General features: G+C 36.7%; 9 protein-coding genes across 13 annotated transcripts in view; 7 read left to right on the top strand and 2 right to left on the bottom strand.

Annotated features, from left to right (window-relative positions):
- Positions 1-19,229, bottom strand: part of LOC116170891 (probable ubiquitin carboxyl-terminal hydrolase FAF-X) — a 20,930-nt gene extending 1,701 nt beyond the window's left edge. The window contains exons 1-14 of one of the 2 annotated variants that reach the window (XM_031487444.1): positions 19,127-19,229; positions 18,609-18,691; positions 17,852-18,556; positions 14,828-15,972; positions 8,702-9,620; positions 8,302-8,655; positions 7,904-8,254; positions 5,376-6,354; positions 4,947-5,327; positions 3,680-3,934; positions 3,308-3,634; positions 847-1,128; positions 514-790; positions 26-369 (exon numbers count right to left, since the gene is read on the bottom strand). In XM_031487444.1, the coding sequence (XP_031343304.1) occupies positions 26-369; positions 514-790; positions 847-1,128; positions 3,308-3,634; positions 3,680-3,934; positions 4,947-5,327; positions 5,376-6,354; positions 7,904-8,254; positions 8,302-8,655; positions 8,702-9,620; positions 14,828-15,972; positions 17,852-18,556; positions 18,609-18,662 (6,373 nt within the window). In that variant the 5' untranslated portion in view covers positions 18,663-18,691; positions 19,127-19,229. Of the gene's footprint in view, positions 1-25; positions 370-513; positions 791-846; positions 1,129-3,307; positions 3,635-3,679; positions 3,935-4,946; positions 5,328-5,375; positions 6,355-7,903; positions 8,255-8,301; positions 8,656-8,701; positions 9,621-14,827; positions 15,973-17,851; positions 18,557-18,608; positions 18,692-18,851 lie in introns of both variants that reach the window. The other variant, XM_031487442.1, reaches the window with a different exon arrangement.
- Positions 19,230-19,816: 587 nt separating this feature from the next.
- Positions 19,817-23,136, top strand: LOC116171885 (zinc finger protein 197-like). The gene is made up of 9 exons (XM_031488917.1): positions 19,817-19,947; positions 19,998-20,065; positions 20,116-20,430; positions 20,480-20,645; positions 20,693-20,874; positions 21,137-21,529; positions 21,573-22,076; positions 22,142-22,856; positions 22,899-23,136. The coding sequence occupies exons 1-9, from the start codon at positions 19,926-19,928 to the stop codon at positions 22,988-22,990; spliced, it is 2,457 nt and encodes an 818-aa protein (XP_031344777.1). The 5' UTR covers positions 19,817-19,925; the 3' UTR covers positions 22,991-23,136.
- A 5,593-nt stretch (positions 23,137-28,729) lies between these two features.
- On the top strand, positions 28,730-31,346 carry LOC116172006 (cryptochrome-1-like). Of its 2 annotated transcripts, XM_031489088.1 has the most exons (6): positions 28,730-29,282; positions 29,408-30,242; positions 30,292-30,432; positions 30,482-30,633; positions 30,687-31,003; positions 31,052-31,346. In XM_031489088.1, exons 1-5 carry the CDS (start codon positions 29,080-29,082, stop codon positions 30,961-30,963), a joined length of 1,608 nt encoding a protein of 535 aa, XP_031344948.1. In that variant the 5' UTR covers positions 28,730-29,079; the 3' UTR covers positions 30,964-31,003; positions 31,052-31,346. The 2 variants fall into 2 exon arrangements, with proteins under 2 accessions (XP_031344948.1, XP_031344947.1); XM_031489087.1 differs by having other exon boundaries at positions 30,687-31,346.
- A 5,397-nt stretch (positions 31,347-36,743) lies between these two features.
- On the top strand, positions 36,744-49,522 carry LOC116172637 (cadherin EGF LAG seven-pass G-type receptor 2-like). The gene is made up of 7 exons (XM_031489879.1): positions 36,744-36,948; positions 40,824-40,919; positions 43,170-44,085; positions 44,134-44,443; positions 44,493-44,953; positions 45,006-45,252; positions 49,328-49,522. The coding sequence occupies exons 2-7, from the start codon at positions 40,844-40,846 to the stop codon at positions 49,409-49,411; spliced, it is 2,094 nt and encodes a 697-aa protein (XP_031345739.1). The 5' UTR covers positions 36,744-36,948; positions 40,824-40,843; the 3' UTR covers positions 49,412-49,522.
- Positions 49,523-49,743: 221 nt separating this feature from the next.
- Positions 49,744-51,060, top strand: LOC116172638. 3 transcript variants are annotated; one of them, XM_031489881.1, is made up of 3 exons: positions 49,744-50,080; positions 50,169-50,422; positions 50,472-51,060. In XM_031489881.1, exons 1-3 carry the CDS (start codon positions 49,923-49,925, stop codon positions 50,957-50,959), a joined length of 900 nt encoding a protein of 299 aa, XP_031345741.1. In that variant the 5' UTR covers positions 49,744-49,922; the 3' UTR covers positions 50,960-51,060. The 3 variants fall into 3 exon arrangements, with proteins under 3 accessions (XP_031345741.1, XP_031345742.1, XP_031345740.1); XM_031489882.1 differs by having other exon boundaries at positions 49,747-50,080; positions 50,202-50,422; XM_031489880.1 differs by having other exon boundaries at positions 49,756-50,080; positions 50,133-50,422.
- A 4,450-nt stretch (positions 51,061-55,510) lies between these two features.
- LOC116172821 lies at positions 55,511-56,698 on the top strand. Its single transcript, XM_031490107.1, has 5 exons — positions 55,511-55,711; positions 55,756-55,979; positions 56,027-56,171; positions 56,217-56,331; positions 56,379-56,698. The coding sequence occupies exons 1-5, from the start codon at positions 55,635-55,637 to the stop codon at positions 56,619-56,621; spliced, it is 804 nt and encodes a 267-aa protein (XP_031345967.1). The 5' UTR covers positions 55,511-55,634; the 3' UTR covers positions 56,622-56,698.
- A 386-nt stretch (positions 56,699-57,084) lies between these two features.
- On the bottom strand, positions 57,085-57,716 carry LOC116172822 (probable NADH dehydrogenase [ubiquinone] iron-sulfur protein 6, mitochondrial). The gene is made up of 3 exons (XM_031490108.1): positions 57,491-57,716; positions 57,268-57,444; positions 57,085-57,223 (listed from the first exon to the last, which is right to left on the bottom strand). Exons 1-3 carry the CDS (start codon positions 57,620-57,622, stop codon positions 57,158-57,160), a joined length of 375 nt encoding a protein of 124 aa, XP_031345968.1. The 5' UTR covers positions 57,623-57,716; the 3' UTR covers positions 57,085-57,157.
- A 6-nt stretch (positions 57,717-57,722) lies between these two features.
- Positions 57,723-59,666, top strand: LOC116172819 (GDP-fucose protein O-fucosyltransferase 1). Its single transcript, XM_031490105.1, has 4 exons — positions 57,723-58,051; positions 58,100-58,360; positions 58,408-58,593; positions 58,883-59,666. The coding sequence occupies exons 1-4, from the start codon at positions 57,949-57,951 to the stop codon at positions 59,497-59,499; spliced, it is 1,167 nt and encodes a 388-aa protein (XP_031345965.1). The 5' UTR covers positions 57,723-57,948; the 3' UTR covers positions 59,500-59,666.
- A 289-nt stretch (positions 59,667-59,955) lies between these two features.
- Positions 59,956-61,122, top strand: LOC116172820 (immediate early response gene 5-like protein). The gene has a single exon (XM_031490106.1). It carries the CDS (start codon positions 60,098-60,100, stop codon positions 60,908-60,910), a length of 813 nt encoding a protein of 270 aa, XP_031345966.1. The 5' UTR covers positions 59,956-60,097; the 3' UTR covers positions 60,911-61,122.
- The last annotated feature ends 7,927 nt before the right edge of the window (positions 61,123-69,049 follow it).

The following is a 69,049-nucleotide window of genomic DNA, read 5'->3' as shown; positions in this document are numbered from 1 at the left end:
TAAATCGAACGGGTGTAAAACTAACCTTGACTAGCATACATATGAAATACGTTACAATAGTGAGGTAAATGTCTTCCGTGTTCGCTAACCTCTCGTTGTAAAAGTCCTAAGAGAGCTAATAGAATGTGATCACTAAGGGTTGCGTTCGGATCTGGATTATTTATACACGCGGGCGCCGGACTTGGACCGTCATTTAAAGAAAAGTGGGCTAATAATACTATGATCTTCATAAATGCAGTTCGTACCTCGTTACTGGGGCAACTAAGTAAATATTCACAAAACCTATGGGGATGGTTGAACAGCATGTGATGCGCAAACCATGATCGGATCGAAGGTGCCGTTCTCAGATGCATACATAAGACGTCACACCTTCAGAAAAGACAACGGTACTTGACCTTTCGATTCACATTAGAAACATTATTTCATTGGCCCCTCCCATCTCATACGTAAAAAGTTCAAAGCTAGTTGGGCGAGGCCAGCGAAATATTCCATTATAACGCTTATAAAACGTACCAATCTACTGCAGCTCCTCGTAAATTTTTTTTCGTATGCCAACCAGTGTGAAATAAAAATTTGCTCGCCAACTGTGTACTTAGCATCGATAACTGTTCCATCTCATTACTGATTGTATGATTCGAACGTGCAGTAGTAGTGCAAGTGATCAGTTTACGAATAAAATTGAAGTACTCCACCGAGAACTGACTGCGATGATGAAGGAACTTTATATTTTGTTTTCTAATACTATTTTCGATCGCCGTCGGCATTACCACGTGCGCTTCCTTTTTTTCCGCTAAGAACAAACGCAATTGAGATAAAGACGGTTTGGGAAAGGCTGTGTAATCTTACATATCGTCAATTGTTCAAAGGATTTCAGAATCGCAGTCTCCTCGACGTCCTGCCTCGTGTAAAAAAGCATGTACGCGTTCCACCATCGCTTTTGCCGCCGGTACGTTGTTCGCTTTAACATCGGATCGAAAACCTCGCCCATATAATCGCCGCCGAAACATTGCACTTTCATCTCCTCGTCTTCGCCCATTCGACATTCAGACACTTCGCCGTCGTCGAATTTATACCATCTTACTTCGACAGTGGGGTCACGATGTCTAATATAGGAGTAATAGTGACCACCTAAAAGCAAATTACGCCATTATTTCAGTGCACAAAATTCCGCAAATCGAATTAGCGCTCTAAAGCCCACTTCACACTCGCTTCACAAAAAGGCGCGAACTTTGTGGATGTGCTGTTGTGGAAGTCTCGTTTCTTTAGCGGACGATGAGAGCGAGACACTCTGTAGTTGAAAATTTACGTGCTGTAAACGTAATTTAGGTTTAGCATTAGAAGTTTCAGGCGGGACATCCTGTAGTGTTTTAGTTTATTTGTTTAGCACCTGAAGGAAACTCTGTCAAATGGACACAGAGTTTGAGGACTTTATTTAATGGTCATTCTAACGTTAGTTTTTTGTATTATAAATTTAGGATTGGTGTAGGCCATTTAAGGGTTTTTATTGTATTTAATGAGTGTCAGAAATTCAGGGTACGCATACTCTTCCTTTTTTACTGTGTCTATCTAGCATAGTATTATCATTTACTGTGTTATATATATTGCTGTGATATTTCGTCTGGCAGGACGAAATTTTGGGATTCTTAACTAGAATGGACAAGGGCGGTTTCCTATTTCCATGTAATTAATTTTCTTAATCTAAATTTTTGTTTGTTTCGTTCGTTAAGTACTTCAACAGAAATTATTGTTACGAAAAAGAGATCAAGGTTTGTGTTGTTTACATTTTAATCTCATCTTTGATTTTATTTAACGTAGATTTCTGAGAATTTTATATCGCTTTTATTCTGTTATCATTGTCGCTTAATTTAATTGACAGGTGGATGTTATTTATCGCCTTTTCATTGTATTTAAAAGGTAGAAAATTCTATTTTTCCTAGTATTTTGATTTAGTGTTATCTCTTAATGTCGCTTAAAAATTGATTACAAAAATAAATTCTACCTCTAGTTTAACTTACGTTAGTGGGGAAATTTTCTGTTGTCAACTGCTTATCATTGGCTGTTTTAATTTGTAATTTTGGAAGAAGGGTTTCCACCTTAAATAGAACGGACTGAGAAGAGGAAGGGCTTTTTGCCAAGTTCAGAGCGGAACTACGTTTGTTTGAGATTGAAACATTTTGTTGAAGTTTGAAGTTTTGTTTTGGGAGTTTTGACGTTTTTACCGTCAGTTTGTTGCCAGTCAGGGCAGTTTTTGAGTTGAGTGAAGATTGTTTATTTTTCGCGTCGGCGAGTTACCGCAGTAGTTTGGATTGTGTAGAGGCCAGCAGCATTGGAAGTTGGTGGAGTTTCCGTTTTACGGAGTGGCAAGCCGAGTTTGCGGCAGGTTTGAGTTGCGGCAGATTTGGAAGTTTGGACCTTCAGTAAAGTGCGTTACTAAGGTGAGGTCGGCGCCGACTTGAGTGTTTTTTTTTGTGTAATTTTGAATTTTGTTGTTTTTTTGTGTACCGTATTTGAGATTAGCAGTTTTGGACATGTACCGAATGTAAGTAAGATTAAGTTTTAATTTTAGTTTTTTTCTTTGTAATAATTGTTTGTTTTCCTTGTTGTTTTTTTTTATCGTGTAACCATTAAAGCTGAAATTTGTAATTCTCACATTAATTTCTGTGTTTGTCTTTCGAACGATTTCATTTCCTTTAATTTACTGTTTTCTTTGAATACTTGCCCAAGGTCCATTTTATTTAATCAAAATTCTTAAGATCGATTTGGAATTTAAGGTATTTGGTCTAACCCACTATCTGGTAGAAGTTAATGGATTAACTGAGAAAAGAGTCGAATTCATCCTCTGTGCACAGGAGAAGTTTTGTTCCGAGCAAGATAAAGGTTTCAGCTAGCTAGGTTTGTTTAGGTGTTTTGTGTACGGTCTTTTTGGCCTACGGACCGGTGCACACAGCATTTTTTTATTTGGCGCCCAACGTGGGGCCACACAGCATTTTTATTTGGCGCCCAACGTGGGGCCACAGCAATATATACTGGAGTGTTTCGAGCTCGGTTTCGAGGCAACACTGTCAGACAACATTTGACTGCACGTCATATGAAATTGTCTTTTACAACAAATTTTAAAGGGCTGTCTAAAATGACATATGACATGTGAGTTGCTTTTCACACCAGGGAAACTTTCGTGCCATTCATGGAGCGAATGTAAAGCAGGCTGACTGAAATGTAGAAGGACCTATTTTGCCCCTAAAAACTACAAAAAAAGGAAATGGATTGCAGGAGTCACTAACAACTAAAAAGCAAACCAACTACTTACCGGAAGCTTGCCCCGAATGCACAACAATTCCAGACAAACGATATTTAGTACAAATTTCATTACTACTGGCATCTAAATCACAGTCAATAACTTCTCCCTCAAGCTTTGCCAACCCACTAACAGTGTAAGGTTCCATATCCAAGTCGCGCGGAAATTCGAAATAATCGTTAAATTTAATGGCACACACCCGCTCGAAGTCGTATTCGAATCGCTTCAACTGTATTCCCAAAATCGGCGGTAGCTTCTTCACGCACAGCCGCTTGACCGTCACGACTTTTTTCGCGCACTTCTCGCAATAGTACGCGTCGGCGCCCTCCAGCAGCTCGCCTGCGTGAAAAACGTTAGCTTGGTTGCGACAAAAAGTGGAAATACCTTTGACGTATTGCTCCATTGAATCCTGCAAGCTGCTGTGATTTCGTATATCAACGCTAATAACGCTAAAGGGTTCTTCCTTCGAATACCTATGTGGACAGCCTTTGCAAATTTTTTGGTCCGAATACGAACCGCCTAAGATTTTGGACATGATCTGATCGTGCCCTAAGGTTTTTAATGCTTCGTCTAAACTTTCCACGAGGGACATAAAAAATTCGACAGCGTCTTGTTGCTCTCTCAAATTTACTGGCTCGCCTAAAATTCAATTAAAACCTGTTACGTCCTTTACCGTTTTTTTTTTCCAGAGTGGCCTGGAGTTTACGGCGGCAAAAAATAGCTCATTTTTCATTTTTTAAGTCAAAATCAAAAAGTAAAAATTAATGCAAATATTTATGCGACAATGAATAAACAATGACGGATTTTAAAATGTCTTTTTTTGAAAATTGTTTACTAGGGGGGCCAAATTTTAGATGGTACACCCTGTATAAGTAAATTGCTCTCAAATTTACTGGCTCGCCTAAAATTCAATTAAAACCTGTTACATCCTTAACCGTTCATTTTTACAGAGTGGTCTGGAGTTTACGGCGGCAAAAAATAGCTCATTTGTCATTTTTTAAGTCAAAATCAAAAAATAAAAATCAATGCAAATATTTATGCGACAATAAATAAACAATGACCGATTTTAAAATGTCTTTTTTTGAAAATTGTTTACTATAGTGCGTCCAAACCTCCAAATTCAGTATGGAGCTTATGGGAAAACAGTACATGGTTGCCAAACATATGTTACTGATGTAGTGCCTGTAGTTTTATATTACCGTAGATGATTTTTACGGTATAACAACCACACTTCCTAACCTCAATCTCAAAATACAAATTATGCATGCTTACTCCATATCTCTCTCTGATAAAGATTAAAGAAAACAAAATTTTACGAAAATTTAATGGTTTATATCACAATTTAACATTGCCAATACAATTTATATTAGCAATATAAATGTGACAGGTGACAGACGACTGATGAAATTACAATTTACAATTGACAACGTTGCCTTGTAGGACAAAGATAGTGTTATTTGGGAATCGCTAAAGATAGTAAAGGAGGTGTATACTCCATAAGAGCCCATACTGAATTTGGAGGTTTGGACGCGCTATAGAGGGGCCAGGGGTACACCCTGTATAAGTAAATTGCTCATTATGATTAGACCCTCAGACCCAGAGAATAACAACAATTTTTCTGTAAATGAGGTAGGGTAAAAGAGATAGATACCTTGCAACTTAAAATGTCGCCACAACCCCCGTGGTATATAATATTGTAGGCGGGAGCAAGCCAAATGACCAAAAATCGCCTGAACTTGTTTTAAAATGCCCACATTATAATCCTTCCTATTATCGTCCAAACTATTACGATCATCACAGCAATCTGTCTCCAGATCCAAACGATCCTCGCCTGAGAAATCTTCGTTCGGATCTGTAGCGGCGCCCTCGCACGCCAATAGGCCATCTCGTATACTTTCAACCATGTACAACTGTTGCAGAACAGAGTTCATGTAGCATGTCGCGCCCGCGTTTTTCAATCCTACAAAACCCTGCAGCGGACGAGGTCCGACTGTCGGTAAGTAATCCCATTCTATTAACGCAGTCTCTTGGTCTGTAAAGTTAGTATAAGTTATCAGTTGAGATAAGCCTAATGGGTGACCTGAATAAAACATGTCGTTGAGCATTGTTACAAGTTGTCTGCAGTTAGGTACACAATTGATGCACAAACTTATGAGCAGCTCGAATGCGGCGGCTTGTGTTTGTGGTGTATCACATATAGGTGTCGCCGGATCTTCGCCTAACTGCCCGGTACGATTAAGATGTAACATAAGTTTACTTGCCGGAAATAAAAAATCTTCTAAAAGTTCTTTAATTAAGTTACCGTTCACTGAACTACCCAATTCGCACTTCTGCTCGATACTCAAAAAACACAACAACTCGCGAGCTAAAGATAAGTGTCCCTCTAGTAAAACCTCGTGCTGCCCCCTTGCTTTACGCAACCATATAACCTCCCTCGTCAATAACGCCTCCACGTTCGAAAAAGGAAAACCAACCAAACACATGCAATTAGTTAAACGACATAACAACTGAAAGAATTCGTGCGAAGTCTGGGCATTTTCCAGCACTAATGTGTCCAATAACGAAATTAACAACGGCGTGATTATTTGCAACGCCAACTGACTCGCGCTACCGCAAGTGCAAATAATTATAAACTGTTCCGCGGCGGCCACACGAACGGCGCGACTCGGATTTAACAAAACTAAATCAGTCAGAAACATAGAAAACTGTTTATCGTGACAGAGCACTTCGAAACTACTTGGATTTAACACTAGCGCGATGCTCAGCAATTCCAACGCCTCCCTGCAGAGAAGTACGTCGTCCTGATGTAACTCCAGGGGCGCGTTGCGTTTCGTCGGATCGCACAGGGAGTGAAGCGTTTCCGGGGAAGCGTTTAGCGCGTGCAGGTTGGCACTACTGGCCGCCCATATCAGATGGACCAAGGCGAACACCGTCAGGCAGTCTGGTAGTTCCCAATTGAGAGCTTGACTGAATAGCGCCTGCGCTTGTCCAACGCTCGTCTCAGCTAACATTAGTTCTGCTAAACCTTGAGCCAACTTCATGGACACCTGACGAAGTGCCTGGAACAAAAATTGATTTGTTAAACAGATGTTAACATCTCTAAATGCTGTGACCTTATTAATAGAACACCCTGTACCGGGTGACCCAATAAGACTTCCTCTCCTCGGCCATATCTCGGGAACCGTGAATGAAGAATTGCTGGAAAATATTTTTAAGTTCTAAAAATGACCACCAGAGGGCGTAACTGCCATCTTAAACTTTTAAAATGTCATTTTCTTTAAATTTTGTACAATAAACTAAAATTTTTTTTCACATTTTAAAAGAGAACCAGAGTATCTATCATTTTAGTAAAAAAACTCAGTTATTTCAAAAACAAAGATCGTGTGGGGCATTCAATTGTTTTTGCAATAACCTGTTTTAACTTCTTAACGGTTAGGTATCGTCGAAAAGAGCATTCCTTGGGCAATAAGAATCAACCAATCAATATAGTTAATTTAGTTGAATTCTTCTCCGCCCGGGGGATAGTATTGACACCATGACCCAAAATCCTAAAGAAATCAAAACAATCAAATGAAATGGAATTTATGAAAAAGTAGCCAAATAACATCCAAAGAGGCCAGTGAAAACCGTTTTTCAAAATCTCGTTCCTAACCTCAAATATTGGGTAATGAGATTAATGGATCTTTGAAAGCCAAGGATCGCGCGGTAAATTTCGTAACTTTCTCCAGATGCCAGAACATTAATAACATTTTGTTTATTATTTTGCCTATTTCTCCGATTCATGGCAGGTCTATGGATGCTACCCGTTGTAAACAGGCGCTGGGCCAAACGCACAAATAGAAGATGCGGGCAGCGATGGTCGCATTTTGAAAGCACTCAAAATATATCGCCAGCATATTAAATCTGGTTAGAAATCGGCCTATTAGAAAAGATTACAAATTCAAAAAACTGCACTTTCTGAATGTAAACACAGCACAATAATTTACAAAATACGGCTGTGGTTATTTTATAATGCATCTTGTTTCATTTGTTTAATTTTCCAAGGCCTACCTAAAAGTGTAGGGTGCTTTTCCAAACAAACTTTCGCGCCATTGACAAATATCGGAAATACGTCAAAAGTAAATTTAAGATACAATTTAAGCAAATTAATTAATCTCATTTTCTCACTATTTAAGTTTAAAAAATTTTTAGTTTATTATGCGAAATTTAAAAAAAATGCAATTTTAAAATGTAAGATGGCAGTTACGCCCTCTGGTGGTCATTTTTAGAAGTTGAAAATATTTTCCAGTGATTCTGCATGACCGAGTTACCTAATAATTTTTTTACTCCTAAGTCATACGACGAACGGTTCCAGAGATATGGCCGAGGAACAGTCTTATAGGGGCCCCCAATACACATTCAAAACGAAATGCAACTTTCAAGAAGTAGTGAATAAAAAATCATTGGAAAGTAAATCCATTTGCTCCAACTTTATTCATAGCCTTGAAACATTTTACTACATTTAAGTAGAGCAACAAGTAGTCAGAGAATGGCATACAACAGTGAAAAATGAAGGGAAAGGGAAAGTTCCAATTATAACACTTACCTACAGTACGAGTTAACACTTACCGAATCTGCATGTCCAGGAATACTTCTTAACGCTTGCTTCAGAAACACGCCCGGTGAAGCATTATCACTATTCGATTCCAATTCTGGAGGAGTGTGATCTTCGCTTAGCCGGACAAGTACCTGTGCCACAGATGTCAAAATTAATTTACAGATCTTTATAACAACAAGGTACGCCGAACGCCTAGTGACCATATCGGCATTACACATGAAATTGTTTTTAGTAAACATCTCCAGAAACCTGTGGGCATCGCCGGAAATCATAAAATTATATTGAAACTCGTAGGATTTCTCGGATAGCAGTTCAGTCGCTGGCATCAGCAGCACGTATAGAACTTCCAAGTTGTACAAAACCTGCAACAGTCGTGTTTGAAATGTTTCGAACAGTAGCAGTGACTTACTTCTGCCGGGGTGGCACTAAAAAATAATGTGTCTACGTTAATTTCGGGTTCGTGTGAACCATTAAAAGCTAATAACAAATGATCAACTGTCGTGGTATCGCAAGGCATTAATTGTAAAAGGGCATTTGTACTATCTCTAAGAGGAGGAAATTCTTGACTGCCAATGTTATACAGCTGACAAAAAAAATGAGTGTAGACTGGTTGCGTCGACATTAACACGCCGGGTAGTAAATTTTCCGCCTCCAGATTTGGACTATCGTACGGATGTTGTGGCGATGACGTAGAGCTATCTGAGCTACTGTCTTGGGACGACGCCATATTGGAATTGACCTGAGTAATTTTGGCCGAAATAATCTAAAACTAAAAAATTACCAAACTGAATGGTAAGTAAGATCCATACCATTCGGTCACGAAGAGGGATTTGACCGAGAAGTTTCCTATCGTCGGCGGTATCCAAAAGCTCTCCGTTTATAAAAAGTTCTAACTTACAATGTACTACTGGCTTTATCCGTCTTAAAATATATCGCCGGACCGATGCTATTGTATCGTTCGTATGCGTGGTAACTTCTAAATCCTCTACCGGACGATTGGGGCTGGAGAACCGAATAATTAATCCCATATGTTTCCCTTTACATGCTCGATGTAATGGTAGGATCTTTCGTTCGCCCAAAAAAGCATTATCACATTCGCTAAGATATTCGTGTAGTACTCGCAATATGCGACACATTTTAACCGCCTCCGATGTAATACTATTCTGCAATTGGTTCAGATCAAATTCCTTATCCGTTTCCGTTTTGGTCTTCTGATAAACCGTCGATATATCGTAATGAGTTCTTAAACGATCGTAACACTCGGTTATGTAGGTCTCGTGAAAAACTAACTGAGATGCCAACAGCCTAGGTCCTAAATTGGTACTAACTTCGCGAAGTAAATCGATCGCCCGCGATGCAATGTCGTCCGAGCACAAGGTAACAAGTTTCCATAAATAATCTAAGCCTATTAAGTCGGGATCGTCCGTAATAATCGAACGCCGTTTCGGTTTCAGCTTGCCCTCCTTCGTGTTGACGGCCTTGAAGAAACGTTCGAAACATTTTATGCCGCTCTCGGTGAGTAGCGTCGGTTCTAATTGTAAAATGTTGTTTTCGAAGAAGTCCTTGTTTATGCCGGGATCCAGGTCCGGCTCCTCGCCCATTAACTTCGAGAACCATCGAAAGCACGCCTCACGATCCGATGCGAATACGGCATTTTCGGCTAGGCACTGCCAAATTTGTTTCGCCTGCTCCGCGCACAGCCATAATTGACCATCTTTTAATAAAAACCTGAAAATTTTCAATTAATTACAAATGACGGAAAGAGTAAAGGTGATATTGAGGCTAAGACATGTACACAATTGCATAACTTATAGAACACTGGGCCAATGCTAAATAGCTGCTGGTGCTCTGGAAACAGGTTATGCCCCTTCAGTGAGTGTACAGTACTCCAGTCGCTTCCTAATACTCACACACAGTTTTCTGTATTCTATGTGCCAAGAGAATGTATACAAGAACAACTAGATCTATGGTTTATGCACCAGAATCGAATCAGACAAACTAGCAGAAGCCGATCAAGAACATCAATACACAATAGACTCCTAAAGGCTCAATACAGGAAGATAAAGAGGCAAAAAAAGGCAACAAGGTAGAAGCACTGATTAAGGGTTTATTTTAAAACGGACTAAAGGTCTAAATTTAAGGTCTAAACTTATTAAACCCCTGCCCTAAAGTCACTAAATATAGAAAGTACCTCAATCTATTGGGCTTGTGTGTTAGAGAGAGAGCGCATGATTTTTGCCCAAAAATGGCGGAAGTTACCAGATTCTAGTATCTTTAATGTTAGGGATTGTTCCACCTGTTTGGAGATATTTTTCATTGAACTGTATACTAACGTAACTGGAAGGGCCTCGTCCGTATATCTTATACCGGCAGGTGTGTGTCGTCAAGCGCAAAGAGAGATATCGTTATACTAAAGGATATCCATCTCTTTTCAACTCGCACAGGTAGATTGTAAATTTCTACCGGCATCAAAAGTATACCCAAATTTGGGGGTTAGGACGCTTTTTTATTTTATTCTGAGTAGCACAGAGTTTTGTTTGCTGTGTTAGCTGTGTATAGAGACAATTAGAACAGAGTTCATCTTGTTAAATTATTAATATTTTGTGTAGTGCCTGTTTTCGAAAATGGTGCATCATTGTGTGGCTGTTAAGTGCAGTAATGAACATAGCAAAGAAAAGCAAATTCCGTTCCATCTGTAAGTATTTGCATAAATTATTATGTGATTTATATGTAGTAGTTAAACTATAGCCTAATTAAACAATATAGAATAATGTTTTTCTTTTAAAAAAATACTAAATGTCTAAGGCCTATATGCACCATCAACATTAAGCCATGTTTAAAGTTAAGTGAAGCTATAAATAAACCACCATGAAGCGAAGCTTAAAGTCCATACCAATTATTGTCTCAACAATCGGTACCAACGCTTTTAAGCTCCACTTAACTTTAAGCGTGACTTAATTTTGACGGTGCATATAAGCACAATAGGTACATTTAGTTAAATTATATTAATGTATGTATTAATTAACGACATATATGTTATTTTTTAGTTTCCCATTGAAACGCCCAGCAATCTTAGAACTTTGGAAAAACGCAGTTCGGAGAGAAAATTGGTATCCCTCTAAAACCAGTAAGCTTTGTGGGGCGCACTTTCTTCCTTCCGACTACCAAGATAAGCCAGGATGTACATTGAAACTACTTAAAGCAGATGCTGTTCCATCAGTATTTTCATTTCCTCAGCATTTACTGAAACCAAGTAAATCAAGAAGAACCATTGTAAAAAAACAGGTAGATATTTTATGCGATTGTTTTGGAAGGCGATTTTTAAAAAATAATTATTTTGTTTTAGCCTAACATAACTGCCAGTAAAGCAGAACATATGGATATAGATTGTCCACCATCTACATCGACAGCATATGTAGCCACTTCTAAAGACTGTGGAACTCAGACATTGGCAAGTAGTTCAGTTACTGCATTAAGACGGCAAATCAAAACCCTGAAGCAAAAGGTTAGAAGAAGGGACTTAAAATTATCCTCTATGAAAGAAGTAATTAATGAAATTTCAAAGAGTGGACACAGCAATACTAATTTAGATGCTGTATTAAAAAACTATTTTGAAGGTGAGATTCTTTACTTAAAATTATTTTCAGTTATAGTTCTAAAAACGTCAATTTTTATAGGTCTACCCTTAGAATGTTCTTTTACAAAAAAACAGTAAGGAAGTAAATCCAACACAACGCAGATATTCGTCAGTCATGAAACAATTTGCTCATACTCTATATTTTTATTCCCCGAAGGCCTACAATTTTTTAAAACAATATTTTATTTTACCAAATGGACGCACTATTCGGAAATGGCTAAGTACTGTAAATTGTGAGCCAGGAATATTACAGGAGGTGTTGGATTATTTGAAGGAAGAAGTGCACAACAAACCCTTCTTGAAAAATTGTGGACTAATCTTAGATGGAATGTCAATTAGGAAGCAAGTGATTTGGGACCATAGTAATGGGAAATTTACTGGAAATGTAAATTATGGGGGTATTGTTGAAGTGGATTTTGAGATGCCAGCTACTGAAGCTTTATTTGTGCAAATTGTTAGTTATAAGAACAATTTTAAATGCCCTGTTGCCTATTTTCTCATAACTAAATCGGACGCCTTTCTACAAACTCAGATAATAACATCTTGTTTAAGAAGTTTATATGAAAGTGGTATTGTAGTCAGATCCATAACAGCAGATGGCACTCAGACAAACATTAGAACATTTAATGAGTTAGGTTGTAATGTTTTAGCCGATAATTTAATTCCTTATTTTTTACATCCTTGCACAAATAATGTAAAAGTGTATTGCTTATTAGATATTTGTCATATGTTAAAGTTGGCTAGAAATGCATTAGCTGAGATTAATTTAAATTCAAATGCAGGAGAAGTTAAATGGGAATATATTAAGGCACTTGACAATATGCAATTTTCGGAGAACTTAACATTAGCTAATGCATTAACAGCAACCCATATTAATTATAAAAATAAAATAATGAATGTGCGTCTAGCAGCTCAAACTTTAAGCAGCGGAGTAGCAGATGCTATTGAATATTTAGAACAATGTGAAGTTCCTGATTTCCAAAAAAGTGCTGCTACTGTAGAATTTATTAGATTTATAGACAGGGCATTTGATATGCTAAATTCGAGAAATCCATATGGAAGGGGTTTTAAGGCACCTATCAGACCTCAGTCATTAAAATATTATGAAGAAATATTTAACAAAACTAAAGACTATTTAAAATCATTAAAAGTGAATAATATTTCTTTACTTCATCATCAACGTAAAACATTTGCAGTTGGATTCATTTTAACGATGGAAGGTATAGTTGGTTTAGCTAAAGATTTATTTAACTTAAATAAAGAGCCCTTTTCATATTTTTTAACATACAAATGTTCACAAGACCATCTAGAGCTCTTCTTTTCATGCATTCGAAGTAGGGGAGGTTGGAACAACAATCCCAATAGTCAGCAGTTGAAGTGGGCTCTTAGACAACTAATATTTCGAAATTCGATAACTCCAAGTGTTAGTGCTAATTGTAGCGATTTTGCGACATACTCTACTCCATCTTTTGAGTTCAGGTCAGAGGAGAGGCACAGAAAAGAAATAGCACAAGATTCTGGTGAGGAACTTTCTCAGATTCAAAACTTTATAAAGGATTTGGCAAATGTGAAATTGACAGATTTTCAAGAAAATGTAATTTTCTACATTTCCGGATACATAGTAAAAAATCTAGTTAAAAAAGCAACATGTAACCATTGTATAGAAATATTAGTCTATAAAAATAATGACTTACTAGACCATAGTTATTCTGCTTCAGATGAAATATATAAAAAATTTGTGAACCATGTTACTAGAGGAGGCTTAATTTACTCTTCTAAAGTAGTCTATGAGATTGTGAACTTTGTTGAAAAACAGTTTCGCCTTCTAATCGAACAAGGAGGTGTTTTAAAAAATACCTACAATCTGAAACTTTTATTAACAAACCCGGCAATTCACAATTTTTCAGCAAAGATTCACATCTTTAAGCCAACGCATCCAGTAACAGAAGAGTTTCTTGCTGAAGATTCCCATGAAATTCAGATCATACGGAAAATAGTGGATGTCTTCTTGAAATGCAGAATGCACCACCATTCCAAATTAAAAAATTTAGAATTTCATGGAAAATCTGCAACAGTTCGGCAAAAAATGAATAAATTAATTTTATTTAATAATTGTTAAATGTATAAACTATAGGTATTATGTAAATGTGTGTATTTAAAATAAGTGCATTTTAAAAAATTCATCTTTTTTGTAAATTATAAATCATACACCTACAAAGTAGGACAATTTCAACAAAAATACTGATAAAAGAGAAAATTTTAGACATTATAAACCCATACTTTTATATGCATCAAAAAAACAACTTTAAACTTAATTTTAAATGGTCTAAATGTTTGCGAACATACAAAAGTATTCAATAGACTAGTTTATTTATGAATTATCAATTTAAAATACAAAAAGATTTTACAATTAAGCATATTCACTCAGGATAAAGATAAATATCGTTTAAAGTAATAAGATAAAAAGAGACAGATACCCTTTACTACTGCGGGTTGCCTACAAATTTATTTGCCTCATTTATTTGTTATAGCGCAACCGTTCCAGTTACGTTAGTATACAGTTCAATGATATTTTTATAAAATATGACAGTGCTATGAAATTAGGTTATAAAAAATTACAGCTATTCAGATTTTATTTGTCAATTTTTTTAAGTTGGCAGCAAATTTGCCCAAAAATGGTGGACGATTGCGGTACTTTCTATATCTATTGACTTTACCCTGCTCATTGCGTTCTCGTTAATTTTTAGAGTTCTGTTAATTTAAAGGTACTGTTGCAGCCAAAATTTGATCACAATTTGATTGAGATTAATATGTTATTTAGAGTGCTATGAAAAACAATTCCAAGTCAGTCAGCCACTATTTGTTGTAGGGATGTTTCATTTATTTTTTAATTATTTATCTGATAATTCTATGGTCACACCATGAAAAGTTATTGCCGATACACTGTATTGTGATCAACTTTTGGCCGCTACTGTTCTAAAAATTAAAGTGCAATACATTGGTCAGCCAAGCATATGGCAAGCTTTTTCTAATTTTTGTACATTCTGATGTGCAATCAAAAAACGAAGAACATTGAAGAATATCGAAAAACCATAAAATACATAGAGAAATCCAAGGAACAAATACTGAAAAATTGTTATGCCTTACAGGACTAGTCAAAAATATATAATCAAAACCCTTCTAGTTTTCGGTGTAGGGGGGTCAAAAATATTTGGTTTAATATTTTAGAGAAAAGTAGACAGGTTCAAAATTGTGATCCTTAGGGCGACTACAAATATTGCTTAATTAGTTTTCTTACCTTAAAAAATTAAGTCGTTCTTGCACTTGAAGAACATGACTATAGCGACCGTCTGGCAAATAGGTGTCGCTAGTAAGTTCTGGGTGTTCCTTAACGAGAACACGAAGCCTATCCATATAAGACGTAAGAGTATTTGTAACTAAAATAACTAAAGAATGTTGGTTTTGCAAACGTTCAATCACTTCCTGCCTATAAAACATATGATGAGACCTTTGGGCGTGCATTCCGTTTGTCGATGGTTCATAAAGACAGCAGATCTCTCTGATCTGCTTTAAAGCGGGCAACGCCCATTTGTCACCGGATTTAAGCTCGTCGACGCACTTATCTAGCCACACGGTTTTTTGAGCATCTCTCTCTTGCGAGCAACTGTAATCCAAAATTTTAACGTGGGCCGCTAGGGCTTGGTCCATAATTTCAATTGTAACATCCTCTGAATGGGCCAGATTCCAAAACAAGGTTAAGACTTTATGCGCCATAACTCCATCTTTGTCGTCCTCGGCGAGCCGTCGAATTAATTCCAGCAGCCGTTCCTGTTGTCGTTTCGAGGCCGACGTCCAGCTGCTTTGGAAACATTCGAATAAATGGTCTAACTGCTCGGGACTAAAATCCCACGCTAACTTCGCCAGCAGGTCGTGAACGTTTTTCACAATTGCCTCGTGTTTACCAACCTGCGCGCACCAAATCGCGTCCAAATCTGACAAACTCAACGCGCGCTCCTTTATGACGAACCTCAAGATCTTCTCCAGCTTTTCCACGTACTGGGGCTGATGCAACGAATCCCGTAATACTATTTCCAATACTCTATTCTCGTTCAACCACTTCGCCATACGCTCGGGAGTCAAAAACTCCTCCTCCTCGACGCCGTGATGACGATTCGGGTAGTACGCGACGCTCGATATCACTTTGTTAATTTCGTTTAAGGCATTCATCTTCCCGTTGAAGCTAGAGATTTGCAACTGTCGCAGGATCATTTTTAATCGAAAATTTTCCAACGTTCGTATTAATTCCTCCTGATTTGAGACACGCAGCGCTAAATTTTTCGACGATTTTATAATGGCGGATACAATGTCGCTTTTCGTTTCGTTTTTCGCTTCGCGTTTCAACTCTTCGTCCGTTAACTTATCGAGAATACCGGGAACCATTTCCTAAAAATTGATGACTTGGGTAAATTCATATACTGCACGATTAAAAATAACAAATAAAAAGATGATTTTTTTTCTCATATTAGACAAGCTACTAAAACAAAAGAAAAGAAATAAGTACCTACACATCTTGAAAACTATAGGATTAAAATTTGTGGTGCTAAAAGACAGGAAAACCAAACAAACGATAGAAAGTTCTTAAAACAATGCGTTTTTGGGGCTGCCTTTTTCGTTTTCTTTGTGTGAATTTAACCAACTTAAATTATCTATTAATACATTACATTCAAAATTTTATTTAGACTTTTATAATTCAATATTTACTTATACCTAAATGTTTATTACTCACAAATGGTTGAAGATAAACCTATGCCCTCACAGACCTTTTGGTAGGAAATTTAGTCATCTAGCTTATCTTTATACATTCCTTTGTACCTAGTTCGGTTTGCCCTGCGTTTTGAAATAAATGCGTGCGATCATGATTTTGGTAAGAAAACTCCACTAGTGGTAGTTTCTCTTACATCCCAAACGGGGATCGCTTTGCGCTTATACTAAAGATAGGGAGTTCATCACCTCTTACCATTTTACACGATGGTTTTATCTAAGAAGTTCGCAAGAGTATTTTTTAGGTTTTCGTAAGGGTTATTTCACTGCAGTAGCACATGTACAAATTCTAGACAGTACACACGCAGGACCTGGTAGTACACTAGCAGGACCAGGCAGTACCAGGTAGTACATATACAGCACCTGGTAGTATACTGGCAGAACTGAGCAGTACCATACATCCGGTTGTATCCGTGTTTAGTGTGACTGTGGGAGTGTCAATATTATAAAATATGAAGCGTCCGTCAAGTGCCCATGATTTATCATTTTTGAATCTCGTTTTGAGGTTTTGGGATCCCGACTTTTGATAAAATAAAAAAAAAATAATTGTTGAAGAAAAGTGCCATTTCAGCCATAATACGGCAAACAATTATTAAGAAAAGAATATGAAATTATGTGCATATGCATAATTTTACAAATATCAGATCACTTTGATTAAATCAATAGGTATATAATTTGTAGTCTTGCATAGCAACCACAGAAACAAGTATTTTGTGTAAATAGAACAAATGAATTACCATTACTTGTCATTAAGATTAAACTGACATCTAAAACAATCTGTTTTACACAAAATACTTGATTCTGTAACATCGAAATCTCAATGTCCAAATCTGTTTTCCTTTTTTTTCCGTAAGGTTGTTTCACTATTCTATTCCTTACACTATGCTATTGCTTATTTGAGCCCACCTAGTGCAATAGCAATCGTTAGTGGGATTGACAGCCACAGCCAGACTGGCTAGTGCATTACCTAATTACTCAAAAATGGTTGAAGACCCCTTGTGGAACTTTTTGTAGGAAATTTAGTCCTCTACAATTTATCTTTATACATTCTTTTGTACGTATTTCGGTTTGCGTTTTGAAATAAATGAGCGCAATCGCAATTTACGTAATAAAACTCCATAAGTAGAACACCATAAAATGGCTTCACTTTGCGCTTATACTAAAAATACAGAATTCATACACCTCTTACTATTTTACACCATGGTTTTATCCCCAGGAGTATTTTTTAGGTTTTTGATTGATGTTTTTATGAGGAAACCATGATTTCTAATTCTTTGTAAAGATATTAGTTTTTAGAGATATTTCTCTGTTGATATCCTTCCTTATATTCCTACATTTCGCAACTTTATAGTACTGACTGAAATCCTTAGCTTAACTAAATCTTGTCATTGCATTATCGCGTAATTTCAATAAAAGTTAATCAAAGTGCTAACCGTTCTCATTGGCTTTGCGTGTCTTTTCGAGGCATGAACATTAAATAGATTAACTAAATGCAACTTACTAAAATTGGCAGTAAGTATTTATTCACAGTATGCGGGGTTAAGTGCTCGTGCGCTAATCCGAAAGGTCTCAGTAGTGCGAACACTACGGAAATGTTCAGGTTCTTCCCAGACTGAAATCGTTCCAAAAGCAACTGAAAACCGCCCAACTCTCCGAACTTATTCAACAGATCGACTAGCCAACCGCGTGGATTTCGTAGATCGTTAACGGGCCTCGCAAACAACTCTTCCTCCGATAAATTCAGTGTGGCGTTAACGGTTTCGCTCTGTCTACTAGAATTAAATGCGTGAAATTTGCTATTCGGATTAAAAACCATCGCTAATAGATCTAATAACGGGAACCAGTCTTGTGTAAGCTTTAGAACGCATAGCTCGACTAATCGTACGCAATTTTGATTAATGCACAGGTGTATGTTCGATTTCCAACTGGAGACTGCGTCATCTGTTAGTATCTTCGTAAACGATATTGTTAGTCCCTCTCGAAAAAATCTCTGGCACGCTTCCGAACGGGTATCTAACCCCTTTCTGGCCAGCTCGATTGACGCATTTAACAAACATTCCAATTCCTGATCCGGTAAGACGGGCACGACCCAACGTAAACTGGATATCTTTTCATCTAAGGAAGCCAATTTATCTAAGGGAAAGTCAGGTTCGATGTTATCATCCTGATGTTCATCCCGATGATCAGAAGGGCCGGGTACCAAACTCTACAAACAACGAGTTATAAAAAGGTGTCACTAATCTATCGGTTTGAATTACTTGGGTTTCAGGAGGTTCTCCTGATAATCCCTGACCTCTTGTTGCAATTGTCATATTGGCTTAGTGTACTGGCATGATCAAACCTGGAACCAAATGCATCTCACTCACAGTTAAAGCTTAACGAAGAAAAAAAGGGTTTTGGTGGTTTATAAAGTTGACAAGTGTCAATTTGAAATAAAAATACAAAGGGAGTGACAGTAATGACAGATAATTTTGAAGTTGAAAAGAAAAACTTTGGCTTACCTATCAAGGAAAGAATTGTAATTTACTAACGCACTAGATTATAAAGTAATAAACGGCGTGGAATTAATTTACGTAAAACAATTCAAATTTTGATTAAATGTACGTAAATTACACCGGCCACATACAAAATGGCGCCCAAAGTAATGATTAAAAATTCTATAAATAGGTTGTTTTAACAAAGAAATTACATGTCAACAGAAAGGGTTTCATTTAAAAATGATATTCGTTTTTAAGTACTAAAAAAACACGACTTTAACATTTGATTGTTGACGTACGGTATTATTTTTGTAGGCACGTCGTGATTAGAGTATTTGCAAATAACTGCTGCCAATTTTCCATTTAGCGATTGATTGATTATTTAGTAATTTTTTTTCTTTTGTTGGATCACTGTGTGGATGTGTCTAATGATGAGTACCGATTCTGGAATCCTGAATTAATTATATTGTATATTATATATACAGTGAACAGTGATAATATTCTTTAAAAGAAAACTCTTGAAATGACTATCCTTCGCCCTCATCAGATATTTGTTACTACTAGACCGCGCATACAGTGACACCCAGCGTATTAAAAGTGTTTCCACAATGCTTAGGCAACATATCATACACATAAAGACATAAAGTTCGTAAAGGGATTTCAAAAAATCCCCAAACATTCGAAAGTCCACAGGAAGAAGTAACTGGAAGATACGAAAGAATTCGACGAGTTCGAAGAATTATAAGGATCTGAAAAAGTTTAATCATGTAAAAAAATCGAAGGAATCTAAAGAATAATTGCAGACTTAGAAGAATCGACAGAATTATAAGAGTCTGGTTTTTCCTTCAAAAATTAAGAGAATGATAGATTCCAATGTTTTCCATTGTTCGTGACGGTCAGCAATTACATCAAATCAAAGTAATTTCTCTATTCTTCCTGTTCAACTGAATAAAGTTCGGCCTTAATTCTCGGCATATTTAAAGCACCATTTTTTATTTACAATTTACGAATCACCCTGTAAGAGTTAAACTTACATAACCTCAAAAAAGATCAAACTAAATGAGGGAATACACCAGTTTTATTTGAATTTAATTTACCATGAGTGAAATTGAAAATTCCGGTTTGTTGATTTTTCGTCAGGAATAATATTCTACCCTCTTATGATTTCAGACCCTTGCGGAATATGTGGCGAGGCCCATCGATATTCTCAATGCGAATGTGTACCCTTCACAAAACATGTAATTCTAAACTTTCCCTGTCCACCGAATTCACAAGACCTCTCTTGTAGATACCTGACAAAGTAGCTCTGACTAGAGCTCGTGCAACCTTACCGGAAGTTGTTAACATTCGAACAATGGCAGACGGCACCTACGCGATTTGCGCTAATACGTTCATCGGGAAAGGCACCCAATTAGGACCGCTGGAAGCGCGAACATTATTAACTTTGAATCCCATTATAACATTTCCTTTAAAATTGTTTAGCACTAACGAAGAGGATCTCTCAGGGTATTACTTAGATACTGCTGACGAATACTGCTGTAACTGGATAATATTTATATCACCTGCGCAACATGCGGAAGAACAAAATGTGATTTGTTTTCAGGTAGAGTTGTGAAAAAATAGGTTTTGCCATGCACTTTTACGTATTTTAGCATAAATCCGAGATTATCTACATGTGCCTTAAGGACGTCCATCCTGGAGATTATTTAAAGGTTTGGTACTCCGATTACTATGGAAAGAAAATGGGAAAGAAACCACTAATGCCTTATAGCCTTTCTATTCCGACCAAAAACACTGATATGCCAAAGGAGCCTGTTGGTAAAGTTTACAATTATTTTGAGCAGTTCAATACGCCGTCGTTACAGATATGAATAAGTTGCTGAAGGAGCAACAGAAATTAGTGGACCGAGAAAATTGGACGTGTAAGTTTTGCGGTAAATTAGAGAACGACATTGCACGTTTTTCCAATCACATCATTGACCATTACACCCGAAAAAAAGTAAATGTAAATTGCGATGAGTGTGAAGGAACTTTTTCGACAAAAAAGGTACATCTTTGATTCTCACTTGCGTCATTCATTTTGGTACAAATTGAGGCAACAGTGTTGTTCGTTTTCCAAACAAAATTGGTGCCTAATAGCTCAGAGACGATTTGTTCAATACATTTCGTACATGCTTCTACACATTTTGAGGCAATTTTTAAACACAGACGTAACATTAAGTGGGGGGCTCTGATCATAACTTGAAATTTTGACGTGGGCCAATAAGTATGATCTTTATTGAAAGATATGACAACAGAATATGTTTCAGAATTTAAGGGTACACATGCGAAAAGTACACAACAAATCAATTGCAAAGGAAGAGCACAAAAGTTCCGAGACTGACAATGTGAAACCAAAAGAATCCATAGTGGGAGGACCGTTATTAAACTCTTTATTAGCAGATAGTTTGGATAATACCAATCTAATGTTGTCAAATATGGATTTAAATTTAAACGTTTTGGAGAATGACGCCCTTAGTCTAGCTGTTGATAATCTGTTGACTGAAAACGTGAAGGAGTTAGATCATTTCAATTTCGATATAACTGAGACTCAAGAACAGTTTGTTTGTGACATTTGCTTGAAGGTGTTTACCAAGTTACGATATTTAATCCAACATTTAAGGACGCACACCGGCCGGTTTACTTGCACTTATTGCTTGAAGGTAATTTTCTCAATGGCTGAAGTTTTCTAATCTTTCGTTGCAGATATTTTGTCGCAAAGAAAATTTGATCATGCACAGTTGTGAGAGAGATACAAGTCTTATACACGCGTGCACAATTTGTGGTAAAACTTTTTCCTCGGAAAAATACTTAGATCGACATACGAATCTTGTGCACAAAGGAGTGTATTTATGTGAAAAGTGCAATAAGAAAAATCACTCCCAAAAAGATTATAAGAATCACAATTGTACTGCTCTCTCCAATAGTGCAAAGCAGGTTTTCCCATGCAGTACCTGTGGTAAGAAATTCTTTCACATTCGCTATTTACGAAAACATGCGAAGAGGCACAAGCAAAAAGAAAAGGTGGCACCATTGAATGAAAATTTTACATGTGAGGTTTGTGGTGCTAACCATAAGACTCGCGCCGGCTTGTTCCTACATAAAAAAACGCACAGTAACCCATCATTCCAATGCCCACTGTGTGAAAAGAAGTTCCACAAAAGTGACACGCTTCGTGAACACAAGCTGTACCGACACTCAGATCAAAAGGTAACTTTCTAGCTGGAAACTTCCTATCAATTATTAAGTTGAGAGTAATTTCAAATTCTTTATAGGTCACATGCACCATTTGCAAAAAGGAACTTAAAAATGAGCGTATCTTGAAAGTTCATATGAAACTTCACACAAATTTAAACACATACAAATGCGATAAATGTCCCTGCAGTTACGCTCAAGCTTCCAGTTTAAAGGCGCACAAATTTACCGTTCATTTAAACCGCTGCAAAGTATGTCATAAGGAATTTCCATCCGCCGATCTCCTAGCGATCCATCAGAAATCGCACGTCCTCAAAGAATTCTACGTCTGTCCGATTTGCAGCAAGTGCATGAAGCTGAGAACCTCGCTCGTTCGACATATCAAAAAGTTCCATCCGGACCAAGATCATGTCGCCCTCGTAGCCAAAATGCAGGCGACTCCCGCCGATCTGGTTCTACCATCTGAAGAACAGAGCGATAAGGAGAACGTAATCGCGGAACAGTCGACCCTATCCCAACTCGTTTCCACCCATGAATCGGACGACTCCAATTTTGATAGCATCGTCGATAACTTCGAGAACATCATGAACAGTTACAATGTAAATAGTAACGATAATTTGTCATTGACCGCCTATACTGATCCGAAAACAAGCGACGACCGGGAGATGTTAGATTTCACCGATTTGCAGATGGATATTGAGAGTAGTTTTGATGTTGGTTCTATCGGTATTAGTAACCAAGACATCTGTTTGTCTATGCCCGATTTAACAGAAGCTGATCAGGAGATTATGTTGGGTACGTGCTTGCGAAAATTTCTTTGTGTAATTTGTCTTTTAGGTGATAATGCATTTATTATGGAGAATGGGACTATTGTTGAACCAAAGGATCAAGGGAACGTACTTGTATATGTTTTGGATAAAAATCTTTAGTTTTTTCATTTTTTGTTCATTATTCTCGTATTGAAGAGTTAATTTTTCGTTTGGGATTATATTTTATTTTCGTATTCATTTATTTTAGTCTATGAAATCACCTTGTATGTGCCCTATTTTTTTATTAAATGGAGTTTTTCAAGTAAGCGATTATTGATTCCATTAGTAATAGACTTTTTAACTAAACGATTATTTGATTATTGAAACAATTAGTTTACTGTTAAATATCAAACGAAGGAAATTATATTGAAAACAAGATGATAGCAGTGGCGTAACTCCACCCTAGCGAAGTGGAGGAGTCAGCTGCAGAAAAAGGGATCTGATAAAGTTAAATTTTACCTAATTTAAAAGTATTTAATTGAGTTGATTACACAGAAAGTAATTCAATACTGTAATGGAATCGATTACTTCGCAGCTCTGTTTGGGAAGTACTAATTGCATGGAACATGCGCTGAAGTTACTATCGCCTTAGGGCGAAAACCTTTTTACTTGTTCCACCTATGCTAGATGAGATATGAAGTATTTTTTATATCCTACCTAAATGTACTATGTGGGAAATAAATTCTATTATAGATTCCTAGAGTAGGAACTTTTTCCGTCATCTTGTCTAAGCGACCGACGCGCGCAGGCTGCTACTAAGCACTTTACGTAGGAGAGGCGCTACTGGATAGCGAATTTTGTTATAGTTTTGTGTAGTCACTAAACAAGGGTGAAGTTGTCTTGAATCAACCACGACATCAAAAGTGATTAAAAAACTTCTAAAATTTAAATTGAAGTTTGGGGGAGCAGAACACATTTTAGAACGACTGGGAAACGAACTTTTGTGAATAGACTCTACTTTAGCCTGTAGAGTCCTTTGATTCAGCAATTCATTTAAAAGAGGAATCAAGATGAAGAATTGGATATGATTTTCAGTAGGGGAATTTTTGCCACTCAGCTCGCAGGCGGAAACCAGGACAGAGCTGGGCAAAATACTTTCAAAAAGTATTTGAATAGGTACTAAATACTTTAGACAAATCAAAAGTATTTCAATACTAAATACTTTTACGTCCAGCACAAGCAAATACTAAATACAGATAGGTACTTTGAAAAGTATTCAAATACTTTCAAAAATAAGTATTCAAATAATACTCTAAAATGTAGGTATTCGAAAACTTTCAAAGTATTCGAATACAGTAAAAAGGATTCAAATACCTTAAAAATTTAAAATAGTAGGTACACTAGATAAAAGTACTTAAAAAATGTCATTATACTTTGTATGGGGGCTACATGGAAGAACGTTTTGTGCGCTGAATGTAGTCCTTTTCCCTGAGGTTAGCTTTTTTTATATTTCTATTGTTATATACAAATTTAAGGGGAATAAAAGCGTATTATTTATATATAGGAGATACCAGGACCTTTCTTATATGTTATATCCTTAAGAATACGTGCGTGTACTAGTTTTCAAAGCGATCGTACGTCGTGCACATGACACGTACACCTTTCTGAAATTAATCCTCGATTTTGAAACCGATCCTTTTTGTCCGTCCATCTGTCCGTGTGCATGATAACTTGTGTAGAAACGTGCGATCGCTTTGAAAATTGGTACACATGGTCTTAAGGATATATTAGGGTCAAAAAGTTTTACTCCAGGATCGTTCAGTGATCAGTTGTATCGGATTATTATACTTGATTTTGTGATAATGGAAACTTCCAGGGGCGGACTGTCCCGGGGGGGCGGGTGGCGGTTGCCACCTGGCCTGTAGATCATAATGGCCCGTTAGAAATTTATAAGTATGTGCTGTAATTAGTTTCTTGCACTATTAATAAATTATTAACACGTTTCTCTAATTGGGGTTGATGTTAGGCTGTTAAAAAATTCTGTTTTAATTGAAGTGTTTTACAATGAATTTATCATTTTTTGTCGTAGCATGAAAGTGCTGAAATACAATGATAGGCGACGCACCTCGTGTGGATTGTATATTTTGTAACTTTTAATTATCAGCTGCAATTTTTAAAAAAACTGTATGGTAATTTTCTATAAGAAAATTTTTTTTCCGGGTCGATCTGAGACAATTTTTTTTTCGGGGCTCACAAAAAGGCAGTGTATAACCTTCCTTTTTTACCAAAAATCGACTACACCAAAATTTCTCGGGAAAACACTTTTTCTTATTAATTTGGGTGCGTAGAGTCCAAATCAATTCGTACTTTTTCGATCAGACTTCTCAATCAAAAGTTATAGACTAGAAACCATCAATTTCGAAAAAAAATTCAAAGGGCTGTAACTTTTGAACTAGTAGCCCAATCTTGGAACTGTTTGAAATTAGGGATTCTACAGGCTCACATTCTATAAGAAATTTTTTTTTCCGGGTCGATCTGAGACAATTTTTTTTCGGGGCTCACAAAAAGGCAGTGTATAACCATCCTTTTTTACCAAAAATCGACTACACCAAAATTTCTCGGGAAAACACTTTTTCTTATTAATTTGGGTGCGTAGAGTCCAAATCAATTCGTACTTTTTCGATCAGACTTCTCAATCAAAAGTTATAGACTAGAAACCAATTTCGAAAGAAAATTCAAAGGGCTGTAACTTTTGAACTAGTAGCCCAATCTTGGAACTGTTTGAAATTATGGATTCTACAGGCCACATTCTATAAGAAATTTTTTTTTCCGGGTCGATCTGAGACAATTTTTTTTCGGGGCTCAAAATTATTAACACGTTTCTCTAATTGGGGTTAATGTTAGGTTGTTAAATAAATGAAGTGTTTTACAATGAATTTATCATTTTTTGTCGTAGCATGAAAGTGCTGAAATACAATTATAGGCGACGCACCTCGTGTGGATTGTATATTTTGTTTTAATTATCAGCTGCAATTTTTAAAAAAACTGTATGGGAATTGATTTTCGAGAAAGGAGTACTGTTTTTGTGGTGCACCTCAGCGCTTAAATCCCCCCCCCCCCCGCCACCTTCATTACTACACTAATACTTTAATGGCCCGTAACCTATGCATTTCCACCTGGCCCTTAAGTACCCAGTCCGCCCCTGGAAACTTCCCCTAAACATTTCAAAATAGTTCTCAAATATTTGAATAACTGAAAAGTATTCAAATACCTTGCGAAGTATTCGAATACTTTACGAATACTAAATATTTACGAAAGTATTTGAGTTACAAATACAAATACTGCTTCCATAAAAGTATTTGAATACTTTAAAGTACCTACTTGAGTACTAAAATGTATTTACAAAATCGAATACTGCCCAGCTCTGACCCAGGGTGCGGGTTTTGCATGAGCCCGGGAGGGCCTCAAAGGTTATGTTTAAAATTTCTCCAGATCTCGTAGTAAAGAGACAATTTCATGAAGGTATAGGAAAAAGGAGCTGAAACGATATAGGGAAGAATTTGGTTATTATTGTACTTATTCTGTGCAGCACTGGACTTACAGTGACCCAGTAACGTTAGAAAAAAGATAGCAAGTTTGGGGTAGGTATACTACAGGGAGGTGACTTGCGTAACCCATCATAAGGATTTCCATGTAAAATTCATAACATGCGATTATTGGCTCCCCAAATTATTTTAGAGTAAAAATGTAGGTATTAAGGTTTTTTGTAGAAAATTTTTTTTTACCAAAATCAACCGTATGAGTGTTCAATTCTTTTCATAATAAAGACAGAAAATTGGAAAAATAAAACCCCCATGAGCTTTTTCAATAATCTGTGTTGCCATGGAATTTTATAGTACAAAAACTACGCCAATATCCGTCATGCCATGGAATGTCTGCTATAAAACAAATCAAATTCTATCAAAAAGTATTATATTTAGAACAGCGAATTCAACATAAAGAAAAACCAAATTACTAAAAACGGTTTCCTAATATAACAATTTACAATAAATGTTCGAATAAATCACCATTAACTGCAATATAGTACAGTAACCAAGTCGATCATAAAATCCATTTCGAACTGCTGCTAATTGATAACTGGATATCTTTTTGTTTTAGAAAATTCCATAGCATCGCAGATTATTGAAAAAGATGCGGGTTATATTTTTCCAATTTTTCATCTTTATATGAAAAAAATTGAAAACTAATAGGGTTGAATGGCGTAAAAAAGGGAAACCTTTAATTCGTTGTGGAAAAAAACGGGAAATACAATGAAAAGTGTTTAATTGTGTTATACCTATGTGCATCGGTTGTTGCGTTTTTAGTCTCGTTTTTAGTAGGTATTAGCTTAGTGTAAAGAATAGAATTACACTATGGTATTAGTTTTTAAATTTCAAGAAACAGGGTCAGTGGTGAACCCAAGACCATGAATACTGGATGAAGCTGTTCAGATTGGAGTTTTAGGTTGTTTAGTGCTTCATATTTACTTCTTTATATATTTATTACTTTATACCTACTTCATATCTAATATGAATCGAAAATATGTTTTGTTTGAGTTTGATATTATATTTATATTCTATTCAAAATAAATTCTTTGATAATACCATTGAATTTATAATAATACTTATGAAAATAATCGTTTGTTTAACATTCATTCACAAACTGGAGATATTCTTTCGTTCTAAACTAAGTTCCTATGCATATCCCTCCTTCCAGATTAGTTTAGAACCTGAAATCGTAAGTAGGTATACTTACAAATCAAGCAAATTACCAGAAGCACTAAAATTTAATTTTCAAGGATGATTCAAATAACGTGATCGGCGCGAATATCCTAACCCCTCCCCTACCCCCTCGACGACATTCTGGATACGCTAATGTCCAACATCATCCTATTCGAAAACCATCAGCGACTACTCCAGAACTTTCGAGAGGAACGGTATACGACGGACAAATGCTAGCTCTTATAAGGTGCAAATTGTTCAACAACGAAACGAACCGAAGAGGACTACCGTCAAAAACCCCAGTACTGTGAGATGATGACCGCGAGAATATTCAAAACCATCCCTGGTTGGCTACTGATAACGGTTTGCTATAGGTAATTAATAGAATGGACATTCTTTTCAACGGAAACGTAAACGAACATGTCATTATTGGAAGGAGGAAAATCCTTTTTGTCCCCAAAAATTAATCTCTGGGCAGGTATCTTCACATGATAAAATTATGGGTCCTCTTTCTTTGTGGTCAATATTAAAGTCGGTTGTATGTACCTACCTATACAAAACAGAACCTGCTTCAATAAATTTAATGATCTTCGAATAATCATGGAGTATAAATAAGTACCGTTCCCTTTCCAGGAAATTGTTTACAAATGTTAGAGATAAATTTGAAAACCGTTTATTGTATTTAGCGCACAAAGATGATCATTGAGTTTATATTTCTGTTAAATAAATTATGAAGGGTCATCCCAAATGTGCCTATATCAGTAGTGTATGGTAAGTATGTGGGTTTGGGCTAGGAAAATACGCTAAAACTGTATTTAATGTATCCCCTGCCATAGATGAAATCGTTGAGTAAAAAATTACTTTGTTATTCAATGCATGTTTTAGACTAACAATACAATGGTACCATAACAGCTGAAAATCCACCATATACACTTGTGTATATACCTTGAACCATAAAATCACGTAATAGGTATAAGCAAGTTCAATACTTTATACAGTTCTTGACATATTTACATTTGCAATGTATAAATAGCAACAATAATTTATTTATATTAGTGCGGCACGCCTAGAAATTACATAATGTAAAATTTATCGAGAAAGCGGCGGAAGAATTTCAAAAATCTCAGTTAAAATCTGTATGCTAGCCAACTAATGAACTTGTGCCTAATTTCCTTTTTTTTCCAAATTTAAATTAACACATTATGCGAGGAAATCGAGATAAAATCAATGAGTGATGTTAGAGCGAAAATGTCTAAGGGTGCATGTTATGTAGTCACCTAATCGCGCTGTGTGCAACGTGACTTTTATTATGGTGCTATTTCGAGCCAATCGGAACTTCGGAAAATGAGAAGTCACGTTGCAAAGGATATGGTTTGAGAATTTTCTAAATTCATTTCATTAATTGGCTGCATTTGAACGACGAGCGTCCAACAGGTGTGCGTACGGAGGTGTAATTTCGTGCGTGCACTTTACATACAAACGAGGTACTTAAAAAATGGCGTGCGATAGATGAGTGCGATTAGTGGATGTATGGGCCCCGCGCTGTCCAAGGGGCCCGAAGTACACACAGTGCATTGGTTTCGCAAGGGACTAAGATTTCACGACAATCCAGCTTTACGGGAGAGTTTGAAGGGAGCGAAAACGTTTCGCTGTGTTTTTGTCTTAGATCCGTGGTTCGCGGGATCATCAAATGTTGGAATCAACAAATGGAGGTGAATATACTACGTTTTTTTTATTGTGCATTAATACAACCATACCGTCTTTCCTTAATCCTTATTATAAGAGATGAATATAACGATCGCGGTGAAGGGTCGAATAATTTCCCTCTTCGTTGCAGATTTCTTTTGACATGTCTAGAGGATTTAGATCGAAGCTTGCAGAAAATGAATTCGAGGCTGTTCGTTGTCAGGGGACAGCCGGCGGATGTTCTTCCCAAACTGTTTAAGGAATGGGGCACTACTTTGTTAACTTTTGAAGAAGACCCCGAGCCGTTTGGGCGCGTCCGCGACCAGAATATCATAACTATCTGCAAAGAAATGGGAATTGCGGTGAGCTGTAAAGTTTCCCACACTCTTTACCACCTTGAGGACATCATTGACCGAAACGGAGGAAGAGCGCCGTTAACATATCATCAATTTCAAACAATAATAGCTTCTATGGACCCTCCTTCATTTGCCGAACCTCCCGTGAGCGCCAAAGACGTCGCGAACATCGCAACGCCAATTGAGGACGATCACGTAGAAAAATACGGCGTACCGAGCTTAGAGGAACTCGGTTTCGACACCGAAGGTCTACTGCCACCCGTATGGCTGGGAGGAGAAAGTGAAGCTTTGGCGCGATTAGAAAGACACCTTGAGCGAAAAGCGTGGGTTGCGTCATTCGGACGTCCAAAAATGACACCTCAGTCTCTTCTACCTTCACAAACTGGCCTATCCCCATACTTACGTTTCGGGTGCCTTTCAACGCGTCTGTTTTATTATCAACTAACCGATCTATACAAAAAGATTAAGAAGACGGTCCCGCCGCTGTCTTTACACGGACAATTGCTCTGGAGAGAGTTTTTCTACTGCGCCGCGACACGAAACACAAACTTCGATAAAATGTTAGGTAACCCCATTTGCGTGCAGATTCCCTGGGACAAAAACGCCGAGGCGCTTGCGAAATGGGCCAACGTAAGTATATAAAGTCAAGGGAGGGCTTCTGACTTTAATTTGTATTCAGGGACAAACTGGTTTTCCTTGGATTGATGCGATAATGACCCAGTTGCGCGAAGAAGGGTGGATTCACCATCTAGCTCGCCACGCTGTTGCCTGTTTCCTGACACGCGGAGACCTTTGGTTATCGTGGGAGGAAGGCATGCGGGTAATAACTGAGGGCGTTCTCCTTCTGTGATAACCACCCGTTGTTTCAGGTGTTTGAAGAGCTTCTACTCGACGCGGATTGGTCTGTCAATGCCGGAATGTGGATGTGGCTCTCCTGTTCGAGTTTCTTCCAACAGTTTTTCCACTACTACTGCCCGGTAAAATTTGGACGAAAGGCAGATCCAAACGGCGACTACATCAAGTATGTTCAATCTCTCCCATTTGTGTAGTATCAGTACTGTAATCGATTTTTAGAAAATATCTCCCTGTTTTGAAGAATATTCCCACTCAGTACATTCACGAGCCCTGGATGGCCCCCGATGTTATACAGAGAACGTCAAAATGTATCATTGGAAAGGACTATCCTCTGCCTATCGTTAATCACGCATCAGCCAGCCGCATTAATATACAACGCATGAAGCAGGTGTATCAAAAGCTTGCGAATTATCGAAATATCGATACGTGGAATGTGCCCCAAAAGCAAAACTATATTCGTTTTGAGAATAACGCAGTCAATGGCAATGTGATTTAGAGACAAGACTATAAATTGAATACAGTCATTTTGTATATAGGTATGCATTGTAGTATCAAACATTTGAAATAAACCGCGGATTTTTTAGATTATCAATTGGCGTTGTTATTTGCTAATAGTTCGACAAATTGGTTAGCTAAGAGGTTGTCCTAGGCACCTGCGTACTCTCAAATGAATCCAAAAGAGAAACAACGAATTTCTCACAAATATTGATCTAAGTGCAACGTGTTAGTGAACGAAGCCAGAAAAAGAGTTGTGGTCAATTTTCCCCAACCAGTTGCTTTCGACTAAATGCGAACGAAGATTTCATTTGATAAAATCTCAAATTAAAGTACTTATTACGTACGATTCAAGAAACGTGAACTGCCACGTAACTACCACGTGGCCGTTTGCAAAATAGGGAACACTTTTGTGGTGGCAGTCACGTTCCAACCACGTGTCAACCTTATACAACTAAAGTTACACATTTTATACCGGGAACCATCAATCGTACCAAATTCTAATTTGACTAATCGCAATAAGTACGTTAATACCTACTCAAAATTCAAAAACCCAAACATTCAATATTAAATCCAACTAACTTAAAAAACAACTCTAAAGGTTTGGTTTGTTAGTAAGTTCGATAGCGAAAAGTCGGCGAAATTCCGGTCGAAGTTTTATGGTTTTCGGCGCGGACATGAATGTACCCAATGGTTGTGAATAAATTTTTACGCCGCCTAATTTCGCCGACTTTTCGCTAGCGAACTGTCCTAACAAACCATAATTTCAGAAGCAATTTCAATTCAGGACAAAATCCAAATTTTAATCCAACCAGTCTCCAGCACATAGCATCGAAAGCAACCAATTTCCAACCACCATTTAATAACAATAGTATACCTAGATCTTAAAAGAAAAGTAATATCGCGGTCGCGGTGGTGGTGGATCTAAAAGATCGAGACGATTGAGAATCGTGACTGACTATTTAATAAGCACATGCAGCCTGAAGATATAGGTAGATATCAAATACACTAGGTACATTTAGTAAAAGAGAGATTTAGAAACCAGGTAATTAACAGCAAAAGCGACCCAGGTGCGGACAATGCTACCTGACCACAATTTAATTGTGATGAATAGCAGGTTTAAGTTTAAAAAGTTGGCCACACCTAAGAAAGAAGGTAGGGTAGATTTAGAAAAGTTTAAAGTGCCAGAATTGCCAGATAGGTTTAAGGTCGAAAGAAACAAGATGATATAGGTAATGGCAGAGAAACGAACAATGTGGAAGAGGTTTGGTCGGAGAATAGATGAGGACTGAGGAAGGTAGCTGGAGATCTTTTATAAGAGTAGAAACAAGGATAGCCTGAAAAGAATGGGTCACAGGAGAAATTCTAGAACTAATGGACGAAAGGGGAAAATAGGTATAAAAACGCTTCAAGTCAGCATGGTAGGGATAGATATAAAGAATTAAAAAACAAGATAGATAGGGAATGTTAGATAGCAAAAGAACAGTGGCTCGAGGGGAAATGCGAAGCAATAGAGGCTGAGTTCAGTAAAGGTAGGAGGGACGTAGGATTTAGTAACGTAAGGCCAAAGTTAAACGTTCTGCAAGGTGCAGATAGAGAAGAACTCATAGAACTTAGGAACAGAGCAAAAATTTTAACAACAGAGGTAGTAAATCAAGTATAAAATAGGGGTTTAAAAAAGACATTCATTCTACACTACCTATACCCAATTTATAATATCCTCTATCCATCTTAAAAATCCTTCAATTTTACCACTTACGATTGAAATTCAACATTTTCGCAATGAATTTTTTGACTGTAGGTATGAGACAAACCTAATCGCACCCTAAACATAATTTTATTGAAAAAGTAAATTAAACCCACGACCCTGCATCCGAAGAAAAATTAATTAAAACAACGGTTGCGAAAATTATTAAAATGCATATAAAAGAACAATAGATCAAGATGAAATGACATCCACCCAGATTCAAATAAATCAATTAATAATAAAAAATCTAAACAAATTTCAGCATATTAAAAAATGCGGATTTTTAAACTTTAAAATTTTTTTAATAACTAATAATAATGATTTCAGATTGAAATTGCGGACGGAATAACACGTCATACACATTACAAAATCAGTTCTAACCTTCACAAACATCAAAATTTGGAAATTAGTAGTTCGTATAAGTACCTTTTAGGAAAGCTTTAATTGACAACATGTAGTAAAATTGGATACGGTTTTATCTGGTTTATCGTCGGGATCATTTGAATTTCATTAATCCCAAAAGCAGAAGCTGCTATTAATAGTTTAATAATCTGCCCAATAAAATATCTGGGTAACCACAAAAAAAATGAAATTACACTTATTAATGTATGTTGATTTTTTGAAACTTTTAATTGGTTTAGCTGGGCAACCAGGGGCGAGACGCATTGCGTCGCTAATATTGAGGCAAAATGCACGAATGCAATAGAAGAGAAACCAAAAAAATTGTATAAAAAAACTAGCCATCCTGCCGATGAAAAGAGGATCAACTCGTCAGAGTTTATAAAAAATAAATGTGTAGTTATAAATACACCCCAAAATACTCACATTCTAACCACAATCAATTCACCGACTGCGGAGGGCGTAGAATTACACTGTTCCCTGGTACAATAAAGTTCGCTCTCAAATAAACCAAACAACTATAAAATCAATAAAAGTCAAATTCAAGAAATATTAAACAGAAACACGTCACGCAGTCGGTAAAGTTGGAAAAAATGAGAGTATTAGTAGTCTATAGGTATACATCGGCGCTAAAAACTCATATAAGAATTGCATTATCCTATGTTCCCTGTATACTGTAAATTCAAAGCGAGACGGACTATAAAAGCGGAGGGATGCCTTTGATTAGCGGACTCTTACCGCATGCAGTGAACTTCTGCAGTGGAAATATTCTTTCCCCGTTCCCACACAGGGTATTGGACAACTCGAACTAACTAAATTAACAATTTCGGAAAAATCTAAACCCCTTCCCGCAGTTACTTCCAATCTAACCACTTCTTCCCTAAACCATGACCTACCTGTGTAGGTACCAAATTTTATTTTATATCTTTATATCTCATAGCGTTTTCGAGTTATCGTGCGAACGCCCAGGTAGCTCCAAAACAAATCGGTTATACAGGGTGACACTTTTAAAACTTTCAATGGGCGATATCGTTTTTTATATTAGAGGTATCACAAAATGGCCAAAACCGTTTCGGTAGAATCGAGGGGGAAGCAAAATGGTCGTATAAAGAAGGAACCAACTTCAACCTCGTACCCCCCGCCACCCCCATGCCTAAATTTTGAATTGTGACGTATCACTTGTGATACATCATTGGAAAGCTCTTAAAAAATGCTTTTCAGAAATACCAACACTGGTGCATTTAAACTGCCCATTCACAATTTATGTAATAAAAATGAGTAATTTGAGTATTTGATGAATTTGTCAGTGTTTGAAATAAAAAAAAATTTCTTAGATCTAGTGATGCTTTGGAAAAACAATGAAAGCAATTTTTAGTAAATAATAATTTTCTATTGCTTTATTTGTTGATCGTTTATTATTATTTTAGTCTCGTTTTTAGTATTCCTTGGCAAGAAAATTACAAATTTTGAATTTAACTAAAGATTTCATAATGGTGTACACGTTAGCCGAAAGAGTTGAAATTATTTTCATCTATGGTTCTGAAGCGTGATCTGCATTTAGAACAGCAGCTGTTTTTAATGCCCGACACCCAGAACGACGTGTCAGTCACACTTATGTTGCAATGTTAGTGACTAAATTTGAAGAAACTGGGTCAGTGGAAAATAAGAAAAGAGACGGACCAAGAATAATGGATGAAGCTACTCAGATTGAAGTTTTAGGTCATTTTGGTGCAAACCCAACATCATCTATTCGAAAAGCAGCGACTATGACCGGACTTTCGCGAGAAACTGTACGACGAACTCTTAAGGTGCACAAATTCTACCCTTATAAGATGCAGATTGTACAGGAACTAACCGAAGACGACTCCGATCGAAGAATCCAATTTTGTGAAATAATGACCGAGAATATTCAAAATAATCCGGAACTGGTGAAAAACATTTGTTTTAGTGATGAATGTACATTCTTTTTAAATGGAAATGTGAACAAACATAACTGCCGGTATTGGGACGATAAAAATCCTCATCTTTTTCGCGAGGGGCATACTCAACGGCCCCAAAAAATTAACGTCTGGGCAGGTATCTTAGGTGATAGCATTATTGGTCCTCTGTTTATCGAAGGAAATTTAACTGGAGATACTTACCTAAACATGCTACAAAATACCGTCGAGCCTCTCATCACTCATGAAATAGAGAATCAAATAAATCCAATTGACGGAAACATGAATTTGATTGAAGATTTCATACATTTTCAACAAGATGGGGCTCCTCCTCATTACTCTATGGCTGAAGTTCGTGAAGTTTTAGATGAGAAATTTCCGGGACAGTGGATAGGACGAAGAGGTCCTATAGAATGGCCAGCACGATCTCCAGATCTGACACCATTGGATTTCTTTCTTTGGGGTCATTTAAAATCGGTTGTGAGAAAACTGAACCAGCTTCCATAAATGATCTTCGCTACCGGATAGTCGGGGAGTGCCGTTCACTTTCCAGGGAAGTGTTTAAAAATGTTAGAAATGAATTTGAAAACCGTTTGTGGTATTGTTTAGAACAGAACGGTGAACATTTTGAACATTTTATTAAATAAAAGTTGTTTATTTGCGGAGTTCAAATTTTAGTGTAATAAATTGTGAATGGGCAGTTTAAATGTACCAGTGTATGGTATTTCTGAAAAGCATTTTTTAAGAGCTTTCCAATGATGTATCACAAGTGATACGTCACAATTCAAAATTTAGGCATGGGGGTGGCGGGGGGTACGAGGTTGAAGTTGGTTCCTTCTTTATACGACCATTTTGCTTCCCCCTCGATTCTACCGAAACGGTTTTGGCCATTTTGTGATACCTCTAATATAAAAAACGATATCGCCCATTGAAAGTTTTAAAAGTGTCACCCTGTATAACGGGCTATGTTTGTGCATAAAGAAAAATAAGTTATGGCATAAATATAGATAAGATTTTTCTTGGTTGAGGTCCCAGAGTTATAAGCTACCGAATGCAAAAAAAAACGAGCTAAATATCTTGAAAACTGTAGGAGTAGTTAGACCTGGGACGAACGGAGAAAGTAGGCATATTAGCGCCTTGCCGCCTTCCAACATAAGTCGGAAAATGCGCTCAAAATGTAATCAACATACACTTCAACTTCGAGAAATGTTGTTGATGTTGTTGATATATCCTAACATACGGAAAAACGATGTGTACCTACTGGCCTAACATGGTATAGTTTTCTGAAGATCCACCTTACTTTTTTTACGGAGATGGAGGAGATAGAGTTGGTGTTCAAAATGGTTGATTTGATGTGGAAAAAGAAAAGACTAACAGACAATTACGCAAGAATACCTACATATTGCGGTAAAACTACCGTTCTTATTATAATCGTTATAAATGCAATTGATTTTCAAATGAGCATTTTTTGTCACAGATCAAAGACGTTACAGTTTACATAAAGGGGGTCGATTTAAATCAAGAGGGAGCTTTAACTCCATCCCGGCCGAAGATTGTCTGCACGCGCAAAGTTCCTACCGAGGCCGCACAATGAGCGTAAGGGAGACAAACAAAGTAATGAAAAAGTTTTACCCCCAACGAGGAAATGGAAAGAAGCTTTCTTGTGTGTACATGGTGAGTGAACACGAAAACAGGTGCACGCAGTCAATTGCTTCTTCATTTCTACGGTAACTGCGGTACAATAAAGAGTCGTCGGAGGAAACTGTAAATAATAGTGATGTGATCCTCCTTGTGATTAATTTTTTTCAATAAGTGCGCTCATAAACCGTACCAATTAATAAAAAAGTGTATAGTTATGGTAATTAATAATGTGCTCCAATTGTCAACAAGGCACAGAACCATGGTAGGCTATTTCCGTATTACAAAACATTTAAGCATTTTTAAAGCGGATGTAAAAATTTTAATTGATAGATAAAAATCTCTGTACGCTTACATAACAAAATGCTAGTAGCAGGAAAAAAAGGTGGATAATTAGAGTAGAAGTACAAGCAACTGTTTGGTGTCATACTACATTTGCGCTTAAAATTTATTATGTTACGTTGTTCTGGGTATGTACTAATTAAATTTAAAACTTTTACACTTTGCGCCAACGGGATTTATCCAATTTTCGTCTTTTCTCACCTTAAATAATTACTTCTATAGTCTAAACATTGAATAGAACATGCATTTAGGGGTTGTACAGGTGAAAAGAATGACTAACACCGATCGAATTTGGTCACTCATTTCGTGCGCGGTAAATTTTAAGGGAAATCGTTGCTGTTATGGTTGGATGCACATTATAATTTTGGAAAATTCGGGTTAGAAGATTGGTAAGTGGACAGCTTGGCCAATGTGCATCGCACACAAACTGCAATAAAAATTAGAAACCGCTTGTAGAAACTCGAAACTGATTAATTGGGGTGTATATTTTTTAATTTTAAAAGATCTCATTGCTTAGTAACCATGAAATTAAGTTTTTCTTCATTCATGAGTGCAGTTTTGATCACTGTAAAATTCAAAATAAGTAATTGGTAAAGTACCTATTATTGCTTGACAACTTTTTTTAAATTACAAACGTTATACTACTTGTAAAATGCAGATTACGCATGTAAGAAGAAGATGTGCTGAACGGAAACTGAAGACCCAAAACTGTCAGTTAGTATCGCTATCGTATATAGAGTAATCATTTTACACTATGCTACTACTACCTATCACCAAATAATCTTCATTTAACTTGCATGGAAAAAGAATTAACGAACATTTTAAAAGATTAGGCAGATTTAAAAAGCAGATCCGAAAGAACATTAGGTACTTCAATTTCGGAAGAAAACCGGCAATTGTACTCGAAAAAAAAATACTCGCAAACAAAGAAAGATCAAATTAAAATAAAAAATAACGATTAAAGTCATGCACAAATACAAACAAAGTCACACAAACTTAGTTTAATACGAAAAACAAAAATGCTTTGTAGCAGTACCAAATTAAATTGTAACAGCGACGGAAGAATACAAAAGTTACCAATTAAACAAAACCGGAACTAATGAAATACCAGTCCAGTAGGTACACTTGGTAGAGAACTTGAAAATGGAAAGTTGGAGACTTTCATAATTAGTGGTAAACAAACATGTTGTTATATAAGCAAGCGGCTCTTTCTTGACTTTTTGCCGGGATCAATAATTTAGACAAAAGCTGCCGAATCCTGGTTAATTTTATCAAATTTCACTCAATATTGTCCTGTTGGGATCATGTATTTTATATTATGGTACCTAAACTCATAACAAAACCGATAACGGTCTTCCCTATGTTGCTAATGAAAATACTTTCAAATATCGGAACTTGTGTTGTATGTGACACAAGGTAAACTAAGTTCACAAGTTCACAATTAATAACGATTTACACACATTTTTTGAAAAGTAACTAAATTTTGTACCCACCCCAAAGACAGACACCACATTGTCTTCATCAGTACATCTTTCGATACTTCTTCTCAGAAACATTTTGGGCATCTTCGTCCCGGAGCAGCACTAAACCTTCAAATGCGGACCTTTGCAGGTAATTCTAAGGGTTTAACGTTTAAAGGAACTAAGTGCCAATGCCAAATAGAAATTAAGTTATCTATTTGGATATCGTAAAAAAATTTCCTTCTGGCCGGGAAGGCGAACGAACTAAGCGGTCCTATAATAACATTTTTTATTTTTAACAATTCCTTAAGATCAAGCTGGAATTCCATCAAGACCAACTTCTGTCCTGAAGAAAACTAAAGTGCCTCAGATCGCTTATTATATAGCCGCAGTACTTGAGAATAAGAACGTCTATGCAGATATTTCGTGCCGTGTGGCTCAAAATGTTCAAAAACTTCCCAAGTGCCATTCATAGTGCCAATATTATTTCAAGCACTTTTTCTATATTTTTTTTCCAGCTCATGTTGGAAGGCGCTATTATGGCCACTTTCTCCGTCCGTCCGTCCAAGGCCTTAACTACCCCTGAATATATTTAGCAAATTTCCATGAATGTTCCATGAAAAATAAAAATAAACCTTCATAGTTGGACCACAAGGAATTCTGTCTTATTATAAAGCGAAATGAGACCACTACTCTATTGATTTTATTTTATTCCACAAATCTATTAATTCAAGATTTAGTTCCCAGATAGTTGGTCATGGACCTCATTTCTATCATTACGACACCAAAATAATAGAATTGGTTATTATAAGACTTCTCCTGTGTAAGCAAGCCGGGTCGATGGTATAAAATTATTGAAATAACATTTAAATAACATCTAGAAATTGTCACTTATAATTGCACAAGAGGTTTGTATTTTACCGAGTAAATTTGGGTTGTTTAGGTAATGAAAATTTGTTGCCTAGCAATTAGACGAGAAAAACTGTCAACTAATAAAAATGCGACACCGCAGGTGGAGCATTTTTAGGTTGACAGTTTTTCGAGTCCAATTGCTAAAAGGAAACAAATTTGAATTGCCACAACCCAAATTTACTCGGTTTAAATACAAACCTCGAGTGTAATTCGGCAGGACAATTTAACGAACAAGAAATTCACCAAATTAATCAATTATTGACAGACGTCAAACTAGTCATATGGGAAAGGATAATGCGATTATTGGTTCGAAAATGAATAAGTGAAAAAACCTCGGAAAAAACCACTAGTGCATTTGTCGCTGGAAAAGTTGCAGGTAACTTTTGCCGCTGTCAAAGTGACAATTGCACTGCGGCTTATGCGATTTTTTATACATGAGTTGAATTGTCAACATAATATTACAAATCAGTAAGTTAGCATAGGTGAATTTTATTTTATTTTTATTTTAATTTTATTTTATTTTTATTTTTATTATTATCTTTTCTGTTAACTGTAATTTGGTATGCAGAACAGTTATTGGGCATTGCCTGTTGTTCTGCAAAGTTTTTTCAATAAATAAATAAGAAATTAGTTAAAAACATTGAAAACTGTAGGGATCTCCAAGTAAACCTGAACTTAATACATACGCTTAAAAATGGTCTTAAGTTTTCTTGCAACAATCTACAAAATTAAACAACGTCCCAGTGTTATTTGTCAACTTTATAATAAGCCATTAGTAGCTAATGTTACTACAAGCGATCAAGGAAGAAGATGATCTGCCCGTTTAGAATGACTGCATCAAATTGGGCCTTCTGATTTTTCTTTCTGGGTGAAAATCACGTCTGAAGGAAAGTAATACACTGTATAGTTTGCGTTTAAAAATGAAAGGCAACAGGGTTCCCAACTAAAATATTATTATGCTAATAACACAAATCATTTAATATTCACGCTGTAACATTAGGCGCACATAATCAAGGGTGGGCCTAGATGGGTACAGTGTGTCCAAGATAAGAATGAACACTGCAATTTAAGAATGGTCTTACCAACAGATTATTCTGATACAGTGTTAATTAGTGTTTAGCTTAGCTTTGGTTTTTTGGTGCAGACATTCCCCTCTAAACAAAAGTGTTCTCTGCACTATTCGAGAAAAAATAAAGCTAATTAAAACAAAACAAGAAATAAGCAAAGAAGGGCAAATTATGGAAGACTATTTTCCCACCCCATTCATTGTTTTCAGGTTTGAATATAGAGGGTTTTACGCTTGACGACTTCGAAGCGGTTATTACAGATAGGAATGTTGTACAAACTCTTAATAATAATTAATTGCTCCATTTGTACATAATGTATAATCTTCAGAGTTACTAATCTTGTTAATTTTCATTTTCAGATGGAATATGATTTTGAAGCATGATGGATTGGTGGCGTTCAGCCTTACTCATAATCCATACAATTCTTAGCTCACTTCCCGTTTTGAATCCTCAAAGTAAGTAAACTTTCACTTCTTTGCGAATTTTACTCGTGATACTACGTGGACTTTATTTTCCAACGAGATTCGTATACAGATTAACATCTCGAGGCAGACCTTGAATTTAGTTCCGAAGAAGAAGTACAAGTCAAAAGAATTCAACCGGAAGGGTGCTCAAACAGCGTGGTTCCTTGGCAACTTCCTTTAGATGCCTTTGTATGAATAAAGTATCATAAATAGAAAGAATTTTGCAATTCGAGAGTTAATTTCAGCGCACGCGACATATACGTAAATCTTAATTGCGCGAGCCATTTTAGGAAGACGGCTTCATGGTCGGAACATCTTTGTACGATCTTGGCTTAGTTAGATCTACTCCAATTACGGTTAACAGTTTAATTTTGAGCTAGTAAATATTTATAACAATAAATTGTATCTGTTACTGTAGACTTTTAATCGCGATTTTTTGAGAAACCACTAATCATTATAATAGACAGCGCGTTCCCGTTACGATTGTTGGTTTAAATGTAATTTAGAACGCACACCGACATTTAGTTGGTATTTATAAGTGAAACAATGCAAAATAATTTCTATTCTCTATTTTTACTGACACTAATCATGTAACATTGCATAAATTGAACGAATGATAGGTTGCAGTTCCACGATCGCCTGCACTTATTTCAATATTTGCCAATCACTTTTAATCGGTAGATATACGTACAATCATTGAATAAAAATAGTGTTTTTATTCAATGGTACAATGTACATACCTACTAAACAAAAATTATATGTTAAGTTACGTTATTATTTTTCTATGAGTTACTATTGGATATTGCATAAAATCGGATGTACGGATTTGCATATTTTGTCTGCAAGGGCTGTAGTGCTTGCCCAAACATAAAGTTAAGGGGGTTGAGCCAACCCCACCTTGATACATAGATAGCTGTAGCTTCTACAGTTTTTTCCGAATTTAATGCAACAAAAACTATATTTAATCACTGCTAAAATACTACGAAACGACCATAATTTTAAATGTTTCAAATTATTATTATCGGGAGCTATTAATAGTAGGTGGAAGTAGTATTTAAATGGCATGATAATTTTTTCTTAATTGAATTGCATACGATTTGTCCCCCTAAATTCAAAAAGAAGTAGAACTAAGGTTATATTCAGGGTGGCAATTTGAAAACTTACTACCCCCCATGTCTTAGTACATAAACGAGATATTTTAAAAAATCAAAATCCTTTTCGTTAATTCGGAGGGGGAATCACAATGACATAGTTGACGACGCATCCCCTTCAACCCCCTTCGCCCCAGCCACCACATCTTTTAAATCTTAAATAGTGCCCCCCATGTGTGATACGTCGTTGGAAAGCTCTGAAAAAATGCTTTCCAACCATACCAATTAACTAAGACAGAGAATAATTCAAGAATGTAGAAATATTGCAAAACCAACATTTGAAAAGGTTCGACAAGAGTTTGAGAATAAATTATACTACTCTCTTACCAATAACCAATTTTGAACATTTATTGAAATAAAAGCCAACTTTAGAAAATGTATCATAGTAGTTTATTTTTTTATTTGCACCATAATTACTAAACTAAATGTAATGTTATTTGGTATGGCTGGAAAGCATTTTTTCAGAGCTTTCCAACGACGTATCACACATGGGGGGCACTATTTAAGATTTAAAAGTTGGGGTGGCTGGGGCGCAGGGGGTTGCGTCGGAGGGGGTGCGTCGCCAACTATGTCATTGTGATTCCCCCTCCGAATTACCGAAACGGATTTTGATTTTTTTAAATATCTCGTTTAATTTACTAAGACATGGGGGGTAGTAAGTTTTCAAATTGCCACCCTGTATAACATTTTTGCAATATTACTGTTTCCTCAGGATTTCTGTTCCACTCGATGCGTATTGAGGATTGTTTCCATGGCATGATGCTACAAAATTGTGAAAAATTAGCTTCTTTAACTTTGTGTGTGAGAAATGACAATCAAAAGTAACTTTAGTATTAATCATTGAATTTAGAGGGATAAATTCTATCGAATTCAAACATGATCATACCATTTAAAATATTTAAGTCAACTATTAGTAGCGCCCGAAAAGAATAATTTAATACATTTTAATTATGGCCGTTTTGTAGTATTTTTGCAGTCATGAAGCATCGAGCATGCAATTAGAAACTCAAGAGTTTAAGAATTTGCGAGATACATTCAGAAAACCCACGATTTCTGATTCCGAAATGTATTAAAATTCCTATTGTTTTAGGCTTACCGGACAACCGATGTTATCTAGAAAATGGGGCATCTTCGGAAAATTTCTTTGTATCGGAAGATTCGCCGATAGGATCGATAATTGGACAGGTCCGTATACATGGAGATCCAAGGCCTGGAGGCACCATAGCCCTGCGTCTGCGAGAACCCGACAGTCCGATCGCCATTATTTCGAGTTCACGAAACTTAACACTACGACGAGCACTGGACAAGGAAGGCATCAGCGGGCCGTCGTCCGTCTTTATTAATCTCATATGTGAACGTCTGCACACCGTCGATCCCGGATTTGTGATTCCGATTAACATTCGCGTGACCGACGCCAATGATAACGCGCCAAAATTTATAAACGCGCCCTATGCTTTGAATATATCTGAAGTGACTGTGGTTGGCACGCGTGTGTTGCAAGGTGTTCATGCGGTCGATGATGACCAACAGGGACCGTTTTCAAGTGTGCGTTACTCGGTCCTTCCAGGAATGTACGCGAATTACTTCGATTTCGAGAACGAACTGGAGGGCACTCTGGTGCTGAGGAAGCCGTTGGACTATGAAAGTTTACGGACTTTTGATGTGGGGATTCGCGCCCAGGATCACGGTGATCCTCCAAAATCATCGGACACGACCTTAACCGTGTATGTCGTGGATGCAGACGATCAAAACCCCAGGTTTTTGGATGATCGATACAGTGCCACACTTCTAGAACCTCCACTAAAGTCGACTCCTTTAGATATAAAACCACGTGACATTAAGGCATTCGATCAAGACATTGGGATCAACGCCGCCGTTTTCTACACTTTCAACGGTGTAGGCACTGACTATTCTTACTTTAAAATTAACAGACACACCGCTAAGGTGGCCCTAGCAAAAGACCTGGCGCAGCACGACTTGCAACATCCTGCCACTTTAGTCATACGGTAGGTACCCAAGACGACGTCCTAAACGTTTATCCTATTTTAACATAGGGCCACCCAGCAGGACAACCCTGATCGTTACGCTCTAGCGACACTAACTGTGACCAGAAATGGGGGTAACTCCATACGCTTCTTGAGGCCAGTGTACAATATAAAAGCGCCCGAATCTCTTCCAGTAGGTACAACTTTGACGATATTGGCTAGCAACAGGCATGAACCTTTAAAATATTTCGTCTCCGACAAGGACGTTTTGGACGTCTTCGCCATAAACCCCAAAGGGGAACTGGCACTGAGACAACAGTTAGATTACGAGAAACGCGCCGAGTACACTTTCAGAGTGTTTGCTACTGATGGGGTTACTGTAAGTAAGTCATTCTTTTAAATGAACTAATCAGCATATTGCATTCCAGAATGATTCCAGTGTTGTCAACGTAAGCGTGGAGGATGTTAACGAATGGGAGCCACAATTTCGTTACTCGCATTATGAGTTTTTTGTCTCGGGTCGTCCGGAAGAATTAATAGGGCGCATCGAAGTAGGCGATGGGGATCTTAATGACGAAATAACTTTGACGTTAGCTGGAGCTAACGCGTCCCAGTTTTCAATCGCTCCAAATGGCGAACTGAAAATCAACGATTTGAGCGAACGATTCGGAATTGCGAAGTTAATGGTGATTGCCAGCGATAACGGAAATCCCCCACGAAAAGCCACAGTTCCGGTAATCGTGCATTTTAATCGAAAAGGAAGCATAGCCGATGAGTTGCTGGCTGGTTCCAGCATACCTAATGGAATGCTTCTTTTGGGGGGGTTCGGGGCTATCCTATTACTGCTCGCGATCGTGATCGCCATTTTGATCGTCTATATTTGCAAAGCGTGAGTTTTAGGAAAACACTGTTAGTGTGGATAAATTTGGTGTTCGTTGCAGCAAACGATCCGGGAATGATGGGCAACTTCAAGATGGTTCGGAAAAGCAAGGTCCGGATAAGGTCAGTAATCCAGTATTTGGCGACGTTTTGCGATCTCCCACAGCTTCGGCTCTTGGTGGTGTTCCAAATAGCGCTAATAGTAAATCTAAGCCAAGTCCAAAGGTACATCCGGCACCTCAACCGCCGCTTTGGCCACATTCTGCCATGTCCAACAGGGTTAAGAAATTGAGTTGGGGAGATGATAAGGTAAACACTTGTGACCTATATACTATAACGGGCGATCAAAAATGAGTTGCTGTCGAGTCGCCTTTGGAAGTTCAAGTTAAGTGCGATTTCCCTTGCAAACAAAAATTCCAAAGGTGACTCGACAGCAAGTCATTTTTGATCGCATTGTACCTAGCCTTAGCTCTTTGTGTTGATTATTTTTGAACCAATCCTCATTTAAAGAAATGTTTAGTGGATGGTGCTGTTGAATCACAGGCCGACGAACAGTTTATGTGTTACGCGTAATTTATTTAATACACATCACAGGTTACGACGGTATATTAAATACCTACATAATTAAACGGTCAAGTTTTTAACAAGCAAATACTCTTCCGTTTCTCTGCGCCGAAATATGTATACGAAACATCTGATAATTTTTTTTTTGTTTATTTATTTCTCTCTAATTGCCTGTATTTTCGCACGTCCGAGAATGTGAACAGAATAACTCGGGAAGGAAGAGACATTTTTAATTCTGTTTTGGGAATCGATATAAAATTTGATTGATCAATTTCAAAATCGTTGTTTATAATATGCATAAAAAGAAACCAAAATCCTTTATCTAGATACCTATAATGTTCATTTGTTATATTATATGACGTGAAGTTTAACTTTCTATTGAGAATGCGTCCCAATAAATAATTAAAAATCGCCCATTTTAATCATGTTTGAGTTACTTCTTTTGGTTTTAAAAACTTTCAATAGATAAGAAAATTGGCGAAAATCTGGTATGTTTCGCGATTATGATCTCTTAGAACAAAATTGGAAAGAAATCTAATTGGAGATGCAACTTTTTGAACTCTTTTTAGGTTTATTTGCGAGAAGCCGAGAAGTGTTTGACTTGAGCCTTTCTTTCATCTAATAAAGTCACACCTCGTTTCGCGTATGCCAGGGCGATTTAGCTTAATAAAAGTTAATTTTTCATGATTTTACAAGAAACCTACAGTTGAATTCACGAAAGACGAGGCCTGCGTTTGTGGACCAATTTCAAACGATTCTCTATCAGATGTCAATACATGAGCGAGAAAGAGATGGTAACAATTTGAAATATAGTTGAAAATTGGTTCACCAGGTCTTAGTAGTGACGTGGGGCTCACCTATACTGTAATAAAAATAGGTAGTACCTAGTGACGACAATTTTCAAAGAAATTGGAATATGATACACTTATTTTCTTCATGGCCGTTAAATTGCTTTTTCCGAAAAGTGCTGTTATTCGGCACTAAATTTGACATGTTGCCCCATTTCAGACAATATTGTAGCCCTTAAGATAACCGAGATCATGTGAGAAACATGAAATAGACATCCTGTATATAATAACATATGAAATTGAGCTCTAAAGGTACCTTTACACTATATCTCACATGATTTTTTATATGATATGTTATATGGTATTTACTACCAACATATTTTTCGTATGAGTCTTAATGTTTTACTTTACACTTAACAGGTTTTTCATATGACTTTAATACAAGAAGTTACGAAACCTATATATATATATTCTCTAAATTAAAATGTTCCAGGTTCCAAGATTGGGCTACTAGTTCATAAGTTACCAGCCCTTTGCATTTTCTTTCGAAATTGGTTTCTAGTCTATAACTTTTGATTGAGAAGTCTGATCGAAAAAGTACGAATTGTTTTGGATTCTACGCATCAAAATTAATAAGAAAAAGTGTTTTCCCGAGAAATTTTGGTGGAGTCGATTTTTGGAAAAAAGGAAGGTTATACACTGCCTTTTTTTGCCCCGAAAAAAAAAATTGTCTCAGATGGATCCGGAAAAAAATTTTTCTTATAGAACGTGGCCTGTAGAATCCATAATTTCAAACAGTTCCAAGATTGGGCTACTAGTTCAAAAGTTACAGCCCTTTGAATTTTCTTTCGAAATTGGTTTCTAGTCTATAACTTTTGATTGAGAAGTCTGATCGAAAAAGTACGAATTGTTTTGGATTCTACGCACCAAAATTAATAAGAAAAAGTGTTTTCCCGAGAAACTTTGGTGCAGTCGATTTTTGGAAAAAAAGAAGGTTATACACTGCCTTTTTTTGCCCCGAATAAAAAAATTCTCTCAGATCGTCCTGTGAAAAAATTTTTCTTATAGAACGTGGTCTGTAGAATCCATAATTTCAAACAGTTCCAAGATTGGGCTACTAATTCAATAGTTACAGCCCTTTGAATTTTCTTTCGAAATTGGTTTCTAGTCTATAACTTTTGATCGAGAAGTCTGATCGAAAAACTACGAATTGTTTTGGATTCTACGCACCAAAATTAATAAGAAAAAGTGTTTTCCCGAGAAATTTTGGTGCAGTCGATTTTTGGTAAAAAAGGAAGGTTATACACTGCCTTTTTTTTGCCCCGAAAAAAAAATTGTCTCAGATCGACCCGGAAAAAAATTTTTCTTATAGAACGTGGCCTGTAGAATCCATAATTTCAAACAGTTCCAAGATTGGGCTACTAGTTCAAAAGTTACAGCTAGGGAATGCAATCCCGCAGCAAAATCTCAATCCCGGTATTTGCGAGATCGTTAGATGTTAATCCCGCGGGAACCCGGTATTTGCGGGATCGTTAGAGGGGATCCCGCAAAAGTTTAAATAAATTGGCAAATAAGTAATTTTGTGCGGTTAACTTCTGTATTAAAATAAATCGCTAATTATCACAATAAGTATTCAACAAAAAAGTACCTTCAGGCTAACTTAGAACTCAAAAAAATCACCTGCAAAGCACAAATAGGTGAACTTCTAAAGTGCCTCAAAAATCATAGTACATTTTTAACGAGAAAAGTTTAACAATCATTTTAAAAATAATTTCTCCGTTATGCGTTGCATTAACAAAGCAAACAGAGTCGTCCCCTTGGTCGACATTAAGGATGAGTGTACCCTTATTTGAAAGATTACCCCAAACATTTGAAGGGTTAATTACCAATCAAGACACTATTTGACAATGTGTGTCTGAAAACACCACTACAACCAGACAACCAAATACCAATATACTCAAGTATTATATCCCAAGTGCACGCCAAATACCTGAATATTTCGCGAGTGAAATATCTCAGATCTGGTATTTGGCGTGCACGAGGGATATACGGGATGACTATTGCCCGACAAAAATTTTGCAAGATAAGAAGAACATAATGTTTGTTTCCATCCTTTCAAAGACATGGTTTTTCATAAAGCATCATGAAACCGAAAATAAGCATGGGTTCAGTTACAAATTGCCATTTTACAAATTGTAATTTTCGTTAATACAATTTGGAATTATTTATGTAAGTTTCATTTTAGGTATTTACACATAAGCAATACCCGCGGGTATTGCACAAGTGCATGAATACTCGAAGATATTTGTCTGTTGCTAGGTGATTTCTGTAATATGCATTAATATGATTGGTTGAAATTTTCTGAGGGCAATAGTCGTAAATATTTATTGCTCGATTTATTGTTTATGTAATTTATTCTTTCATTAGTAACTAATATACCTATAATCATTGATTATACACACCTATAGTCAATGATATAATCAAAAGTTTACTGGTTTACTCAAGTATTCAGCTTTTTCAGATAATTACAACAGCAAAATGCGAAAAGTAACCATAAAAGGGCAGGATCACTTGGATATTTAAAATAAGTCATGTCATTTGTCATGCAGAAATAGAAACATCCCTATTCCACGATTTACGTATTATTTCCATATTATTTCCTTATGATTTGTCTTATGACAGCCATAATACCAAAAATAGTATAGTGTTAACACAAATCAAAAATGCTTGTTACTTAACATATGACAAATCACATGAGAAGTATGATAGTGTAAAGGTACCTTAAATACAAGGGATATCGAACACTTTTATAACTGACTCTATTTTACCAAATGTAATCGCATTGGAAGAAAAAGGATCTAGTTTTTGATTCTTCTTCTTGCATCGACTGGAAATGTGCCATCTTATAATTTGCCACGGTTTTGGATCTAGTGATCTCGAATGAACTCTTGCTATTCAAAAAAGAATGCAGCGAGAAAAATGCAAATATAAAATTTGTTCTCGTGAGTAAAAAAATGTTTTTTAATTTCCAGATCGACGGCGAAATTAACACGGAAAACACCTTCGAAGCGCCACAAAGATTAAATGATAACACGAATCTAACGGTATACTTTTAACAAGAGTTGTAATTACATATAACAATTGTACAGTGCTTTAACTAGGTAGGTTGCTATATAAAGAATTATTTATGTACGTATTTGTTATTAAATAAACAAAAATCTAATTCACTAAGCTTTTCTTGTAAGTCAACATACTAATTAACAAAAAATGTGCGCGACGCGATCAAATGGGAAAAGGGGTACAGGAAGAAGAGACGCGTGGGAACTCCCAGTGGCGTAGAAAGGAAAAGTAGGTCAGGATGTCATCAAACTCCTTAACGGAACAAGCGTGTTAATGTAAAACTAATGCTTTTGGTGAAACAACAAAAGAACAAAAATAAGAGACTTATCAGTGAGGCATCATCCGAAATATCGCTCTTTTACAATTAAGAAATTCCCACACAAAAGAAAAACGCGATTTGAATATTAAGACCACTAAAAGAGAGAGTTGCCGATTATGACTAATTAACAGTCGATCCACTTAAGAAGACCGTTTAGTTTAAACAAAACAGCGGGCGGAATCGGTACAATGCATTTAAAACTGCTGATAATCACCCTCATAGCGTACAACTCCAATTGCGTTTACCTAAACTCATCAAAACCAACAGAAAATAATCCAGCGAAATGGACTGAAAGTGAAATATGGGGTCCAATTTTCGAGGATTGGATTTTAACAAAAAATCGCCGGTAAGTGGTCATTAACAGGCAAGTACTTATAGGCAGTAAATTGCGATTGTAGATCTAGTCGTGTTACTCATTTGATTCCCATTCAAAGCGTTTACGAAAATGATACAAGTATCATTGATAGATCAGACGAAGAAAAGGAAAGTAAAATTGCGTCAAACTTGAAGATTGTCAATTCTAATCCCGTACGTAATAAACCCCCACAGAGGCAGGTCACCGAAACTGAAATGTACCTGCTGAACGCAATCGAGAAGATGGTTTACAAAGTCGATTTTATGGAAAAACGGTTGAGGCGCGTAGAGCAAATGCTTTACTTTGTAATGGCTGGGAACAAAGTGGATCAAGGTATAGGTTTGCCGCTGGGTTACCCATAATAACATGTTTGGTGTTGCAGAACCCTGCGCTGACAATTTTAATAGAGCAGGACAGAATTGCTACCTGTTCGCTGGAACAGCAGGACGGGAATTAGACTGGAAGGCTGCCAGTAAACAATGCAACAAGTATGGGGCGGCGCTAGCCGAAATGGAAACCATCGAGGAAAATCAGGATGTCATCAGTTACATTCAAAGTCAGGACCATTTGCGAGGTCGAGAGTATTGGACGGGAGGTTTGAATCCGGGATTGCTGTGGATTTGGAGTAACAGTGCCAGACCAATTAAAACCCCAACCGCTCCCAATAAACAGGACGCGGATCCAGGAAGTCACATTCCTGGCAATGGCCGATGCCTTAGGCTAGCCTATAATCCTAGCTTACGCAGTTATGGGTACAAGGGTACAGATTGTTCCACTAGATACAGTTATATATGCGAAATTGCGGAAAACTCCGCAACTAACGAATTGCGAAGATTGGGACGTAGTCGAAAAATTATTGATGAAATGTGATATATATGTTATTAATTATTATTTAATTGATTATTGTATTTATATAGGATAAGTTGGGAATATCATGTTACCTTAATTTTAGTAAGTACCTAATGTTTTAATTGTCTTGATGAATTTCGCCATGTTTTATCCATGTTCTTAGCATGTCCTGAATGGCAAAATTTAGACCGCACCCTGTAGACGCATAGCTACCCCAAAATCAACAATTTTGCAAATAACTGTAAACTAGAAGAAAACCGACCAAAATTTACCACCCATCTCCTTATTTATAAGCATTGCTTCCATTTGGGAATGGCGAATTTTAAGTGATGGTTTCTTATGCTCGAATTTTTAGACATGAAGCTAAAGTTTTATTGCAGGTCATAATAATGGTAACGGTAAGATGGCAATAGCGGTGTTCGTGATGGTATGCTTTTCACAATAATCGTTTTTGCAGACGTTAGGTGTGAGGTTCCATAGACAAGAAAATTTATATGTTCCATCCAACCTCAACATCTTACGTTACTATTGCTACATTAACATTAGCATGATTGCGATAGACGTTTTACACCAACAAACATTAGGTTTTTTTAATTTAATGAAAATTTGAAAAATCGACATTGGTTTTTCTTCATTAACCCCCAAACTTTATTTTCTGAACTCTCCACTCTCTTCGAGTCGACTTCTTTTGACTATCCAAAAATAAGGATTTCGCTAAACTGTTTGCGTGCACCACAATATTGCTTCAATATGACCCAACTGTAATTACCTTGTTTAAGGATGGTGGATATCTATAATTCAATGCTACCTATTCTAAATTGAAATAGTTCAACCAGTTGGGAACTCCCTCATACAGTGGCGTATTTACGGGGGGGATGAAGGGGATATATCCCCTCCCCCCCAAGAAGAATTGAGTTATCATCATAGCTATTAGGTATTTAGGTAATACTCCGCTCCGCCCACTTTAAAATAAAGGCAATAATATACAGGTATATATAGAGAGCAATTTTGGTTTTGGTTAAAGTCTAAAGTCACTAAAATCTAAATATTCTGTAGTATTCCGTATTCACTATTCAGTGACTGATTAGTGTTGACAGTCAACGATTTGGCTATTCGGCATCGATTCGCTACATTGATGCCCAAAATAACAAATAGGTATCAGGTACTTAGTACTGCTACTGCGGTGAGGTACCTGCGTCCTGCCTTTCACGAAATGACGAAAATAAGAATTTTAAATTTTAAAAACAGGAATTTTTTTGCCCATAACTTTTGATGGAGACGTCTAATCGAAAAAGTACCAATCGTTTTGGATTCTACGCACCCAAATTAATAAGAAAAGGTTATTTCCCGAGAAATTTTGGTGCAGTCGATTTTTGGTAAAAAAGGGAGGTAATAACTGCCTTTTTTTGCCCAGAAAAAAAAATTGTCTCAGATCGACCGGAAAAACATATTTTCTTATAGAATGTGGCCTGTAGAATCCATAATTTTAAACAGTTCCAAGATCGGACTACTAGATCAAAAGTTACAGCCCTTTGAATTTTTTGTCGAAATTGGTTTTTTGCCCATAAATGTACGTATTATTCAAAGTTTTCGTTGACTAATTAAAGCAAAAGCAATAAAGGGGCCTGTCAGCAGTAAGAAATAAAATACCGTTCTAATTTAATCTTTTTCGCCTGTACAATAATAAATAGATAAATGACTACCAGCATCAGCAACCTGCAACCCAATTTCTATTTCTTATCCCCCCCCTTCTAGTACGCACTGGGTGACTGTATGTGCCACGAACTTGTTTAATCCCCCCCCAGAATAAATTTCTACGTACGCCACTGCCCTCATACTACTGAGTTTACTTTAATAATTAATAACTCTTATTTATGTAGAGTATTTAGTAGAAATGCGGGGGTAGATATGGGGGTAGGTATATCGTATATGTATGTATGTCGGTAGGTAAATGTCTGAAGCCAAACCTTTGAATAAAATGCTCCAAACCTTATGAATTTTCTGTACCGAATTGACCTCTGAACAATTTTTTACTAGTTACTTATAAGTCTGCTAAAACTCTTTGAAATCGTTTTGTTCGCCTTATATATATTTAAAGCAAAAGTTTCTTAAAAAGTTAGATTGCGACTATTTCATTGTATAGCTATAGGACACCAAAAGGTTTTTTCAGTCCTTTATAAAGGGAGATGTCCGGAAATGTAATAAAGGGACGGACAGCGATATAGTGCTAGTATGGTATTACAAATTAATTTAGGATTCAGAAACAATTTAATTTGGAAATTTTACCCATATTTTCCCAAATAAAATCGCCCATACTTTATACAGACATTTACGCAATTTCTTCCTAATATTTCAATGGTATAGGCAATAGTGACATTCGTATACCTACATGCATATTAATGCTAATAAAAAAAATAGAGTACCTAATACCTATTGTTCTTCCCATGGAATAAACTTGTATAATATACCTAAGCTCTTTGATATAAGCAAAATCAACAAATCACAATACAGTGAGACTATTAAAACCGCAGAATACAGAGTAGGTACCTATATAATATATTCCATGCTGAAACGCATATATTGGAAAATATGGGACTCCCAATGTGTTACAATAATCAAAAACTTTTGGAAAACAAAACATGTAGGTAATCAGAAAACCGAATTTTTCCACGAATAAGTATGCAATGACGTCAAGCGGGGCTTTATTGCAGTATCCGCAAATTTAAAAATAGTTGTCTTTAAAATTCTAAAGCAATTTTTTTATTTTGAGTTTTTTTCAGTTAAAATAATAGTGCTAGTATAAAATTGTTGTTGTAAGATTTGCCATTCCAGTTTTATATTAAAAGACTGGGCAATTTTTGTAATTGAGGTACCGCCTCTCAAATACATTTTTTTTTATTTAAATAAAAGTTCATGTACCTACCTACAATTGTGTAGGAAGGAAAATTGTTTTTCAGGTATTTTATTACAGCTTGAAGTTACCTCTTGCCGCTCTAGTGCGTCTGTTTCACAACAACCAACGAATTTTTGCCTTTTCAAAAAAAATTCCAATTTCATACCTGTTCCTTTGTAGTATTTAGTATATGACGAAAAATCGTGTCCATTGTACAATTAACACCAACCATAATTAAGTTTTATGCACTGCAGTTAATTAAAATCGCGAAAATTAGTCAAATGAAACGCTACGATATCGGTACAATACACCCCGAAAGACGATCTCTACACAACTGATGACCAACAAATTCAAAATTACGTGTTATCACCTGACACTCGTTTTCTATAAGTATATTCAATAATCGTTTATTACTCACCTTTTCGGTATTAATAGGCAGACATGTGCTTCAAATAAGAAGAAAACAAATCCTTGAACGAAAAGAAATTTGATCTACTACAATAAATTGTTCACGCAGTGCATGTCGACAGTTTCCAAATTTCAAAAAAGTTTTTCGGGAATGGGAAAACGCTGCGGGTTCGCATTTTGGCGAATTACAAAAAAAAGGTGTTTGGACATTACGATTTACCTACGGACTCAAAGTGATCTCGGCAGATGCCTTTTTATAATTTCAATGATAATAAAAATTGCATAATAAGAACACAAGATTATTTTGATTTTTAATTTTGAACACAATTAGTCTTTTCAGAATACGAACGGTATCCAAATTGCTTATGAACAGTTTGTGTCTGTTAATTAAAAAAAATACATTTCAATCCACTTTGGAGTAACCCAAAGAAATAGGTTTCTGGTTTGAAGGCTATTTTGTGTGAACTCAAAAAGTTCTGCTTCTGAAGAGAAAGATATAGATATACTTTAAAGGTTATCTTTGTAAAACTTTCATATGACCCTAGCCCTACAGTACTATCGTGTTTGCATTGACTATATTTTCTACCCAATCAAATTGATCACCCTTTTTTACAAACGCCAAGCTTTCCAGTTTGCACAATTATCGAAGTTTGAGTCTACACCAGATAATGTGAAGAAGACATATTCAGCTTTCGAAGCAGAACTTCGAATTTTCACCCTGAAACGTTCGCTCTAAAATGTTTATAAAAAAACATTGCGTGTATGTACTTTGTGTGTGTGTGTGTGTCCCTAAAATTTCTCAACCCTGTCATAATCCCCTTTCAATCCTACCATATACTCATATTTTTTCTGTTACCATTCTTGCTGCCAACTCCATTCTCGCCTTGTCAATCTCTTTTTGCCTCTCAATCCATTCGCAATTTCAGTGTACCGCATACTCTTCACTCTCACATCGTCAGTTGCATTCTTTAACCTTTTTATTTACTCCCTAAGTAACTTTCCTCCATTCCTAATCTATTACATTTTTGAAATTTTGTTGATCATATTCATTTTGCGTAGTAATAGTGTGAACAAATGCTGTATTTCTTTCTCTAAAAAAAACGTATTTAGACTTTTGCTCTAAAGTAATTAGGGGAGCTTGACTATAAAGAAATTACATTGAAATCCCTATGCTGCGTCGCGCTAGGCACCACCCTGTATAGTTATCGATATTTTTATAACACGGCAACATCGCAGCGCCCCATAAAGAAATTTCTAGAAATTGACACATAACAGCTGATCAATTGTTTTTTATCTAAACGTCAAAATTGTGATGTGATGCAATAAATCAGACGCAATAAAGCACCAAGTTGCATAAATAAAAGGTGGCAGCTGAGAGCTCCAAAATATTCTACAATGGACTTCTACAACTCGGTAAAAAAGTTTCTGGGACTTCCCGTTCAGAAAGCTCCCGAATCTTCCATAGAGAAAAGGTAAAGTTTTTAAAACAGGAAATATGATCTAACGCCGCTTTTAGGAACGATGCACCTTGTTGTACACCACACAATGAGGACTACGAGAAATTTGGGTTCAACATATTTTCAAATCCCGTGGAGATGCATCAGTATTTCGAACGTCAAATGAACGAAATTATGAAGAGCTTCGGTATGTTCAGCGGTGACGGGCCGTTCTCTGGTAACGCTGATGATGAATTTTTTGGTGGATTTAAAGATCCATCTTTCAAGGGTCCTTTTAGTTTCGGTAAGTGTATTTCGTACTTTCTTGATTTTAAAAACGTTCATTTTTAGGGTTCTCGGAGTTTCCCAACGAGAAAGAATTGCAGCATCATGATGAACCACAGGAAGGTAATTTGCGAGATAGATTTTTGAAACGTGGATATCAGACTCCTAGAAGAAACCCACAGGAGAACACGGATTCTGATCTTGATAAAGAGTGAGATTATATCATTTTTATTGTGGTGTTTAAAACATGTTTTAGATTTAAAGCGGATGACTTAGATCGAATGCTTGTGCCCAAAGTGCCCCAGCAACCACAACGTAATTTCTTTTTTGGCCGAAGCATGAGTAGCAGAACAATTCGTAATTCGGATGGAGTATGTACTTTACTTCCATTGGAACCTACTCTAACTGTATTTTTTAGACTTACGAAACTCACAAAACGGTCACCGATCAAGATGGTAATCAGGAAGTTACAATTACACGTAAACAAGGAGACAAGGAGTACACCATAGTTACCAAGACTGATAAAAATGGAGTTGCAGAAGTTACAGAGAATTTTGTAAATTTAGATGAATCCCAAAAGGATAGTTTCCTGAAGAATGACGCACCGAAACCAATTCTTGATACGGATGTTGACGATTCGCTTTTTTCCAAGTTTTTTTAAACGAGACTAAATTCTTACAATGTAACTTTATAGTATTACAAAGATAGCAAATAGATTAAAATTATTCAAATGCAAAATTTGTTAATTTGTACCGTTATAATATATTTATTTTCTTATCTATTTAATTAAATATATCCGAGAGCGAGTTAAGGTTTGCTCAAAAAAGAAAACCCAATTTCTGGAGGTTTTCAACCGGTTTAAAGGTAAGAAGATAGTATTTGTGAGGATAAGACAATTCATTCAAGAAAAGAGAAAGATTTCATAAACAAGTAAATTACAAAACGATGATTGCCATTCATGAATGAGGGGTTATCGCGACTGATATCCACTTTGTTTAAAAATTGATTTTAACTGATAGATCTGTAAAGTGGGAGTAGGTACAGATGAAAGGTAAAAATTTAAAACGAAGACAGATTTTAGCTTAGTACAAGAGGACCAGATCTTTCGAAGATGACAAAATGTGTCATTTTGTACAATTAGAATATATTTATTTTCTCAGTATCTACTTAATTACTATAAAACTTAAATAATCCACATTAGTGTTTCGGTTCATAAACAAATCTCAACCCACAATATCCACATGCATGATTCCCAGGTTGATCCTAGAAAAACAAACTAGACGGCGAAATATTAATGGGTAAGTTACCAAATTGATGTAGACTTTGGGATGGCCCATAGGCCCGCCACCTCCATTGCACCAAACGACACGTTCGTGACTAGGAGTCGGTGGAACTTCATCTATTAACTTGACGGCGAAATTTGGATTAACCTGCTTCGATTTATTTACAAATCTAGACAGCCTGTAGTCATCGGATTTCCATTGCTGTAAAGACAAGCTTAACCGAGTTGCAGCATGTTGCGTTACGTACCTGGCCGGTGTGCGTAACTTGGTCTTCATTAATTGCTGCTGATACACATCTAATAGGATTTATATTCCCTTTCGAATTTGCATTATTAAGCAGCGATTTTCTGCACAAATTAATTAAATTTAATCTAGACATCTTTGGTGTTGTTTTACATAATAATTGTCAAAATTTTAAAATTTAGCGCCACCTACTGGTATAAATTAATTGAAACGTATACATGTGTCCCAAAAATTGTGATAACTTGAGCAAACGAGATATTTATTACATATTTATAATAACAGAGTTGTTATAATACCATTTTTTATTCATTTATAAACAAATAGGATCTTAACTGAAACAATGAATATTGATTTCAAATTCATTCAGCTACCGCCACCTATTATGTTTTATTTAGCGCAATGTACACATAACCTAAGATAAACAATTCCGACTAATTTCAATTTTAAATTGTAATTTCTCACATGGCCTTTATTTTAAGATTAATTTTAAGTGCGTTGATATTTGCGAAAATATTCTGTCATGAAATAGACCCCTTAGGTTATATTGTATACTGCCCCTGCATGGGTGAGTTTTCACAATTTAGTTACAAAGTTTAAATGGTGATATGTTCAGGTCGTTTTGGCAACCAAGCTGATCACTTCCTTGGCGTACTTGGCTTCGCTCGTGCTTTGAATCGTACCTTAGTGTTACCGCCATGGGTTGAATATCGTTACGGAGAGTCCCGTTCGATTCAAGTTCCCTTCGACAACTACTTCCAAACTGCTCCTTTATTGGACTATCACAAAGTTATAACAATGGAAAAGTTCATGACTGATGTGGCTCCATCGGAATGGCCGTCAGAGAAACGAATCTCGTTCTGTTATATGAGTCGAGGTTTGTCCTGTTGTGAGGTAGACAGTTTTCATGTGAAATGTGTGCAGGTGACGGAGATAGCTGTAATGCGAAGGAAGGTAACCCCTTTGGACCATTTTGGGACACTTTCAATGTAGATTTTGTTGGCTCAGAGTTTTACGGTCCTTTGCACTATGATACTCATCACCACGATATGGCAAAGTCATGGAATCAGCAGTACCCACCTGCAATATGGCCTGTTTTAGCGTTTACAGGTATGATATTAAATTATAAATGCCAATGGAATATTTCAAATATCATATACTTTTCTGTTGAGCTTCATTGTCATGTGAAAATTAAAATTTGGTGACCTATTGGGCGTCTTAGGCTATTGTTCGTTACAAATAAACTGCCACTACATAAATGCAAAAAATCTCTTTTGTTAGTTTAACAAGCATAATTAAGTTTATTCCTCAGAATTAATTATCAGTCTGATATTTCAAATATTTCCAGAATAATTACTAAAATGGTGTCCCATAGAAATAAAATAGTTGTCCACTTTAGGTGCACCTGCCAGTTTTCCAGTGCAGCACGAGAACTTAGGATTGCAAAGGTATCTTGTATGGTCTGAGCCGATTATGGCAAAGGTGGACGAGTTTATCAAGAATGTGTTACCAAAAGGCGCCTTTATCGGGATACATTTGCGAAATGGCATCGATTGGGTACGTGCCTGCGAGCACATACCGCAGAGCCCCAACCTGTTCGCCGCCCCTCAATGTTTGGGATATCGCAATGAGAAAGGAAAGGCAACGATGGAAATGTGCTTCCCCAGTCACGAAACTATAGTCAGACAGTTGAAGCGTGTAATCAAGAATTATAATAACGCGGAGAATCACAAGAAGAACCCGATAGTGTCTTTATTTGTAGCTAGTGACAATAATCATATGATTGACGAATTAACTAATGCTTTAAAACGAATGAATGTGTCAGTATTTAAGTATAAACGGAACGATCCCCATGTCGATTTGGCGATCTTAGGACAGTCTAATTTTTTTGTTGGTAACTGCGTGTCATCGTATAGCGCTTTTGTCAAGCGCGAACGAGACGTTAAGGGCTATCCCTCGGCTTTTTGGGGATATCCCATTGAAAAATCCACGCTATCCTCGCACGACGAATTGTGATGTTAGGCAACACATCATACGCGAAATTCTGCCGCCAGACGCTTGGGGCATGTGAAACTGCACGTAAGTTATTTCTGGAAATTCCCATTAGGTAATTGTAATTAGGACAATATTGTCTTTTATTTATTTATTAAAGCGAACTTTTGTAATTTGTGTTTGAAATTTATTCCCAATAAATGATGGAATTATAAGCGTCACAATCAAACAAAGAAATCTGGAGTGCCTGCGTACGCAAGATGTATTTTTGTGACATCAACTTCCGCTTTTAATAAGCGTTAACGTTGAAGTTAATAGAGGCTATAATAAAATGATTTTCCTAAGGATAATGAGCCGAAAAGGTTCTGTACGTATCGACTAATCGCCCACGGGAATTTGCCGATCGGTTCGGAGCGCGGCGCGCAGTTCTCGGCAAGGACGCGCGCTGATTGGTTTGAGACACGTTGAAAGTAGGTTGTGACGTCACCTTATAAAGCTATAAGTATATGTGGCGGGATTATTCTCCCCATTTTAGTCGAGGAATTCGCGTTGGCTGTGTTGAGGGTGTGTTGCACGAGTTTAACCTGTAGAGTGGAATTTTTCAAGAACTATTCGTAGTGACATGGCAACTGAAGCGCAGAGATTAATAGGAATTTCGCTATCGAAAATTGCGCAATCACGTGCGAATCGCGGTGGTGTGAGTTTGCATAAAAATTTGTTGGTGGCGACCGTTCTGCAAAAGGCGCGCTATGTCTTCATGGAGGAGGCGTACAATATGGTACATTACCAGGTGCAGGCGCCCGCGCCGCCCATCCAGCAGCGTCGCGCGATTCCTGAAGACAACCTCGTCGGTTTGACCGCCGAAGAGGCGGGAATTGAACCACTTCGCATCGCCGAGGACGTTCAAGAAGCGTCAACAAGTGAAAGTTCCCTACCGGAGTTTCTACAACCTTGCGTAAGATGCACCGAGAGTCAAGATAAAGAAAACCAACCGCCAACTTATCACAGTTCCACGGAGTTGACGTATCTTGACCTGGATAAAAGTTCGAACGTGTTAAGGGAGCGCAGCAATAGCGGCCTGAAGAGGAGACGCGCCGTAGCTGAATGGGAAACTGAAGAAGCCGTACAATCAATTTTACCCAAACGTAGTAAAAGTGACGATGAAGACGACAGCGTGTTCCTTGACGACGCCACCATCCTCTCCGATGTCGTTTCGAAGGAGGTTGAAGCGGAAAGGGCGCAGACGACACCCCCAGGATCCGCGATGGAAATCGACAGAATTACGTCCCTAGTATCAATATTCAGTTTCGGAATGAGTGAAGGTGGTGGTAGTAAATTAAACAGATCCGTTTCAACGCCAGATTTATGTTCGGCCCAAGCAAAAGACTCAGATGACTCCCTACAACAGAGACCTTACCTCGCTATGACCGTATAACCGCCATAAATTAGTTCAAACTTGGACCATAAACGTGATGTGATCTCGTCAACAACGAAGTTGAATCGCCCTTGCTGAACACGAGTTGTTACTTAATCTACAATTGTTAAACATTGTGATATTGCGGCTCCATCTAATTTTTAATTTTTTTGTTTTTATATAAAGCTCATGTGATAGACAAAAAACGTATATTTATGTGAGCGCAAACGTTTTTTTGTGTCGAGGATTGAAGGAAAGAAATCGCCGTTAATTGTTACCCTTCCGTTTCTCACGACCCCCTCTATTCAACAACCCTCTTTGCATACATTCCAGTTTGAACGCACCTCGCAGGTAAATTTATTAAAATTACCAACGATTTCTTTCACAAATCCGAGACGCGATTTCTGTATATAATATTAGCCCTGTTTTAAGGGCCTGTACATTTTATTTTACATTATAATCATTATACGATAAAAGATTGTACATTCATAAATAAATTTTTAATCGTAATTTTTCTTGTTTGTCATTACTTAGAAAATCGATTTGTACAAGTTACAAGCGGTTTCTAAAAGCAGCACGTACCTACCTAATGTTTTACAAGTAAGTATTGCAAGAAGGGTAAAGCAAGGACGCGGCCCAAAATAATTACACCATTTCCACGTCTGCACAGGAAGCTTGCATCCTAAACTGCACCTGCAATTTCCTGTAATGCAAATCGATGGATGTTTTCAGCTTTGAAAAACCTAAGTACCTACTTCATAAAGGAAAAGTCCTTTGAGTGAAGGAAGTGTAGTATCGTTATAAACCATCATTTCTTAGCCATCGTGGAAGATGGGTGGGTAGGTGACCGATACAATCGATGTCTGTAGCGAAAGGTGATTATGATCAGTAAAGCGGTGCACATTTGTAAATCAGGTACTTAACGTCCTCATCGTACCAATAGAAATGACATTTGAAAGGTTTCTGAAAATATAACGCCATTAGGGCATTTCCATGTATAATGTAAGGTGTTAGTCCCAAATCTGAGGAGGATTTGCATGGAAGGTCTTCCACGCCATTTACTCGACGAAGAGTTCCAATAAACCAAAGAAGTCTTAAGAAACTCGAAACGTCAGTAGGTCAATGATTTGGTACAAGCATCAGAAGTTTAAGAAAATGAATCTGATTATGGATACAACTTAATAAGGAAACGGAAACGTTGATAAGTCCTAAGTAATCAAAGAGAAAGATAGTTTCAAGCGGTTGTATCAATATGTGCATTGGAGAAGTTTAAATCGAGCTGCTTCCGCCCTTCGAAATTAACGAAACGGTACCCTAAACACTCGGAAAGATGACTCGATGACTGCTCCACTTTGAAAAACTATACTAGGTTAGGTATATCAAAATAACCGAAGAAGGCGCGGTAAAGAAACAGTAAAAACTGAAAGAAATGGACGATCGAATCACGGACAAAGCAATCTGAAGAACTCTTAACATTTTAAAGAAACTGAGGAAGAACAGGAAATCGTAGGAACATACAAAGTACCTAAGACGGTTTGCAATCAAGAGTGCCGCGAGTTGGAAATTGCGTGTTGTACCTAATTCTAAATTTTTAATCGTGAATGGATCGATGGAATGTTTTTTATAGACACCCTGTAGACGCTTTCTCCGAGATAGGCCACATTACATAAGCAAAAATTGCATTAACAAACTAAACATTGTAAGTCTAAATATTTACACAGAGCACAGACAGACAAATATTTGATAGTGAGTGATATACGTAAAACGGAGTACTTCAGGAGAACCTACTTTTGCCAGACGAGAAACGTAGGTACCAGGTGCAAATCCAAGGATTTTATTCGGTGAAAAGGTATAGCCCTAGCACAATAAAATGCGATAAACCGTGCGTGAATACTTCGTTATTGAAATAGACCATCACTGTTGGGTACGATAATGGTTTAAGTACCTATTTCATTGATTCGAAACCTGTAGTACATAAGTTGGTGGCAAATTTTGAAGAAATTCACACTTGTAGCAGTACTCGAGCAATTTGCAATAAAACTTGAGTATCATCAGTTTCATCCATTTCCAATATCCAACAGCGTGATGATAATTATCTAGAAGAGAATCAAATTTTGCGAACCTGTGATGGCTACTCAACTTGCTTAAATCAGCATCGGGAGATAAATAAACTAAACTGAAGTGATAGTTAAATTCAATTTTGGGGTCGACGACCGACCTACCGATATCTCATTTGATATACAAACTACTTTGGGATTCATTCAAAATAAAAAATGTATCAAATTTTGTATTGACGTTTTTTTGTCCTTAAAAATACGCAATACAGGTTGTCTATTGATTTCCCCTGTCTCGGAAAAAATCCGGTCGCTAGGAAATTGGATATCCGAGTAATGCAACGTGTAATTGCAACAAAACACAATTTTTCAAAAAAATTCATTTGTAACTCTTGGATGGTTAACGAAAAACTGGTTATATTTAAAATTACTCGAATATCTAGAAAAACTCGTCGGGGGACGGTAATAAGAGGTCCTTGGATATGGTTTTTCACTTTATCATAATGCTGTTTGATAAGGTGAGTTTTGTCATCGTTCGACTTTTCAAAAACGACGCACATAATGAACAAAGAGCATTGACAACTAGAGCCACAAACGGTCAAAAATTCTCAAATTTTAGCATTTTATTCACTAACTTTTGCTACCATACCAATATAACACTACGCGTAATACGAGGCATAATATATAGATCAGACAAGGAGACTATCTATATCTTTATATCATAGTTAGGACATGAATTTAATTCAAACAGAAATTAATAAAAAAATTAAATTACATTTCGTAAATTGAATTAATTGCCTCCAGTAAAAGAGAATTGGATGACCTCTCTCTTGGCGTGTCTTCCATATCCCACATGCCTCTTGTTCTATATTGAATAAGTCCCTTCCTGAAATGAATAGCGGGAGTACTAAGAGGTGCTAATGATTCTGGATAAATGCAAATAATGGGGGGGGGGTCTGGTTACCCCCCATCTAACAATACCCTCCAGTAAGAGATAATGCGGTATGGAATACCCCCAGCCAACAATACCCACCATTAAAAGAAAATTCGATTATTCTTTCACTACAATCATCATTACCATAATAAAATCGTCATTCCACTCAGACTCCCCGGTACTACATTCCTCTACATATCTACTGTTAAGCCCCATGGACAAACGTGAAACTTTTAGAAAAGACCATAGAATATTCCTCTCTTGAAGTGTGTTCCTGTTCCATGACCCACATGTCCCGTTTTACATTGAATGGTCCCTTCTAGAAACTTATGGTATAGGTACTAGCTTTCTTTATTCATTTACTAGCTTCTCTGGAAATTACTGTGTAAAGGCTAATTGCATATTGTGAAATGTAAAAAGGATCCTTTTTGAATGTTGAAGTAAGTCCTTTCTAAGGACTTGGGACTTTGTATTTAGAAATTGCATTTTAATTTGTGAATTAATTCCTTTTTTTAGTAGGGCTTTTGGAAATGATGCCTTCGAGATACTACTGCTAAGTACCTACATATTTATTGTTATTCACAGGGTAATGGCCTCCATTGTAGTGGTTTATTTCTGCAAGTTTCTAACACCTATTTAAACCATGCCACAAGAGTAGGCATAAAATCCCCTAAAACTGGAATGTACTGGTATAGTTATGTCTATTGGTTGCAAAATAAGCAGTTTTACGAATATATTGCCAATGTACTTCTTATGTCGTAGTAAAAATAATGGTACCGCACCGTTGCATATTTATATTATTTTTAGTTTGACTGACTGACTGTAGGTACAGCATTATTTAACCATAACAAAAGGACGGGAAAAAAACCCATGAGGCAATAATAATCAGTAATAAACGTATTTTAATACAAAGAAAAACTCAACAGAAGATAAAACATGATGTCAAGTGTAGGTATAAATATAATCTTCTATCTTAACTTGCACCAAATATTTTTATTTCTTATTGCATTTGAAAAAGTATACCTCCGATTTCAAGTAAGATATGTATATCAGAATGAAGATGAACTCTTGATGAAGATAAAAAAATTAAAACCAATGGTACACTTTTACCAGAAAATATATTATCTTACTTTTCTTTGGTTTCCAACATTTTCATGGATCAATCTTTATGCAGGGTGGGCCATTAGTGCGTTGATGGAAGATTGTGGGTTTATTATAACGCACATATTTAAAATTCATTGTCGGGGCATGCCGAAGGACTTGTTTGTGTACAAAGAAATCACTTCGTCAATTTTCAAAATTTCCATCGAATGTATGCAGATAAAACGATCTGTAACAGACTAGCAAACACCATAAAGAACAAACTAAAATTGTTAAAACAAGAAACTTTTCAACACTACTTAACTTCACTGTCCAGTGCAGACAACAGCATCTGGAAAATTTCTAAAGCAAATAAAAGACCACAGGCTGTAAATCCACCGTTAAGAAAACCAAATAATGAATGGGCCAGAACAGATCAAGATAAGGCTGATCTATTCGCCGAGCACTTTGCTGAAGTCTTCACTCCTTATTCTGATGTGCCCGATATCGAGGTAGAAGCCTTCCTCCAGACGCCATTACAAATGTCGCTACCTGTTAAAAGCTTCACTTATACTGAAGTGCTTGAAGAAATACAGCATCTAAATATAAAGAAATCACCTGGATACGACCTAATTACGGCCAAGGTGCTTAGAGAATTGCCCAAAAGCAGCATAATTTTTCTAAGAAATCTGTTCAATTCCATCTTACGTCTTCACTACTGGCCATTATTGTTAAAATTCGCACAAGTCATTGTAATATTAAAACCTGGCAAACCTGCTGAAAGTGTTACATCGTACCGGCCAATAAGTTTACTGCCGCTATTGTCTAAACTCCTAGAGAAGCTTGTAATCAAAAGAATGTACGATTACGATATACTGGAACATTGTATACCAGACCACCAATTTGGTTTTAGGAAGTACCATTCTACGATACAACAATGCCATAGAGTTGTAAATATTATCAACACTGCTTTCGATTCCAAATCCTATTGTCCTGCAGTATTTATAGACATTAAACAAGCGTTTGATAAGGTATGGCATGATGGCCTTTTATACAAGCTAAAAAATATTCTGCCAAGTGAATACTACCTTCTATTCAAATCGTACCTGTCAAATCGATACTTCCAAATAAAATACGGCCAACAATATTCTGACCTCCGACCGATCAGCTCTGGAGTGCCTCAAGGAAGTGTCCTTGGGCCTTTACTATATATTTTATACACTGCAGATGTTCCTACAACACCATATACATATATATGTACCTTTGCTGATGACACAGTCCTTCTCTCCAGCCATACCAATCCTAATACAGCATCCTTACAACTACAAAACCATTTATCAAACCTACAGACCTGGCTAAACAAATGGCGAATAAAAGTAAATGAAGCAAAAAGCACTCAGATAAACTTTACCCTAAACCGCACTGAATGTCCACAAGTGTATCTGAATAATATTCCTATCCCTCAAGGAAATGAAGCCCGCTATCTAGGTCTTCATTTGGACAGACGACTCACATGGAAAACTCATATACTGAAAAAACGAAAAGAAATAGACCTGCGAATTAAGAAAATGTACTGGTCGCTTGGCAGAAATTCCTGTCTCTCCCTCGAAAACAAAATCTTGCTCTACAAAACAATAATAAAGCCTATATGGACTTATGGCATTGAGCTTTGGGGTTGCTCCTGCAAGTCCAATGTGAACATCATTCAACGTGCTCAGTCCAAGACCCTAAGAATGCTTCTGAATGCCCCTTGGTATGTCAGCAACTTGACACTGCATACTGATCTAGGTATAGCAACAGTAGAAGAGCGAACAATAAGAAGTAACGTACACTTTCTGCGACTTCAAGTCCATCCAAATATCCTTGCGTCAAACCTACAACAGGATCCCCCACCAAGACGACTAAAAATGAAAAATTGGCCCAGTGACCTAAGAGGAGGATAGTTGATACACCTTCTGTATAGGGATAACATCGCTGGATGGATTTCCCCCTCACGTTAAAAAATGTCATCATATTAACTCATAGAACATGTATTTTATTTTAGTTCTGATTGTTAATTGAATATTAAATTTAAAAAAAAAAAAAAAAAAAAAAAAAAATGTATAGGATTGGATTACCTATACGTTTCTAACGATATAAGCATCTCGGTATTTACAGTTTACATATCTTTTTGTAATTCAACAATTTGTCAGTTTGGTTCATTGCATTTCTATTGTTGATTGTTGCTTAGTTAAGTTTGCTAGAAAAATGGAATTTGAAAAAAATAATGGAAACGGTGCTCTTGCTATGAAATTACTTAACCTTTTACTCTTCTTCAAAATATTCCGGTACCCATCGTAGAAGAAATATGGTTTCAGCACGATGGAGAGTCACCTCATTTTGCTGTAGTACATGTAAAAGATGACTGAATCAACAATTTCCTGGGAGAGGGATGGGTCGAGGAAGCGCTGGACATTTACTTTTTGAGAAAAATTACGAATCGTGGCTAAACGAATCATGTGTGTAATAAATAAAATCAAACTAAAATTGACCAAGGAGTAGAAATATGCCATAATATATAGGGGATTCTATTTCAAAAATGCAACTTTGTTATAAATCACCCTGTATAACAATTGCAATTTGGTTGAAATTATTTTTAGATTGTTGCCTTAAGAGTCCTTCAACAGGCCCCTACAATGAATTTTAAATATTTGTATTAATAAACCCACAATTTTTCATCCACGCACTAAGGGCTCACCCTGTGTGGGTATTTTCATTCAAGCAATCTTCAGTAGTAAACATCATGATCTTTGGTTAAAGCTAACCAGTAGCGGTTTTTTTTTGCAGGATCTCATGTATCGAATGGATCTCGAGGGATCTTGTAAACGGGGAGGCCTTCCGTAAAAGTCATCATTGTAATTTTCCTGTTACCCTCCTTGTTCACTTATTAACCGTTGGCTTTTGCGTTAATAAGCGCTTCTCAAGCTCTTTGAATTGCTCATTGGGAAACATTGCACAACTCTATTACAACGACTAGTCATCACTCATCACACGTGACGCATCATATATTCACTATCTATCCAAATGAGAGGCCCTTCCTCTACTTTGTTTAGCGTCAATTTAATGTATACCGGTCACCCTTGTTAAATCTTATGAAACCGTGTGACACAATACCGAATCTAAGTAGGTACATATATAAAAAATGGGAGACTAAGGCAAACATTTTTTTCCAAATAAACTCAAGACAGAAAACTTCGTCGAGAAGTTCGAAGCTCTTTTCGTATCCTCGTTTGAGGAAACAGAAGCACTTAGCCCCCTCCCTCCTCCAAACGAACAATTAAAAAAAAAGTTATTGTTAACCCTCCTCCAGGTCGATTTTTGGTAAAAAAGGAAGGTAATAACTGCCTTTTTTTGAGGCCCGAAGAAAAAATTGTCCCAGATCGACCCCGAAAAAAATTTTAGAATGTGGCCTGCAGATTCCATAATTTCAAACAGTTCCAAGATTGGGCTACTAGTTCAAAAGTTACAGCCCTTTGAATTTTCTTTCGAAATTGGTTCTACTCTATAACTTTTGATTGAGAAGTCTGATCGAAAAAGTACGAATTGTTTTGGATTCTACGCACCAAAATTAATTAGAAAAAGTGTTTTCCCGAGAAATTTTGGTGCAGTCGATTTTTGGTAAAAAAGGAAGGTTATACACTGCCTTTTTTTGAGGCCCGAAGAAAAAAAAGTCTCAGATCAACCCGGAAAAAAAAATTTCTTATAGAATGTGGCCTGTAGATTCCATTCCATGGGGCCTTGAAGCAAGAAACGTGAGAGCGCCCCTTAGATTTACTAAATACAGTTTATGTAGTTGGAGAATTATACCCCCAAGTTTTGTTTTACCTTTAGCGAATTATTGTTTAAAATAAATGAATGTTGTAAATTTTTCTATAAATATGTATATAAAGAATGTTATGAAATTTACTGGTAGAAGTATAATCCACGAACCATGTAACTGTGCAAACAAAATGCTTATTTTTGTATGTTTCAGAAGCTTAGTGATATTATAAATCTTATATAATAATGAAGTTTTGCAAAAATGTACTCAAACTTCTCAACAACAATTGAAAA

This window comes from Photinus pyralis, unplaced genomic scaffold (assembly GCF_008802855.1).
Source record: "Photinus pyralis isolate 1611_PpyrPB1 unplaced genomic scaffold, Ppyr1.3 Ppyr1.4_LG5, whole genome shotgun sequence".
In the NCBI taxonomy this organism is placed as follows: domain Eukaryota; kingdom Metazoa; phylum Arthropoda; class Insecta; order Coleoptera; family Lampyridae; genus Photinus; species Photinus pyralis.
Note: the sequence above shows the minus strand (reverse complement) of the source record. Positions and strands in the feature narration are given on the sequence as shown.

Excerpts from the sequence above, each read along its gene's own strand:
- LOC116172006 (XM_031489088.1), top strand. The coding sequence starts at position 29,080 with ATGAGTGCGATTAGTGGATGTATGGGCCCCGCGCTGTCCAAGGGGCCC. Across the intron at positions 29,283-29,407 it reads GTTGGAATCAACAAATGGAG|ATTTCTTTTGACATGTCTAG; the intron begins GTGAATATACTA and ends TCTTCGTTGCAG. Across the intron at positions 30,433-30,481 it reads CGTGGGAGGAAGGCATGCGG|GTGTTTGAAGAGCTTCTACT; the intron begins GTAATAACTGAG and ends CCGTTGTTTCAG.
- LOC116172638 (XM_031489880.1), top strand. The coding sequence starts at position 49,923 with ATGCATTTAAAACTGCTGATAATCACCCTCATAGCGTACAACTCCAAT. Across the intron at positions 50,081-50,132 it reads ATTTTAACAAAAAATCGCCG|ATCTAGTCGTGTTACTCATT; the intron begins GTAAGTGGTCAT and ends TTGCGATTGTAG. Across the intron at positions 50,423-50,471 it reads TGGGAACAAAGTGGATCAAG|AACCCTGCGCTGACAATTTT; the intron begins GTATAGGTTTGC and ends TTGGTGTTGCAG.
- LOC116172822 (XM_031490108.1), bottom strand. The coding sequence starts at position 57,622 with ATGTCTAGATTAAATTTAATTAATTTGTGCAGAAAATCGCTGCTTAAT. Across the intron at positions 57,445-57,490 it reads AAGTTACGCACACCGGCCAG|CAATGGAAATCCGATGACTA; the intron begins GTACGTAACGCA and ends TTGTCTTTACAG. Across the intron at positions 57,224-57,267 it reads CCAAAGTCTACATCAATTTG|GATCAACCTGGGAATCATGC; the intron begins GTAACTTACCCA and ends TTGTTTTTCTAG.
- LOC116172820 (XM_031490106.1), top strand. The coding sequence starts at position 60,098 with ATGGCAACTGAAGCGCAGAGATTAATAGGAATTTCGCTATCGAAAATT.
- LOC116172819 (XM_031490105.1), top strand. The coding sequence starts at position 57,949 with ATGGCCTTTATTTTAAGATTAATTTTAAGTGCGTTGATATTTGCGAAA. Across the intron at positions 58,052-58,099 it reads TGTATACTGCCCCTGCATGG|GTCGTTTTGGCAACCAAGCT; the intron begins GTGAGTTTTCAC and ends TGATATGTTCAG. Across the intron at positions 58,361-58,407 it reads GTTCTGTTATATGAGTCGAG|GTGACGGAGATAGCTGTAAT; the intron begins GTTTGTCCTGTT and ends AAATGTGTGCAG.
- LOC116172821 (XM_031490107.1), top strand. The coding sequence starts at position 55,635 with ATGGACTTCTACAACTCGGTAAAAAAGTTTCTGGGACTTCCCGTTCAG. Across the intron at positions 55,712-55,755 it reads GAATCTTCCATAGAGAAAAG|GAACGATGCACCTTGTTGTA; the intron begins GTAAAGTTTTTA and ends CGCCGCTTTTAG. Across the intron at positions 56,172-56,216 it reads GATTCTGATCTTGATAAAGA|ATTTAAAGCGGATGACTTAG; the intron begins GTGAGATTATAT and ends AACATGTTTTAG.
- LOC116171885 (XM_031488917.1), top strand. The coding sequence starts at position 19,926 with ATGAGTGAAATTGAAAATTCCG. Across the intron at positions 19,948-19,997 it reads GAGTGAAATTGAAAATTCCG|ACCCTTGCGGAATATGTGGC; the intron begins GTTTGTTGATTT and ends TTATGATTTCAG. Across the intron at positions 20,431-20,479 it reads AAAATGTGATTTGTTTTCAG|CATAAATCCGAGATTATCTA; the intron begins GTAGAGTTGTGA and ends TACGTATTTTAG.
- LOC116172637 (XM_031489879.1), top strand. The coding sequence starts at position 40,844 with ATGATGGATTGGTGGCGTTCAGCCTTACTCATAATCCATACAATTCTT. Across the intron at positions 40,920-43,169 it reads TCCCGTTTTGAATCCTCAAA|GCTTACCGGACAACCGATGT; the intron begins GTAAGTAAACTT and ends CTATTGTTTTAG. Across the intron at positions 45,253-49,327 it reads TGAGTTGGGGAGATGATAAG|ATCGACGGCGAAATTAACAC; the intron begins GTAAACACTTGT and ends TTTAATTTCCAG.